This window comes from Saimiri boliviensis, chromosome X (genome assembly GCF_048565385.1).
Source record: "Saimiri boliviensis isolate mSaiBol1 chromosome X, mSaiBol1.pri, whole genome shotgun sequence".
Lineage (NCBI taxonomy): Eukaryota > Metazoa > Chordata > Mammalia > Primates > Cebidae > Saimiri > Saimiri boliviensis.
In genome coordinates, this window is record NC_133470.1 from 99,939,359 (window position 1) to 100,011,447 (window position 72,089).

The following is a 72,089-nucleotide window of genomic DNA, read 5'->3' on the forward strand; positions in this document are numbered from 1 at the left end:
CTTTTTATAAATTACCCAGTTTTGGGCAGTTCTTGATAGCAGTGTGAAAATGGTCATATTCAAGACAAAAGAAGAAAGTAGGAGTTCAGCATAGCTATAGAATGAGGCTGTCAGTGTAGTTTTTTGTTTTTTGTTTTTTGTTTTTCCTGCTGCTGAGTAGGCCAAGGAAGTTCCATGATGCAAGATGAAGAGGTAAAGTTTCATGGAATCATTGTCTCACTACAGCAAAAGTGCAAAGGGCCTGAGAGGCCAGGTGGCTAAGCCCCCTCACTCAACAGATGAAGAAACAGAAGTACAAGCATAACAACAGACTTGGTCAGGATCACAGAGCAAATTAGGAGCAAAGTTGGATTTTGAACTATTAAATTGAGAGTTTGTGACGGTAGAGAATGCATGTTCTTGCCTGTGATCTCCACTGGGCCGTGTGTGGTGCTTTGAGTTGCGCTGACTTCAGATGTCTTGACTTCATGACTCTCATGACTCCCTGTATCTCTTCCCTTCCAAGTTGCCTCTATGAACCACACATATAAGTGATGATCAAGATGTAGCATATGCTGAAAATATGTGAGGGAGTGAAATCAACTGATGGTCTAGATACCTAAGCATAGTTCTTCAGGAAAAATTTTAAAGGAAAAATAAAGAAAAATATATAGGAATAAAGTTCTGATACTCAACTGGAGTGGGTGCTGCTGGGAAGGGGTATATACCTTTAATGTAAAATGTGCCAAAAACATGTTATTTTTCCAAATGTCCAAAGGTCATTCTGATTCACCAACCCCATCACCAGTATATTCAGAACCACTGCAATACATTGTGAAAAGATAATCTTACAGTCATGAGTCACCAGATTAAAAAAGAAAAGTCTGCTTTTGGTAAATACTTGAATAGGAGTACCTATTTCAGAACCATTGTTAAGTTTGTTTCCTTGGACAAAGAGACCATTGGTAGATAAATGTCAAGAGTTCTGGCCTGAGACTATGAAAGAATATTGAGCAAAGAGACTTGTGAAATTAATTTAGCACTACATAGATTCTATCAAGGGGCTGTGTGATTCTAGAAGGTCAACAACATCATCTCCAGAGAAGACTGAATGCAGCCTTACATACAGATTTTTTAAAGTGAAAGGTTCCACATTACAATGGGAATGTGAAGTCAGGTACCAGGACTGCCAAAGAGTCTGCACTGTCCTCTAAAAAACTTTGCCACCTTTACAACAAGACATGGCCCTCCTCATCTGTTGGAGTAACTTAGACTGGAAAGGCCTTGAGTGAAGATATTACTTGCTTCAACTTTGGATCCCTATAATGGCACGTAGATGGAATATAAGATAATGTTTGCTAAATAAAGAGTCCAGTGCCTTCCCAATCCTCTTAAACTGGCTTATTCTCTTGTAATTAAAAAAAAAAATCTACCCACTAGGGGAAGATTGATAGCTTCCTAGAATAGAAGGGCAGTATGGATCATGGTATGTCTTTCATGCCAAAGAGTTTGGATTTCTTTCTATTTATAAAGAGAAACTGTTAAAGGGTTGAAAGTTTAAATGATCTGATTTATGTTTTCGAAAGCTCATTCTGGCTGCTGAGTGGGGAATGGACTGCAGGGAGGAAGAGTAGAAGCAAGAGGACCAGTGAAGAGGCTAGTGCAGCCAGCGAAGTGTGAATTAATGATGGCCAGGATGAGGATGGATCATACCGAATGACTAAGAACAGAAGAGAATGAGGCAGGAGAGGAGGACAGAGACCAGGGCCTGAAGGGCCCTCTAGGCCATGGTAAAACTTTGGATTTTACTTTAAGCACAGCTAGAAGCTGCTGAAAGATTGAGAACAAGGAGCAGACATGCCCTGGTCTATGCTCTTTGAAGATTCTTCTGGCCACCATGTGGAGAAAGGACTACAGGGAAGCAAGGGTGAATACAAGAAGAAAAGTAGAAAGAAATAATGAAGTGGAGGTGAGTTGCTTACTGACTCAAAAAAGCAGCTGAAAAAAATTTACAATTACTTATGACATATGGATATGTTGCAAATTACATTTTCTCATTTCATTTGAACATAAAATGTTAATGGTTTAATAGGTATTTCATTGTAGCAGTAATTGATGGACCTTGAAAAATGATAATTGGGTATGTTGCTACCAACTTGTATCATTCTGAGAGAGAAATTCCAGAATTCCATTCTAACACATTCCCTCACAAAAACCTAGATCCAAAAAAAAAACCTTGCTCATTTTCTATTCACATGACCCTACTCCCCCCAATACAGTTCATTTTCAGAGAGCTTCTCTTTTGAACTTATTGAGAAAACATCCATTTATGAATTAGACCAGTCTACATTTCCTTCCTCTGTGACCTGTTGGAGCCGAGGTATTTCCATGTGTTTTAAGCATGTGGTCCACCTACCTACTATTTTCCAGTGTGGTGGTTTGCAAATGGTAAAGAGTGGAAGTCATGTGGGAAAGGGCTGCAGGATCCACAGGAGGGAAAGGGAAGGGCAGTTGTACATGGGGCAGAGGTGCAGCCAGGCAGCCTGGGTGACAAGGGGCCCCCACACCCTCAAGACGCTAGCATGTCAAGACTTTCACTGACAATACTCCACAGCCTGCAAATATCAATAGGAGAATTGATCAGTTTGAATAAGCAGGGTTCTCCCATTGGAAGTTCAGACAGAAGGGTTTCTAGAATCCTGGCCCGTGGGGCTGAAATGGCTGAAGCTAAGAGAAGTGTGATCCATTGTCTAGAAAAATCAGGGCCCAGGGTGGAACCAGGGGAGGTGGGGAAGCGGAAGGGATGTGTACCAAGAGTAGGTTCAGTAGCAGAGGTGGGAAGACAAGAGAGGACCATGAATGACCAGGGAGAAATATTTGAGTTTGGAATCATGGGAGTGATGAGAGCAGTTCTGAGGAAACTTTCATGTGGTGGCACAGCTGAAGAGAGGGAAAGGTGACTGTTAATGAAAGTGAGAAGAAAGTCAAGGAACTCAGAGGCCCAGGTGTTTATAGGGAAATCACAAAGACACACAGAAGCCCCCAAAGATTCTGGCAAAAGCCAAAAGCAGAAAGACTGTGAACCAGAAGACACATCTATAACCTCCTATTTGTTCTTTTTTTATGTCTATGTTCATGTATATGTGTACATATCAAGAGATTTTTATAAGGTATTAGTTTACAGGATTGTGCTGTCTGCAAGCCAGAGTCCAAGAAAAGTCAGTGGTGTAGTTCAAAGATTGAAAATCCAGAAAGTCAATGGTGTAGGTTCCAGTCCAACTCTGAAAGCCCGAGAACCAGGAACAGTGAAAACAGGAGATCAATGTCCCAGTTCAAGCAGTCAGAGACATCAGAGACACCAGAGCCAAAATGCCAGGAATGTGTCCAGAGGGCACAGGATCAGGAGATGGCAGGTAACACAAGCCATCTGGAAGCCAGTAGAGGTAGGGGGGAAGAGAGGGAGTTTCCTGAGCCCAGAATTCCTGCTTAGTGCTGGAGTGTTGTATGGAGTATTGACTCCTCACCAAGTAGCACGCTAAGGGATTTACAGTGTGACCTCGTTTCAACCTCTCAACAAGTCTGAAAGGTAAACACATCATTTCCCCCACCTTTTCAGAGGGGAAACTGAGGCTCTGAGAAATTAAATGACTCAGCCAAGACCACACAGCAAGGAAGTGGTAGAGGTTAGAACCAATCCAGTTCTGGCTGACCCCAGAGCCCAAGCTTCCACCAGCCAACCTTTCTGATTGGCGTGTGACAATATACATTGGTGAACAATCACCTTGAAGGCTCAGAAGCAGAGTGGCCAGACCTTTCCAGCCTTTCCAAGCAAGAATTTGATGCCTGTAATACCCGCAGCAGACATGTTAGGATTCTTTCATCATTTATCCAACCTTTCTCCAGACAACTAAGTTCTATCTCCTGGGGGAGATGTTCTAATTTCTAATTCTAATTTATACTCAACCAAAACTTTCAGAAAAATCTGTACACTTTAATTCTAATTTTGTATAAGTTTGTAAGTATTGCCTGAAGGAATACAACAGAAATTTTATTTATTTATCTTCTGTATTAACTCATTTATGGCCTGTGGGAAGAAGTGTTGCAAAAACCAAAGAATTGAGCAAACTTGGAGAGATTTTACTTTTCAAATACATTGACAATGGAAGAAAAAAATGTCAGAAGTCATAAGGATAAATGAGGACAACAAGTACTTGGCCAAATACTAAACACATCATGAGACTTGGTTGCTTAGAAGTATGAGGTCTCAAAGATTGAGCCTAGACTCACTACAAGTCCTACTTTTAACTTAACATTGGTCTTGTTGGATGACCTTGGGACAATTGCCATGTTGGATGGGCTGCTTTTGTCTCTCTAGATCTGCTTTCCACTCTTCTCCACCTTACACCATAATGTGCCCCAAGAGGCTAACCCATGTGGACTCCATCACCTGGGCTCCCTAGTCTTCTGTCATCCAGTTGGGTTCAGTCAATGAGAAGCAGTGGCAGAAGACTGAAGGATAGAACAAGAAAGAGGGTGGTGTATTGATTTTCCTGGCTCCCTTACCCTTTGGGTGACAGGCTTATTGGGCAGGAAGCCTGTAGGTTATCAGTGTTTATATTGCTTTACCTAAAGCTACATCTCCTGTTGCAGTTCTTTCCCACAGCTACATCTTTCAGTGAATACCATATCTACTCCTTCCCCTTGCTCCTTTAGATTAGGAGTGGTAATATCTCCCTAGTGTGATTAGTTCCAGAGTCTTAAACAATCCCTAATTGGTTCCCTTTACCCAACCAACAAATACCTTTGTAAGTAGTCTTTTCCCTAAACTCTCCTCAAATTACACCTTTGGGTAGGCCATCTCTTTCCTGCCTGTGCCTTGAGGAATACACTCAATTTCTGTGGGTCTCAAATTCTCTATTTTGGTAATGGTATTTTGCTCTTCACTCATCCTAGTTATATTTAATGATTTACCAAATACTGATGGAATGTTGATATGTGGCAGATGCTCAGAGAAGAAATGAGAAAGGTGATGATGCCCTTTGTCCTACTAATAGGAGATAGTGCTTCTATCCTAGGAGAGGATAGAGCTTCATTCCATCCCACCTCACTCTAGCATTTCCAGCAGGGAGCTTGGAGCCAGTGGTGGGCTAGAATGACTCATCAAGGATCACCTGCCCTCCCAAAGTAGGTCTTCTTCCCAAGAAACTTGGGTTCTGGGATCACAGGTTCAGCAAAGGGTGTAGAATAGAGTTGTATGAAGGCTTGAGACAAACTTCTCTTACGGGACCTTTGTGTGATAATAATAACTACAAGCAAATATATATATAATGGAATCCATAAAACTCAAGCTATAGGTCTAGCACTTTTGCTTACCAGAAGAAATGTATCTAAAGACTTAAGTATATGGCCTGACATATGGTAAGCATTTCACTAATGATAACAACAATAACAGCAATGATAAAATAGCTAATACTTATATGGTAATTACAACATGGAAGACACTGTTTGAAAGATGTTTGCATGTATTAACCATATGAATCTTCACAGCAATCTTAAAAAGTAGGTCTTATATGCACACATATATTCATTTCAGCACTATTCACAATAGTGAAGACATGGATTCAAACTAAATGTCCATAAGTGGTAGACTGGATAAAGAATGTGTGGTATATATGTGTGTATATATATATATATGTGTGTGTGTGTGTGTGTGTGTGTGTGTGCATATATATGTGTGTGTGTGTGTATATATATATATATATATATATATATATATATATATACCATGGAATACTATGCAGCCACAAAAAAGAATGAGATCATGGCCTTTGCAGGAACGACAGATGGAGCTGGAGGCCATGATCCTTAGCAAACAAATGCAGGAACAGAAAACCAAATACCACATGTTCTACCTTATAAGTAGGAACTAAATGATGAGAACACATGGACGCATAGAAGGAACAACACACACTGAGGCCTATTGGAGAGTGCAGAGTGGGAGGAGGGAGAGGATCAGAAAAAGTAACTATTGTGTACTATGCTTAGTACTTGGGTGATGAAATAATCTGTATGACAAACCCCCATGACAGGAATTTACCTATGTAACAAACCTTCACATATATCCTGAACCTAAAATAAGAGTTTTTTTTTTTTTTTTAAGTGGATGTATTAGTCAATTTTCATGCTGATGATAAAGACATACTCAAGACAGGGCAATTTTCAAAAGAAAGAGGTTTAATGGACTCACAGTTCCACGTGCCTAAGAGCAGAATGTTAAAGGCACGTCTCATATGGTGGCAGGCAAGAGAAGAGCTTGTGCAGGGAAACACCCCTTTATAAAACCATCAGATCTCATAAGACTTATTCGCTATCACAAGAATAGCATGGTAAAGGGCCACCACCATGATTCAATTATCTCCCACTGGGTCCCTCCCACAACAAGTGGAAATTATGGGAGCTACAATTCAAGATGAGATTTGGGTGGGGACACAGCCAAACCATATCAGTTGGTCTTATTATTAGCCCTATTTTCCAAATGAGGAAGTGGAAGCATGAAGAGTATATTAGTCTCCAATGGCTATTGTAACAAATTACTAAAAACTTGTTGGCTGGAAACAAGAAAAAAAATCATTGTTTCACAGTTCTGGAGGACAGAAGTCCAAAATCATTATTACTAGATAGTAGTAAAGGTGTCAGCAGGGCCACAGTCCCTAAGAGGGCTCTAGAGGAGAATCCACTCATTGCCACTTGTTGAAGGTTGCACAGCTAGTAAGTTACATGAGGTAAATAATAGAACTAAACAGGGAAAATACTGGGTCTCTCAGTGCTCAGGACTCAGGCTGTGTAAGGGGTGATCAAAGGCCCTGGATTTTTTTCCTGGAGAAGTCTGATGAATCACATGTTTCTGTAATGTCAGGGTATATATTCTGCTTGGGTGTAAGAAACTTTTGTGTTACAAGCACCTCGGTATACATGCTGGTTCCATTGTTTGGCTTAAGCTCCTTACATTCTCTGAACTTCAGTTTCTTGATCTATAAAATAAAGATGGCAATGATTCCTACTTCAGAGAATTGTTGGCAGGATGAAACAAGGTACCCTGTGTAGGCACTTAGTGCAGGGCCAGGCCATGACATAGGGTTCAGCCAGTACTTTTGCTATTGTTGCCACTGTTAATAACATTGTTATTATGCATTGTACTGTAGAGTCTTCTTAGATCTGAAGATTTCTATCGCCTGAGTGACCTTGGGTAAAGGAGGTAATTTTCCGGTCAAAACTCAGAAAGACCTGGTACTTGGTACCCCATCCTTTCTTTCTTTTTCAAGATTGGCTTTATGGTTGTTTATGTGAGCTATTTCCCCTAGGTTCTATTGTCTTCAGAGGTGGGAAATGAAGTGGTATCATACAGAGGTGCTTAAGTGCTGGGTGAACCCTCTCTTCTTCCTGTCTTTGGCCTTTTCCAGGCCCAACCCACTCTTGCTGCCCATGCAGTCTCCCATTTACACATCATCCAGAGTAACACAAGGCCCAGGGCTATGCCTCCTTTTGGCAAAGAGCTTCCTTGGAAGCCTGAACCCACAAAGACAGGTAAGTCACACCTGATGTCTGTGTGCCTTCTGCCTGAGAACAGGCCTGCAGCCAGCCACTTCTACACCACTTGGGTGTTTGGCATGGTCATAGCACTTGCGGGCTGTGTTAGTCTGTTCCCACATTGCTACAAAGAATTACCTGAGACTGAGTAATTTATAAAGAAAAGAAGTTTAATTGGCTCACTGTTCCAAAGGCAATACAAGAAGCATGGCTTGGGAGGCCTCAGGAAACTTAATAATTATGGTGGAAGGCAAAGGGGAAGCAGGTATGTCCTACATGGCCAGAGCAGGAGGAAGAGAGTGAAGAGGGATGTGCTACATACTTTTAAACAACCAGATGTAGTGAGAACTCACTATCACAAAAACAGCAAGAGGAAAATCTGTCCCCCATGATCCAATCACCTCCCACCAGGCCCCTCCTCCAACACTGGGGAATTGCAATTCAACATGAGATTTCAGTAGGGGCAGAAATCCAAACCATATCAGGGATCTTACTTATATTTTGTTTAGCATCCCTACCCCACCCCTGCTGTTTCATAGGAGATGAAGCCTCCACTGGGACAAGTGAGTCACCTAGCTCATTATCCTACACTGTCACCCAGCTGGCTTAGGACCTGGCCAGCTGTATAATCTGGGAAGCTTTCCAATTTCATCTTTTTAATAAAAACCCAAACTGCAAACTCAAGGCTTGCTACTGGTGGAAGGGGCTGCCTGTTCAAAGCTACCTTTGAAACCCATTCTGACTTCTTTGAAATCTAATATTTTATATATTTTATATAAGATATATATATATATAAAACAATATTAATAATTACTAAGACTTGCTATATAGAAGACACTGTAGTAAGCCTATACTGTATACATTAATTTGATTAATATTCACAATGATCTTATAGGCCATTTTACATATGAGAAAACAGAGGCACTTCTCTAAAGTTTCTTTTTTTTATTGTACTTTAGGTTCTGGGGTACACACTCAGATCATGCAGGATTGTTGCATAGGTACACACATGGTAATGGGGTTTGTGGCCTCCATCCCCCAGTCACGTACATCTGGCATTTCTCCCCATGTTATCCATTCCTGACCTTCCCACCTAACAGCTGTCCCTCCCTTGGCCCCCCTCAACAGACCCCAGTGTGTGATGCTCTCCTCCCTGTGTCCACGTGTTCTCATTGTTCAACACTCACCTATGAGTGAGAACATGCAGTGGTTGATTTTCTGTTCTTGTGTCAGTTTGCTGAGAATGATGGTTTCCAGATTCATCCATGTCCCTACAAAGGACACAAACTCATCACTTTTTATGGCTGCATAGTATTCCATGGTGTATATGTGCCACATTTTCCTTGTCTAGTCTATCATTGATGGGCATTTGGGTTGGTTCCAGGTCTTTGCTATTGTAAACAGTGCTGCAATGAACATTCGTGTGCATGTGTCCTTATAGTAGAATGATTTATAATCCTTTGGATATATACCCAGTAATGGGATTGCTGGGTCAAATGGAATTTCTATTTCTAGGTCCCTGAGGAAGTGCCATACTGTCTTCCACAATGGTTGAACTAGTTTACACTCCCAAAAACAGTGTAAAAATGTTCCTATTTCTCCACATCCTCTCTAGCATCTGTTGTCTCCAGATTTTTTAATGATCGCCATTCAAACTGGCATGAGATGGTATCTCAATTTGTTTTTGATTTGCATTTTTCTAATAATCAGTGATAATGGGCATTTTTTCATGTGTTTGTTGGCCTCATATATGTCTTCTTTTGAAAAGTGTGTATTCATATCCTTCTCCCACTTTTGGATGGGTTTGTTCATTTTTTTCTTGTAAATCTGTTTTAGTTCTTTGTAGATTCTGGATATTAGCCCTTTGTCAGATAAGTAGATTGTAAAAATTTCTTCCCATTCTGTTGGTTACTGGTTCACTCTAATGGTTGTTTCTTTTGCTGTACAAAAGCTCTGGAGTTTAATTAGGCGACATCGTCTATTTTGGCTTTTGTTGCCAATGCTTTTGGTATTTTAGTCATGAAGTCCTTGCCTATATCTATGTCCTGAATGGCATTGCCTAGGTTTTCTTCTAGGGTTTTTATGGTGTTAAGTCTTATGTTTAAGTCTTGAATCTATCTGGAGTTAATTTTAGTGTAAGGTGTCAGGATGGGGTCCAGTTTCAGCTTTCTGCACTGCTAGCCAGTTTTCCCAACACCACTTATTAAACAGGGAATCCTTTCCCCATTGCTTGTTTTTGTCAGGTTTGTCAAAGATCAGATGGTTGTAGATGTGTAGCATTGCCTCCAAGACCTCTGTTCTGTTCCATTGGTCTAAATCTCTGTTTTGGTACCAGTACCATGCTGTTTTGATTACTGTAGCTTTGTAGTATAGTTTGAAGTCAGGTAGCGTGATGCCTCTGGCTTTGCTGTTTTTGCTTAGGATTGTCTTGGCTATGCCAGCTCTCTTTTGGTTCCATATGGCATTTAAGGTGTTTTTTTCCAGTTCTTTGAAGATAGTCATTGGTAGTTTGATGGGGATAGCATTTAATCTATACATTACTTTGGGCAGTATGGCTATTTTCACAATATTGATTCTTCCCAACCATGAGCATGGAATGTTTCTCCATCTGTTTGTGTCCTCTCTTATTTCATTGAGCAGTGGCTTGTAGTTCTCCTTGAAGAGGTCCTTTACGTTCCTTGTTAGTTGTATTCCTAGGTATTTTATTCTCTTTGCAGCAATTGTGAATGGGAGTTTGCTCATGATTTGGCTCTCTGTTAGTCTGTTATTGGTGTATAGAAATGCTTGTGATTTCTGCACATTGATTTTGTATCCTGAGACTTTGCTGAAGTTGCTTATTAGTTTAATGAGATTTGGGGCTGAGATTATAGGGTCTTCTAAATATACAATCATGTAGTCTGCAAATAGAGACAATTTGACTTCCTCTTTTCCTAATTGAATACCTTTATGTTTTTCTTGCCTAATTGTTCTGGCTAGAACTTCCAATATTATATTGAATAGGAGTGGTGAGAGAGGGCACTCTTGTCTAGCACTGGATTTCAAAGAGAATGCTTCCAGTTTTTGCCCATTCAGTATGATGTTGGCTGTAGGTTTGTGGTAAATAGCTTTTATTATTTTGAGATATGTTCCTTTGATACCTAGTTTATTGAGAGCTTTTGGCATAAAGTGCTGTTGAATTTTGTCAAAGGCCTTCTCTGCATCTATTGAGATAATCATCTTTTTCTTCATTTTAACCATGGTGAATTTGACGATTATATGCCTTGGGGTTGCTCTTCTTGAGGAATATCTTTGTGCTGTTCTCTATATTTCCTGGACTTGAATGATGGCCTGCCTTGCTAGATTGGGGAAGTTCTCCTGGATAATATCCTGAAGAGTGTTTTCCAGCTTGGATTCATTCTTTCTGTCACATTCAGGTACACCTATCAAATGTAGATTAGCTATTTTCACATATTCCCATATTTCTCGGAGGCTTTGTTCATTTCTTTTCACTCTTTTTTCTCTATTCTTGCCTTCTCATTTTATTTCATTGAGTTGATCTTCAATTTCTGATATCCTTTATTCCGCTTGGTCAATTTGGCTATCGAAGCTTGTGTAGGCTTTGCAAAGTTCTCATGCTGTGTTTTGCAGTTCCATCAAGTCGTTTATGTTCTTCTCTAAGCTATTTATTCTAGTTAGCATCTCATCTAACCTTTTTTTCTAGGTTCTTAGTTTCTTTGCATTGTGTTAGCACAAGTTCTTTTAGCTCTGAGAAGTTTGTTATTACTCACCCTCTGAAGCCTGTTTCTGTCAGTTCATCATTCTCCATCCATCTTTGATCCCTAGCTGGTGAGGAGTTGTGATCCCTTGGAGGAGGAGAGGCATTCTGGTTTTTGTTGTTTTCATCCTCTTTGCACTGGTTTCTTCCCATCTTAGTGGCTTTATCTACCTGTGGTCTTTGTAGTTGGTGACTTACGGATGGGGTCTCTGAGTGGATGTCCTTTTTGTTGATGTTGAAGCTATTTATTTCTGTTTCTTAGTTTTCCTTCTAACAGTCAGGCCCCTCTGCTGTAGGACTGCTGGAGGTCCCCTCCAGACCCTGCTCGTCTGGGGATCACCCACTGGAGCTGCAGAACAGCAAATGTTACCGCCAGTTTCTTCCTCTGCTATCCTTGTCCCAGAAGGGTACCCACCAGGTGTTGGCCTGAGCTCTCCTTTATGAGGTATCTCTTTGGGTATATGGGAGTCTGGGAGCTGCTTGAGGAGACAGTCTATCCCTTATAGGAGCTCAACTGCTGTGCTGGGAGCTCTGTTGTTCCATGCAGAGCTGCTGGGCTGGTACATTTAAGTCTGCTACAGCTGAACTCATAACCACCTGTTTTCCCAGGTGCTCTGTCCTAGGAAAGTCGGCTTTATTTATAAGTTCCTGTCATGCTGCTGCCTTTTTTCATAGATGCCCTGCCCAGCAAGGAGGTAGTCTAGTAACAGTCTGCCAGAAGAGGCATTGCTGAGTGGCTGCAGGCTCTTCCCAGCTGCAGTACGAACTACCTCGGTAGTGGTGGACTGCCTTGGTAGTAGGGGACACCCTTCCCCCCACTGAGCTGGACCATCCTGGATCCGGCTATGCTTGCTGCGAAACTCTCAGTCCAGAGCATTTCAGATTGCTTGTTTTGTAGGGGTGGTACCCACCAAGCCAGATTGTCTGGCTCCCTGTCTCAGCCCCCTCCCTTTCAGTTGAATGTGTGGCTCTGTCTCCCAGGCATTCCAGGCACCAATTGAAATGTCCGCCCAGGCTTGTGTGAGTTTCTGTGTGCCAACCCGGCACTGGCTGAAACCGTTGTGCTGAAAACTGGTGGCGTTTTCAGCCTGGGGATCTCCTGGTCTGTGGTCAGTGAAAACTTGTTTGGAAATGCAGTGATCACTCACCCTCTGCACTATTCTTGCTGGGAACTGCACTCCAGAGCTGTTCCTACTCAGCCATCTTGGATCCTCCACCTCTAAGATTTCACAGCTAGTAAAAGGCAGAGCCAGAAGGCAAAATCAGGCATGTAGGATACCAGAGAACACACTCTTGGCACTTCACTGCTGTTATCAGTTGAGGTGACTGAGTCAGTCACTTTTTGTTGCTTTTTCTCATATGGCTTTTTGAAATCATTTCCAAAAGAACCCAGTTTCCACCAGAAGCAGACACTGCATCTCCTGGGACTTTGTAGCTCTCCCTTTTCATTCTTCCTCTCACCTTGCTTCAGATTTTCCTTCAAAGTCAGGGCCGTGGCTTCCAGTTGTGCACTATATGACCTGCACAAGGCCACATGGCTGGAGAGTGAGGCAAAAGGGCCTGAAATGCAGCCTCTGCCTTGCTGACCAAGCCACTTTCCCTCAGGATTCTGCCCAAATTGAGGGCCACCATTTTCTATTTCACACAAAGGCACTCCATGGGTTAGGCTAGTTTCTGCTCAGATCTGAGTTGTGTCATAAGCAGTTTGCAACTGGACTTGCTGAGTTCTTTGGTTTTTAAGAGTTGTAGATCAATTGATACTAGTGTCACATTCACCTATCCCTCCATTCATTCATTTAAGAAGTATTGAATAAACTCCTATATCTGCTACATATTGTGCAAGATGATGGAAACATATGAGTGAATATGACTCCCATGGAGTTTACAGTCTAGTGGAGGAGACAAGGAAAAAGTAAGCAAAGTAATAAATACAGAAATCACAAATTATAGTAAGTTGTGCAAAGGAGAAAAGTACATGATCATGGGAGAGAAAGACAGGGATGCTCTACTGCTAATTGTGTGGTCAGGGAAGGCCTCTCCAAAGGAGGAATATTTAAGCTGAGATTTAAGGATAAGTAAGATATATCTAGGTAAAGAATAGAGAGAATAGCATTCTAACTCCAATTCACCATATTTATGAAGTATGGTGACCAGTTGTCCTGCTCTGCCCAGGACAAAGGGATTCCTGAGACATAGGACTTTTAGTGCTAACACTAAGGAAGTTCTAGGAAAGCTGTGATGAGCCAGTAACCCTAGCATGAAGGCTCTGTGGTAGGAAAGAGCTTGATGTGTTCAAGCGATGGAAAGAAACCAATAGTCGTTAGCTCAAGGTGCAACAGAGGAAAAGTACAAGTTGAAGGTAGTGTGCAGGCACTAGCCACATCATGCCAGGCCTGGGACATCACGGGAAGGAGCTTGGATTTTCTCCAAAGGAAAGCCACTAAAGGGTTTAAACAGTGGCATAACTTCATTTGAAGGGCATTTTTAAGTGATCTGCTATGGAGAAAATTGATTATAGAAGGATAAGAATGGGATCAAGGGGGAATAGTTAGAAGATTATGACAGTAATTAGGTGAAAGATGATGGTGGCTTGGATCAGGGTGATGATGGTTGGAGTGGTGAGAAGTAGTGGGATTCAAGATGTAGATTAAAGAAAGCACCAGCTGGACTCATGTTTGGCCAATGCAAACTGCCTTTTCTCCACAGGCCTTTGTCAAAAAGAATCAGCAGCAATTGCTTGACAAAACAGCTTCCTCAGTCAGTGAATAAAGTTTGGGGTAAAAAAAAATTAGAGTAGCCAAAAAGCTTAAATGGAACAGTTGGGAAATGAGATGTCTACAAGGGGTTTAGACATATTCCTGATAATCTAGAAGGCCATATGCATGTGTAGGACTGTGAAGATGCACAAAATTGTGCACACACTCAGGAAAGACCTGGGAAGGCCCTAATGTCTCACCTCTGGCTGAGTTTGAAGTTTTGTGTGAACAGGACGTGAAGACTAAGAAAAGAGTTGGCAGAGTGTTGAAGGCATGCACTGACATGTACACACAGCCACTCAACAAAGACTGGGAGATGTGTTGTTTCTATACATTTAAAACAATCTCTGCACAATCATTAGCTGACCACCAGGCTAATCAAAGAGAGACTTAAGGGGCCACACATGACAAATAATTAAAGACTTTAAATATTTGTTCAGAAAAGTCACTAAAAAACAAACAATAACCACCACAATAAAGAGCAACAAAAAACTCTAGCAAGGGGAGTTGTTGGAAAACCAGAAGACTCCAGTGTCATAAGAAATCAGGCAAGACTTTCAAGAAAGAGGAAATGTTTAACTGTATCACATGTTGGCAAAAGGTCATGTAAGATGAAGACAGGGAAGTGACCATCAGATATTTAACATGGAGGGCACTAGTGATTTCAATAAGAACAGTGTTAGTTAAGCAGTAGGATCTGAAGCCTGATTAGTTTGGATTGGAGGAGATAAAGAAAGGTAGACAGGGAGTATAGACATGACAGTTTCAGTTGACTCTTTTTCAGTAAAGACTTTCAGTCTGTATCAGAGATAGGTGAATAGTATGAAAAGACTGCTGGCTGTCTTTAGATCTTCCCTGACACACTCTTCACAGTCTCCATTCCACTTGCTACATCAGACTCAGAAACTACCAACTAGCTGGATGCCTTTTGGTTCCGGTCCTTCCCCTCTTTGCATCTTATTTTTGTCATTTGTAAAATGATGGGTTGGAACCAGGTTAACACAGGACAAAGTAAATTTCATGAAATACTAATTGCAATATTTGTTTCTTTGGTCAAATTTGACTAGAGAACACATGGCTGAACAAAGTTAAATAGATAATCCTTTTGCAGGACTTATCAAAACCTTTAATAGTCTAATGTAAATTTTGCATTCCTAAGGGTAGGATATAGTATGTAGTATGTCTCTAATAAATTTAAGCAAGGAACCCTTATTTCTTGGATGATCTGTAAACAGCCTGTGAATATAATATTCCAAACCACAAATATTGAGAAACACAGGATTTCTAAGGCCTTTTCTAGAGATAATCTCTTTCAACTCCTATACTAATATAAGTATAATACATTTATTAATTTATGCCCAAATCAGTACAAAGTATCAAAATTATTATAATAACGATGGCTGTTATTTTATGTATCCTTAGTAAGAATGAGTTTTTTTGTGATGTGCTTTACATGTATAATGAGGAGGAAAAAATCATCCTCCATACCATAAAAACAAGGAGGTAGATGGCAACTTATCTAAAAACTTAATGAAATTCTTTTAAGAAGATGTTTTCAAGCCTCAGCCAGACCCTTGCTTATTGAAAGAAAAGCCCAATGCTAAGCTTGGGGGTTAAGGGCTAAAGACAGTTGAATTGCTCTGTATTGGTAAAGTGGAAAAAAAATAGGTTCCTTTGTCTCTGAGAGAGGGAGCAGAGAAGAGGGCTGAGAAAGGCAAATTGAACAACTTGGAGGCGTGGCCAAAGGACTTTGAAGAACATTTTCAATTTCAAGCTGTTTACTATGCTGGAACAACTTCCTCTACTTCCCCAAGCCTTCAATAAAATATGCTGTGCACATACAGGCTTTGCAAAGTTTTGCTTTTGTTACTAATATGTTGGGGGTAGTAGTGTTGTTGTTGCTGTTGTCAAAATTAAAGAAAGGGTTTGAATTTTAAGTTTAGAGCTACAAAATTGTAAATGGGTTGTGCTATGAGAACAAGAACTCACAGGTGAAAAAGAGCTAGAGAAAGAGTGACCATATAATTGAAAACCCCAAATAAATTTGCAGACATCTTGGGGAGTGGAAATAGGAGTTTGAGTCAATTTTATCTAGGTCTTAAAGATAAAAAGACTTCAGCAGCTGATATCTGGGTTCTACGAGCAGGATCTGTCAATCCTCACAACTGACCTGTAAGGAGGATACTGTTATTTATTTCTACTTTTCACCTGAGGAAACTGAATCAACTCAGGCTCAGAGAGGAGTTGTCCACAGTCCCACACCCCGTCAGTGGCAGATCAGTTTGGCTCAAAAGTTCTTGTACTTAACCCCTTTATAAACTACTCCCTGAAAAAGACTGCAGGTGGAATGAGAGTGGATGTGAGGCAAGATTCCATTTGCATTCCGATATTTTGCTCATGGACTAAGCCACAGACACCCAAACAGCCAATGCATTGATCCTCATGCAGGCAGCACAGGAGTGCTCAGGTTTCCATGGCGTTACTGTGGCCATCACAGTGCTCACTATACATTGCCATATACTGAAGCCATTATCTTCTGCTCCAAAAAATAAACCATGTTCCGTACTATGCCTTTCTGCCTGTCCAATTCTTATGCATTCTTCTAGACTGAGCCACATGTCAACTCCTGATGCCCCGTACCAGAAAAAATTATAGTATGTATCATGTGTCCTTCGCCCCTACTAGGTGAGACACTCGTCCAATAGAAGTGATCAAGCATTGACCTCTGTATCTGCAGTGTCTTGCAAATGTGAAGCCCTTCCTGAGAAGTGATGACACCCACACCCACCCTTGCCTGGCCTCAGGTTTCACCTCCCCTGGACCCGTTGCACTGTAATGACGGTTGGCAGAAGGGTACACAGCCTGTTCACATCCTTTTTGCTTTCTGCAGACAGTCTTAGTGGGGCTGCAAGCAGGATGGAGACAGAGTGCAGACTGATTTTATTTCATTTTTAATCTGCAGGAGCCTAATTCTCTGAAATCAGCTCCTCAGCCTGAAAGGACAGCAATACCTCAAAATAGAAAGTCAGCCTGACACAGCCAAGTGTCATTATATTAATATGCAAAGCTACCAGTCAGCTAATCTCCACAAACCATTTGTTTCTTTAATTGCTCTCTTAGGACAAAAGTGAAAAAAAAATAAGGAAGATGAATAACAATTTTATTTAATTCGCCCTTTTCATTCTCCCCAACTCCACTTACTGATGCAGTTGTGAAGCTGGCAATTTTCAGCTTAAACTGTGTAACCACCCAGATTCCCCACCCCAACCTCCCTGACCCACATCAGCATCTGTCTCTTTGCATCTCTGAGTTCTGTCCTCTGATCCCACTCAGAGCAATGTCTTAGGGCTTTGAGCCTCAAGAAGATCCCCAAAGGGGTAGAGAGTAATTACAAAATGGCAGCAGGGAACCCAGTTTGATTCCTGCATTCCCGATGGGACAGGAGAGCGTCAGATTCAGAGCATTGCTTCAGGAGTAGCAGGTTGCGTTTGAATCTTGGCTCTATCACTTACTAGCTTTGTGGCCTTAAGGCAGGTAACTTGACTTCTCTGGGCCACAGGTGCATTATCAGTACAAATGGGGCAGGTTAAATCCAGGGGTATAATAGTACCTGGTGCATAGAGCTACTGTGAGGATTGAATCAGATCACGCCCAAGCAAGTAAGTACATGAAATAGAGTGTGGTGATCAGTTATGTTGGCTGCTATTGTAGCTGTGGTCTTTTCTTTTTATGATTATGTCACGTAACTACAAACAGCGTTTTCCTTCTCACTCACTGCACTGCCAGACCACAGGAAGCAGGGCAGTTGATGGTGTTTCCCATGGCAATTTGGATTGTGGCTAAGAAGAAAGGAAGAATGAATGCACCCAGATCTTTATTATTCCCCATCTCCAGTTTCAGGAACTTCTCCACTCTGATCCCAGTCCTCACCTCTCAGCAGCTGATAATTTTCTAGCAGTCTGTTTGGATCCCAGAATATCAACTTTGATCCCAACAAAAAGGCAAACACAACAGAAACTCTTCCAGAAAGGGCCAGTGAGCACAATGTATCCCTCCATGTACACTTGGAGAGTAGTGGAGCCTTGATAATGGAGCCCCAGACCCACCAGTGTGTTATGCCTTGAGCATCATGTGCACATGTGAACAAACCAGGAGATTAACAAAGCGAAAGTCAATGGAAACCCTGGAGTCTAGGATTATGCCTGAAACGATTCTATGGAGGTCTATGGAAGTGCCTTAAAGTTTCTTCTTAAAGTTTTTTTTTTTAAATTCATCCTTAGGAACAACCCTCGTCACAAGAATTGGCCGCCAATGGACTCAATAGTTTCCTCAAGTAGGAATCAAGTGGAAGCTGTAGTGCTCACTTCATCAGGGATGTTGTGAGGATTAAATCACGCAAATTATGTTATCAATAAAGGTTGATTTCCCACCCTTTCCCCCCCAACTCATCCCTAGAAAGGCCCTTAATAAGATCTTACAACAAGTCCCTACTTGTCTGTACTGGAGTCAGCAATCCTGGATTTGATTCCTGGGTCTATAATTTATGAGTGGTATAGCCACGAGCAGGTGGCTTATTCTTTTTCAGAGTCTCAGTTTCTGCATCTGTAAATTTGAGATAATGCCAACACTCACCTGTTCAGGGATTGAAAATTAGACTACATAATTTCCATAAAGAGTCCCACATGGTGCTTGCACGTGGTAAACACTCCATGAAAATTTTGTTTACAGTAAAATAACAGTCAACATTACCATTTGTTTTGTGTTCCTTGAAAATTACTTCTGAGATCCCCAAGCGCATTTGCACTTCCTTTCAGCAACTTCCTGAGAATTTCCTGTCATTTTTATCTGTGCCACTGTGTCCCTCTTACCAGCTCCTAGGTGGAGACAAGGGAGTCCCTCTATCACTGGGTCTCTCGGCTCTTACTGCTCTAAGAGTCATGGTCAACACCAGTGTTTTGGCTGCTGCCACAGATCTCTTAGCAATGTGAAATTGTAACCCAATCTTCCCACAAACGACCTCACTAGGTTTCATTATTGGTCTTCAGGGAGTTGGCTTAATTACAATTTTTAATGATGCACATGTTCATACAACTTCAGTATTAGCTGCCATCTCTTTTAGTGCTCTTTAGTATGTAATAAACATTATTCTTCACTGAAACAGAGATCCAATTTTTCATCTTCAACACCATTAGGATCATTTATGAACCTCTGATTCCACTGACATAAGAAGGCTCAGCTGAGACCTTGTAGTTGAGGAAAGAATGTTTTCTACCCTGATTCCAAAAAAGGGAACACACTCCTCAAGCCCACGAACTCCAAAGTAGGCAGCAAAGTGAGTCTTCTGAGCGGCAACATCGAATCCTGAAAGCTGTTTTCAGAAGAACCGGATGGGGACTTTGCTGTGCTACTCACAGGTAGCTGTGATATGTGAGTCTGGGAGAGATACATGTGCACTCAGAGTACGACATGTTCCATCTGGATGATTCTATACCATCATTTATGCACATAGGGCAGTGATTATTGAATTCAGTCCCTGAATCAAAGATACCTGCCGGCTAGAACCTCAGATCACGAAGAATCTGCTAAGCCAATTAACAAAACATGAAAGGCCAAGAAAGCAGAGCTATTCATGTGACCCCTCTGGACCACCAGGTTATTTGGTGCTTAGAGAGAGGCCCTTTTAGTGACAGTGTTGCATAAAGCTGGGAGTAGGACTTTTTTTTAGGGCAAAATTCACACAAAATAGAATTAACCATTTTAAAATGTATAGTTCAGTGGTATTTAGTACATTCACGATGGTGTACAATCATCACTTCTATGTAGCCCCAAAACAGTTCATTACTCCCAAAGAAAACCCTATATACATTAAGTAGTCACATTCTATGCCCCTTCCCCTCCCGTTCCTAGCTCCTGACAAACACTAATATGCTTTCCATCTCTATGATTTGTCTATTTCGGATATTTTATTTAAATAGAATCATACAATACGTGACCTTTTGTATCTGGCTTCTTTCATAATAGCATGTTTTTGAGGTTCATCCACGTTGTACCATGTATCAATACGTCATTCCTTTTATTCACTGAGTAACATTTCATTGGATGGATACAATGCATTTTGTTTATCTGTTCATCAGTAGACGGGCATTTGGATTGTTTCTACCTTTTGGCTATTGTGAATAGTGCTACTATAAACATTTGTGTACAAGTATGTTTGATATGTTTGAATACCCGTTTTCAATATCTTAGGGTCTATACTGAGAAGTGGAATTGGTGGGTCCTATTGGAATTCCATATTTAAATTTTTGAGGAACCACCAAACTGATTTCCATAGTGACTGCATCATTTACATTCCCATCAGCAATGCATTGGGGTTCCCTATCCTCCACAACTTTGCCAACACTTATTTTCCTTTTTAAAAAATTATAGCTGCCATAGAGGTTGTGAAGTGCTGGTTTGATTTACATTTTCTTAGTGACTAATGATGTTGTGTATTTTTCATGTACTTGCTGACCATTTATATATCTTCTTCAGAGAAATGTCTACTCAAGTTCTTTGTCCATTCTTTTTCTAGTCTTCTTTCCTTTATTTTTATGATACTTTCAGTTCTGGAGTACATTTGCAGATCTTGCAGTATTGTTGCATAGGTATACACCTGCCATGGTGGTTTGCTGCCTCCATCAACCTCATCACCTACCTCAGGCATTTCTTCCAATGTTATCCCACACCAAGCTCTCTACCCCCCACTATCCCTCCCCTAGCCCCTTAACCCCCCAACACATCCTGTGTATGATGTTCCCCTCCCTGTGTCCATGTGTTCTCATTGTTCGACACCCACCTATGAGCAAGAACATGCAGTGTTTGGTTTTCTGTTCGTGTGTCAGTTTGCTGAGAATGGTGGTTTCTAGATTCATCCATGTCCCTACAAAGGACACAAACTAATCATTTTTTATGGTTGCATATTATTCCATGATGTATATGTGCCACATTTTCTTTAACTGGTCTATCCTTGATGGGCATTTGGGTTGGTTCCAGGTCTTTGCTATTGTAAATAGTACCACAGTGAACATACATGAGCTTGCATCTTTATAATAGAATGATTTATAATCCTTTGGGTATATACCCAGTAATGGGATTGCTGGGTCAAATGGTATTTCTATTTCTAGACCTTTGAGGAATCACCACACTGTCTTCCACAATGGTTGAACTAATTTACACTCCCACCAACAGTGTAAAAGTGTTCCTATTTCTCCACATCCTCTCCAGCATCTGTTGTCTCCAGATTTTTTAATGATCGCCATTCTAACTGGTGTGAGATGGTATCTCAATGTGGTTTTGACTTGCATTTCTTTAATGACCAGTGATGATGAGCATTTTGTCATGTGTTTGTCAGCCACATAAATGTATTCTTTAGACAAGTGCCTGTTCATATCCTTTGTCCAATTTTGGATGGGTTTGTTTGTTTTTTTCTTGTAAATCTGCTTTAGTTCTTTGTAGATTCTGGATACTAGCCCTTTGTTAGATGGGTAGCATGCAAAAACTTTTTCCCATTCTGTTGGTTGCTGGTTCATGCTAATGATTGTTTCTTTTGCTGGGCAGAAGCTCTTAAGTTTAATTAGGTCCCATTTGCCTATTTTGGCTTTTGTTGCCATTGCTTTTGGTGTTTTGTCATGAAGTCCTTGCCTATGCCTGTGTCCTGAATGGTATTGTCACCTAGGTTTTCTTCTAGAGTTTTTATGCTGTTAGGTCTTATGTTTAAATCTTTGATCCATCTGGAGTTAATTTTTGTGTAAGGTGAAAGGAAGGGATCCAGTTTCAGCTTTCTGCACATGGCTAGCCAGTTTTCCCTACACCATTTATTAAACAGGGGAACCTTTCCCCATTGCTTGTTTTTGTCAGATTTATCAAAGATCAGATGGCTGTAGATGTGTGGCATTGCCTACAAGGCCTCTGTTCTGTTTCACAAGTCTATATCTCTGTTTTGGTACCAGTACTATGCTGTTTTTGATTACTGTTGCCTTGTAGTATAGTTTGAATTCAGGTAATGTGATGCCTCAAGCTTCGTTCTTTTCCTTAGGATTGTCTTGCCTATGAAGGCTCTTTTTGGCTCCGTATTAACTCCTCCTCCAAGGGATCACAACTCCTCACCAGCAAGGGAACAAAACAGGATGGAGAATGAGTTTGATGAATTGACAGAAGCAGGCTTCAGAAGGTGAGTAATAACAAACTTTTCTGAGCCAAAGAAACATATTCTAACCCAATGCAAAGAAACTAAAAATCTTGAAAAAAAGATTAGATGAAATGCTAACAAAAATAACCAGCTTAGAGAAGAACATGAACGACTTGATGGAACTGAAAAACACAGCATGAGAACTTTGCAAAGCATATACAAGTTTCAATAGCTGAATTGATCAAGCAGAAGAAAGGATATCAGATTGAAGATCAACTCAATGAAATAAAATGAGAAGGCAAGATTAGAGGAAAAGGAGTGAAAAGAAATGAAAAAAGCCTCCAAGAAATATGAGATTATGTGAAAACATCTAATCTACACTTGATCAATGTACCTGAATGTGACAGGGAGAATGAATCCAAGCTGGAAAACACTCTTCAGGATATTACCTAGTAGAACTTCCCCAACCTAGCAAGACAGGTCAACATTTTCAAATCCATGGTCTCTGTCTCTTACCACCTTTGTGATCTTGAACAAATGAAGTAACCTATCTGGGTCTCAATTTGCTCCCTTGCAAAATGGGTATGATAATAACAGCTACTTTGTAGTGTGGTTGTGTGAATAGTGCGGTTCATGGTACATAACAATTGCTCAATAAATAGGGTAGCATTTACTGTGACTATTTCATGGTTGTTACTGTCATCCTAAGATCATAAGGAAAACCTGGATTTGTTAATAAACTCTCCGGACAGCCGGATGAATTCCTCACAGAGCAGGAACTAGGTGTCCAGCAAATTTTGATCTGGACTCTAATTTCTTAATCCCGCAGGATTTCTGATCACCTGAATGGCTGGTCAAGGTCACAGAAATATTTAGGGGCAAAAGGATACTTTTGGTAACTGTCTTCTGAGATTTTTCAATCTATCTTAGAATGAAAGAAAGAAAAAGAAAAAGAAAAAATAAATACGTTTAGAAAATGTAATCGATTACCATTAATATTTCTACTGATTACCCTTATAATTAAAGTCAGAGGTCATTCTTTTCCAAATGTTTTTATTCCCGTCTTTTTCACTGGATCCTCTCACAGGCCACTAGGATAGAGGAATTCAGGTATTACCACTTTCCCACAAGACACCAGAGTTCTCTTAGGAGTTCCAAGATCAAAAAGTATTCTGATCATTCATGCCTCAGTACCTTTGTCCTTTCATTCATTCAACAAATATTTACTAAGTGAGTATTGTATGCAGATCACTGTTCTAACATTCTAGTTGGGAAGTGGGGTGAGTCAGGAGACAGAAAATAAAGAAATAGCAATATAAATATATAATGTCAGATGGTAATAACGCTGTAAAGAAGAAGAGGCAGGCTAAGGGGAATATAGCATGGTGGTGAAGCAGTCCCATTTTATTCAGGGGTGATCCAGCTGATGAGATGACATTTAAACAGAGACCTCATTTCTCATGACTCTTTTTCTCTCTTACTGTACTCCACTTCAGAGGATCTCAACCCTAATCGTTCCAACATCCTCTTTTGATAACAAGTGTTTTTAATGCCCCTTTGATTATCCTGAAATGAAATGTACAAATAACTTGCCTATGTATGTATTTTTAGATATCAATATAATGGCCCCAAATAACATAAAAGAAAAAAGGCAATAATTTATAATAAATTAATACATATTTTAATATGGAAATTCTAGGACACAGCTACACCTAAAGATATAATGAGGCAGTTAGAAGCTTTGTATCTATAATGAAAAATCATAGTGAAAGCAACAGCTCTAAATGCTGATTGATAGATGCATATTGTTGGGGCTATTCAGATACACAGAACTGCATTTCTGTCAGTGCTGTGATTTTTTCCCCCAAAATGGTAAACATTTCTCTTTTTTTATAATTTTGAAATATACAATGCATTATTATTTATTATAGTAACCATTCTGTCCAATAGATCATGGAAGCTTATTTCTCCTGTTCAACTTAAATTTTGTACCCTTTGATCAACATCTTCCATTTCCCCATCCACCAGCCCCTGGTACTCAGCATTCTACTCTCTGGTTCTGTGAGTTCAACTTTTTTAGATTCTACATATAAGGGAGAATATGAAGTATTTGTATTTCTGTGTCTGGCTAATTTCACTTAGCATAATGTCCCCCAGATTCATCCATGTTACTGCAAATGACGGTATTTCCTTCTTTTTAAAGACTATATAGTATTCCCTTGTGTATACATGTCACATATTCTTTATTCAACCATCTGTTGATGGGCACTTAGGTTGTTTCCATGTCTTGGCTATTGTGAATACTGTTGTAGTGAACATGGCGGTACAGACATCTCTTTGACATACTGATTTCATTTCCTTTTGATATATACCCAGAAACTGGATTGCTGGATGATATTTTATTTTTGGATTTTCTGAAAATACCTCCATACTACTTTTCATAATGGCTGTATTAATTTACATTCTCACCAACAATGCACACGGGTTCCCTTTTCTTCAAGGAACCCTTGCCTGATGAACATTTCTTGATAAAATTCCAAACGAAATGAAATATGGGCCAGGTGCAGTGGCTCAGGCCTGTAATCTCAGCATTTTGGGAGGCTGAGGCCGGAAAAAAAAAAAAAAAACAGCTGGGTGTGATGGTGTATGCCTGTAATCATAGCTACTTGGGAGCCTCAGTCAGGAGAATCACTTCAACCAGGAGGCGAAGGTTGTAGTGACCTGAAATCACACCACTGCACTCCAGCCTGGGAGACAGAGTGAGACATTGTCTCAAAAAAAAAAAAAAAAAAATGAACTATGGTTTTTCCTGTCCCCCCACCCTCCAAGTAGGGTCCTCCAATCATTGGAACAATTAAAAAACTAAAAATGCTCAGTTGCATTTTCAAAATGCCCTCTAGGGGACATTGATGACCCCTGAGCTCTATGGTTCAGCCCACTGATCTTGCTTCTTTATGCAAAGTTTGTTCCTACCTCAGGACCTTTGCACTTGCCGTGGCTCTCTGTCTGGAAGGCTCTTAGTGTGTGGATAATAGACTTTGGGGTACAGGAGTGGAAGTGGTGAGAGAGGTTTAAGATTCTTTCAAACAGTTCTGGGAGGAGATTATAGCGGCTTAAACCAGGGTAGAAGCGGTGGAGGTAGTAGAGCTGATTGGACTCTGGATACATTTTGTAAGTAGAGCAAAGAGGATACATGAAAGAGGTGGGCTTTGTGTTGAGTCTTGAGAGGATAAGAAAGTACAACAAGTATCAAGACAAGAAGGTAGGGTTGCACATAGTGTTCTGCAGCACACTAAGAAAGTCTTAAAGAAATGAGACTGGAATAAAAGCTGGAAGAGATAAAGGAAAGAATAGTCAGGAAAGACAGCATTATATCTCCTTCAAGGCCAAAGGGTCACTAAAACCCAAGCAGACACATTTCGACATTGAAACCCTCATAGGCTTTAGAGCAGGACTGTGAGCTGCTTGGCAGCAGCAGATCTGCTTCCTGCACCTATCACTGTGCTCCTAGCCCAGGGCTTACACATGGTAGGATGTTAAATGGATGAAATAATGTGTGATAGACCTTAGAAAAGTTAATCTTTGTAGAAAGAATTCTAAATGCAATTATATTCAAGATTTACAGAACATTTCAGTATCGTCCTAAACTTGGTTGAAAATATGAAAACAAGAAAAACAGTTGCTATATGAAATTAAAAAGAAAATTAACCGGGCATGGTGACACATGCCTGTAGTCCTAGCCAATCAAGAGACTAAAGAAGGAAAACCACTTGAGCCCAGGAATTCAAGGTTTCAGTGAACTATGATCATCTTACTGCACTTCAGCTTGGGTGACAGAAGGAGACACTGTCTCTAAGGAAAAAAATAAATGAAGCAATCAACGGTGGAAATGTACAAGAAACACACACTGCTTGGAGGCTAAAGGTGCTTTGCTACTTCTGTAAAGATTTCAGGTCTTTAAGTGCCGTGAAAGAATCTTCTGAGATGATCAAATATGTAGGAGCTCTACTTTACAATTCTTTCCTCTTATCAGATATTGACAAGGATTCTTCGCTTGACCAAACTATAGTTAGGTTACTTAATATTGTCCTTGGCTCATCTGTGCACTTTCCTGTAAATCCAGTTTTAGTAATGAATACTGATAAGTCAAGTTAGTAAGAATGCCACCCCCATCAGATTTGATATCTGATCACCATCAGTGTCTGATTGGATTCCTCATCATCCACTATCCCCTAAGGGATGTCTGATCACCCTGCCCTGTCTTCAGCAAATGCCATGTTAGGTCCGTTCAGCCAGAAACCTCCTTCCCCTTGATGTTTTGTTTTGCTTTTGTGTGTGTGTGTGTGTTTTTTTTTTCTTTTTTAATCTACTGACCCCCATCCTACTCCTTACCTATAAGTTTCCACTTACCCAGGTTGTACTCAGAGTTGAGCCCAATTTCTCTCACCTACTGCAATATCCCATTACAGCAATCTCTATACCTATCATGGTGGTCCTAAAATAAAGTCTTCTTTACCATGCTTTAACAGGTGACTTCATTGATACAGGAACTAAATACTAATAACAGAAATTGATTGTGAAACTCTATTGGACCTTAAGAAAAACTCTGTTCAGTGAAACTCTGGTCAAAAGTGTCTATTATTTTCCAGATTCATCAAAAGTAGAAGAAAACTGGCTGGTGACTAGATTATATAAATATAGAGTAGCGCTGCTGCCATGAGCAAAGAACTGGGTCTCGCAGTCTCACTTTCCTGAAATAGATCAAAATCTTCTTCTATGAAGTTTGCTAGCATTCCAGCAGGCACTTGAGCTGCAGAGGTCCTCTCAGCAACTGGACATGCTTCTTTCAGACTGTGCATAGCAGCTCCTTACCTTGGAACTTAAAGACCCATTGAATGATTTTTGGCATCCCCTCCATGCTGGAGCAAAGCCTACTGAACGCATGTGTCCAGGCCCCTCCCACTGCTTTCACTCTTGGTACACTATACCACTCCTCCCACCACCACTACCATCTAAGGGGACAGGAAAGGGAAACATATCACAGCAGCCTCTGAACCATAATATTTCCCCCATTCCAGCATCATGATTCTGGAAATATGTCCCCACAGCACAGGCTCATCAGCCAGTGAAGAATGAGAGTGACTTGACTGCAAATTAAGAAGCCTTCAGGGTTCAAGCCATATTCAGATGGGGTGAGTTGTAGGTGCATAGCCTTGTAAGTGAAGCCAGCATGGCACAGAGAAACCATCCATTAGTCAAGCACTCCAGTTCTCATTGCTGCTGCTACTTCTTAACCACAGCAGAGAACCTATGTTTGAGATTCCATAATTCATTCATGTTGGCCCTGAATTATAGGTCCACCACATTAAAGATCAGAAGTGCTCTCATTCATGTACATAACGAACATTTTTTAAAAATTATTAGTCTATTATGTGCTAGACTCTAGGGATATAACAGTGATACAGGCAGACTTGAACTCTCATAGAAGGGAAAGAAATGAACAAGTGTGATGAGTACTGTCAAATGGCAGGAACACAGTGCCACAGGAGCCCAGAAAATGAGGATAACACCTTGCTTAGAGTTCAGAGGAAATTGTTTTGAAAGAATGAGGCTTAGGCTAGGCCCTTAGAAGTGAGTAGGATTCAGGCAGGTGAAGAAGTGGAGAACAATCACAACATGTTACTATATGGGGTATAAAAACAGGTCATAAAACATACTAATTCCAAATTTGTAAAGAACTCTCTCTATATATGGGCTTGGAATAAAACATCCAGGAATACATACTTCAAATATCAATAGTGGTTATCTCTGAGTAATAGTACTATGAATTATTTTTTAGTTTCTGCTTAATATTCTGTATTTCCTAAAATTCCTACTAACAGCATGTTTATATCCATAGTCAGAAAGTAAAATTTGATCTTACGTAAAGCAAACCTGTCTCAGCCCCAGCCACTTCAGCCCTGATCCAGTGACTGCGTCCTCTGAATTACATCCAAAGAGCTCTTCTCTGGGCCCTAGTGGCCAGTCAGAGAACTACCCGCTCACAACTGCTCCTCAATTTCAGGCTTTTGCCAGCTAACTCACCCCTGGTCCGTTAATGGAATCCTCTCCTGGGAGCTCCTACGTAGCTCCACATGCTACATCGATCATCCTGTCACCTCTCCAGTCTTCTTACATTTTCTGAGCCCCAATTTCTTTCAACAGCTCTATTTTTCTTTCATTCCCTTAGAATTGCCATCAGATTCCACCAGCAGGCTTGTCAGGGAGACTGCCTGTAAAGTAATTATTGAATGCTGCAAACATTGTTAAAGCCTATTTTCCATTATGAGCTCTTCCAGTCCAGCCAAAGAAAGCTACTCTCAAGTCCATCCATATATGATTTTGAAAATTTTTCTCTATAATCTGTGGGTCCCTAAGTGTATTCACTCATTTCCTCATTGTCTTTTCCAGCTAATACTTCACTTCTGAGGCAGTAGCAAATTTGAAGCCTCACTCCTGGTTGTATGTGATGCCACAGCCACAGACAAGAATGAGACCAACCTCAGGTTCCATAGGCAAGCACTTTGGCATGTGCAGAAGGTGGGGTACCCCTCCTCCATTTCCTTTTGCAGGCCAGGACAACCCACAGTCAACCATCCCAATTCTCTGGTTTCAAGCTGCACTAGCGTGTCTGGGAAAGTTGCCTGGAACCTAGAGGGAACAGGTAGCAGCAAGGTGGAGACAACAACATTCCTCTTGCTGGCATATCTCCCTCCATATGCCCTCTCCCTGGTGCCAATCCCTGGCACTTTCCAAACCCTATGTTTGACAACTGCACAGTTGCTGAGCAATTAAGCCTAGTCATCTCAGAGAATTTGCAAAGGGGCAGAGAAAAATGCTCTCTCCTACTGCTCAGGCTGTGCTCTGAAAGGTTCTGTGGAATTATTTCATGGGAAGCCAGAAGGCAAGAAGGGACATAATATTAAGTGAATTCTTCTGTAAACTACTCTCAAAGAGTTTATCATAGAATCAAAGAGTCTTAAAGTTCAAAAATACTTCCATAAATATTTTCACCATGAATTATGATACTAATTTGCTGTCTCTGAAAGATAGGAACAGAGTTATGGTCTGTTAGGCACTCTCTTGATAAACAGAGGTGTTTATCAGCCTTACAGCTAGATAGTAGGAAGCTACTTCAGAGTCCAAAAGATAGATAGCCCTAATGATATCTACAAGCACAATGAACTGTAGCTAAGTCATCCAAGTCAAGGTTTACACCCTTCATCTGGTAGTATGGAGACACAGCATCAGTTCTCAGTAGTGTTAAGCCCAATTGACCCCTCCCATCTTTCAAGACAACCCCCTTCCACCATGGTCTTGTCTAGTCTCAATTTCCTTCTCTTCTCCAGCAACCCTTGGGGATGATGTGGAAAAGGAATTGGCCTGAATAGAATTGTTCATACAGAGAACTGACTGCTCCAACTGAAACCTCATGACTTTACGCCAAAGTGTAACAACAATTCTGATTTGTGTTCATGATTGGTGTTCTTCTTTCTTTTACAAAAAGGGAAATTGGAGCTGGACATGGTGGTATGCACCTGTAATCCTAGAGCTTTGGGAGGTCAAGGCAGGAGGATTGCTTGAGCCCAGAAGTTTGAGACAAGTCTGTGCAACCTTGTCTCTAAAAAAAAAATTAGCTGGGTGTGGTGACACACGCCTGTAGTCCCAGCTACTGGACAGGACAGGTTGAGGCAGGAGGATCACTGGAGCCCAGGAGTTCCAGGCTGCAATTAGCTATGATCATACTACTGCACTTCAACCTGAGAGACAGAGTGAGATCCTGTATCTTAAAAAAAGTGGAGCGGGGGCAGAATTTACCTCATATATGTACTTAATGTTAAATTCTGCCTCTTAAAGTAGTAAGATTTAAAATTTTATTAAGCACTTTTGACCAAGGTATTTTAAATACTGGCTGGTACATACAGCAGATTCCTTTTAGATCTGCTAAAAGCAATTAAAACCAAAATTGAAGAATGACAATCTAAGGGGGCTGGCTTGTGACCCCCTACACTGGCTTTCCCAGTAAGTCTCAATATTTCAAAGTGTATGTGGGGAATTGGAGCATGAAGAAGGAATGTATCGGAATCTCTGAAGAAGGTAACAGAGGTAATGTGTGGAATAAAATAACAATATTCCTATGATTTAAAAATATCTACTATGGAGTGTAAACCTCTGAAAAATCTTCCTGACTGGTAAGAATGCACAGTAGATACAGTAAAAAATATTACCGGAGGACTGAGTAATAAAAAAGAAAGTGAACATTGCCTAGCCTGGATTCATGCCCTTGATACAAGGAGAACAGTTGAAGGCACTGATGGGTCAGCACAAATCAACCTTACCACTGGAAACACTCTCCCAGATGCTGCCCCTTCTGCTTGCTAGAACACTGGCAGGGCAAACTTCCAAGTCCAAGTGAGCCAATGGAACTATAGCTATACTGTGTTAGTCTTCAGGGCAAAGGCTGTCTTTTCCACAACTCTAACTTCAATGGCTAGGGTTCTGTCTAGCACATAATAGCTTCCCAGTAAATAAATGTTTCTTATATAGATACATGGTAAAAAGAAATATATAAAATATTGATTTTATATAAATGTAAATTTACATCTTATATAAATACACAGTGAAAGAATAAGACATAAAGTGGATATGCGGCAAATCCATTTTATATCACGTTTTTGCCCTCTTAGTGCTCAGTAAAACTCATTTAAAGAGCAACAGAGATATGGCAAGAAAATGTGGTCCACTGTATTTGATCTATCCAAATAATACCGGTTTCACTTGAACAGTGTCTTGAACAGTAGCAGTATAGTACTCAAGAAACAAACATTTCTTGTATGAATAAATGCAGATGAGATGTCAAGAGAAATACACACTGAGAAAATACCTTACAAATAGTAGACCCAAATCAATGCTTAATTGTCTGTCAAAATGGAGCAGTGCAATTAAGATAAATCAAGTCCATTGAAAACAATACTAAACTGCTTTCAACAAGAAAAGGTGGACTGCATTCCCAATGCTTACATAAAGTTGAATATACTCAGTATTTTTTCCTGTCTGTAATCCATCAAAAAACATTGCAAAATCATTTCAGGAGCCATATTATAGCCAAAGAGCCAGTGGGGGGAAAAATAGCTGTTGGGAGTGAAAGGAAAACATCAACATCTGTTTGTATTTTCATGTACAATAATACTATTTTCTCAGTATGAAGTCCAGTTTATATTACTTGCATTATCAGACCAACCAGACTTTTAAAGAAATAATCAAATGAAAGGTGATTTGTTTTCTTCCAATGTAGGTATTTACATATAACCATTTGCTCAATCTGAAGAGCTTCCTCATTTCTCCTCTGTACTGTGGGGCCATCTCAGAGATGGTTTGCATAAGTAATGCATTTATTTACTAATCTTCAAAGAGTCTCTATTTTTCCTGCTTTCCCACTGTAGTCATTAGGGGTCACAACCCTGCAGGAAATATGGGCTGCCATGGTAACACAAAATGTCTGCTGCTGGGCTTAGCGTAATTCCTCCCTAATAGAAAAACAACGAGCAGTAAATCCCATCTTTGATAAACTGGTTTATTGTTGTTCGGAGCCTCTACCTGGGAGGTTGAGATCCCCCGGCGCAGTTTTAAATGATACAAATGCAATCCACATCTGGATTGATTTTTGATTTTATACAAGGAATGGGGTAAAATTATACCAGGCCAAGTCAAATTCCTTGTCACATTTTAAAATCATTGATATTGCACTCAGTCAGTTGTCTGTTGGGTACATTTATCAGATGCTATGTATCACTGTGCTAGGGTCTGGAAAAAGCAAATCACCTCCCCAAATCACTTTTAATCCCCATAAAGAACTACAAATAAAATGCACCAACTTCATAATTTTCAACTATTTATTAATGATAGCTATTTTATTAGTTTACAGTCTTGTGGACTGAAAGGGTGGTGAGCCTGCTTAGGGCTAAGGGATCCGACATGAGAGAAGGATATTCTAATATGACAAAGACAAATCATATACAAAAAGAAAAGTCTCCCCTGCTTATATTTGGGAACAAAACAAATGCAAAGTAAGAAAAGGAAGGCCTACTACTCAATTATTTTGTTCTGAAAGGGAAGTGTTAAAAAAAATCCTGAAAGCAGCAATGATTATGTAAATAAAATTACACTGCAAATGTTAAAAATCACAATTCTTGTCAAAGTATATGTTCATCAAAATGTATGCCTTTGAGGACCAGTCACGTGGTCATGCTCTTAGACAGTGACAAGGAACATTCATTGAAGAGATGATGATTCTTTTCTCAAACAACTCTGTTTCACTCCTAAATCTTGAAGGCTGACTTGGAATCTGCTGTTTGCTTTTACTGCTTTTCATTACACCCCAAAACATGTACTCTACTCCACCACCTAGGCCACTGGCCTTACTGTTGTCTGAACATCTTGTTTTGTCTCTACATCGCTTCACACACTACACCCCTTATCTGGAATGGCTTCCCCTTCCCTGTGTCACTAACCTGCTTCATTCAAGCTCGATGAATCCTCTGTGGCCTATTATCATACCTTTGGGCATTTAATGACAGTCTGTCATATGTTTTGTTTGCCAATTATTTCCTATATACAAGAAAATTGTAAAGTTCCTGAGAGCAAACATGAAGAGTCTCCCTGGTGTTTCATTGGCTCCCACACCCTGATGAAGCAGGCTCCCATAATGGAGAAGCCCATGGGGCAAGGAACTGAGGTTGGCCTCCAGCCAACAGCCAGCAAGGAACTGAGGCCCTCAGTTCAACAAATCTCCAGAAACCAAATTCTGCCAACAACCTCATAAGCTTGGGAGCAAATCCTTTCCCAGTCCAACTTTCAAATGAAAGCCCAACCGTGGTCCACACCTTGATTGCAGCCTATGAAAGACCCTGAAGCAGAGGACCCAGCAAGCCATGCCTGAATTTCTGACCCACAAAAAAATGTAAGATTAACAAATGTGGTTTTATCGTAAGCTGCTAAGTTTTGGGATAATTTGCTATACAGCATCAGATAACTGCTACTATAAACTAAGCCTCTAGCCTTATAGCAAAGCTCCATAAATACCTATGGAATCAGAGTTATGTAAAAGTGAATTATACTTTTAGTACATTCTCCAGTGAGTTAAGTGTTTGGGGGAAATAACATCACACTTCTTGTTAGATGAAGGCCAGGAATATTAAATGGTTCTCTAGGTTAGCTACCAATTTCCAGAATATGGAGAGTGACGATCAGGGCACCTATTTCTCATTTACCCCTTTATGGTGTTTACAAAATACTAATAATATTTGTTCAGTTCACATAAGACTTTCTTACAATTGATCTCGTGTGTGGACCCAGTTTACTAGCCTCTGCTTTTGATAAGTCCCCAATGCTAATGGATCTAAGTCAAATTTCTTAATCTGTTGTTCAAGCCCTTTCGTAGCTGGACCCAAACTTCCTCCAGCCTTGTCTCTCACCACATCTCCTTTTCAGCCCCATGATAGCCAGAGTAAAAACACAAATCTCACTAGGTTCTTCCCATTCTTAAAACCCTCCAATGACTCTATTGCTCTTAGGACAAAGAGTCTGCACAGCCTGACTCCTGCCCACCGCTGCAGCCTTACTTTGTACTACCCTTTCCTGAATGCTCTCCTCTCTAGTTGCAATGGCCCACTTTCATTTCCTTGGACTGTGTTCTGTCTTGCCACAGCCTTTGAACATGCTGTTACCTTGTCACCTGGCTAGCTCCTATTCATTCTTCAGCTTTCACCATAACATCACTCCCTCAGGGAGGCATTGGCTGATTTTTCTGACCAGGTCAAGCACCACATTTTACATGCCCATGGCACTGTGTATCTCTTCTTCCCAGGTCTTGTCATGCTGATTTTTGTGACTTATTAATGTTAGTCTCTCTCAATCACTGTAATGGCAGTTCCATAAGTCTGGGCCTTGTTCACTGCTGTATCCCCAGCACCTGGCACATATTAGGTACCTTATCTCTCTTTCTCTCTGCCCACATCTATCTATCTATCTATATCTATATATATTTTTAAATAATTTATTATTTTGAATTGGCAGATAACATTGTATATATTTGTCATGTACAAAATGATATTTTAAAGTATGTATTCATTGCAGATTGACTAAACCTAGCTAATTATTTATGCATTACCTCACATAGTTATCATTTTGTGGTGAGAACTCTTAACATCTACTCTGTTAACATTTTTCAGTATTTTTCATGTATTGTTATTAACTATACTCACTATGCTGTATAATAGATCTGTTGAACTTGTTCCTCCAATCTAACTAAAATTTTGTAGACTTTGACAAAAAATTATCCAACACTCCTCTACCCCTCTTCCAGCCTCTGGTAACCATGATTCTATGCTCTACTTCTATGAGATCAACTTTGTAGACTTCATATATTAGTGGGGTTATGAGGTATTTGTCTTTTTGTGTCTGGCTTATTTCACTTAACATAATTTCCTCCAGGTTCATCCATGTCATCACAAATGACAGGATTTCCTTGTTATTTATGGCTGAGTAGTATTCCATTTTGTAACAATATACATTTTTGAAAGAAATGTTGAACAGAAGTCAGTTCTCTTCTTTAAACTTCAATTTCCTCCCCCATCTAGTGAGGGAAAATGTTCTATTATCTTCTCCAGTCTATCTCATTTGTGATTCCAAGTTGGATAACATCCCCACCTTCAACCTTTCTGGGCCACTTCACTCCATTCACTGAGACTCTTGAAATAAGGGGCAGATCCTTGGTCCACTTTTTTAGTTCTAGAAACTGAACATTAGAACTCAGCAGAAATAACAAAGAGTACAAAAGTGTTTCCCTTTTTGCAGTCAAAAGAAAATCCAAAGAATTTTTAAAGGATTCCAATTCCAAATTGATGAAAATATATGAGCCATTTGTTCATTAGGTTGGTTGTGTATTTAAATGCGATTTTGCCTTAGGAGCTGTCTAAACCTTTCCTGTGGTTAAAAAGTACTTGTGAGCACAGCCTCATGTACTGATGGCTTTATCTCAATGGATGCTCAGTAATGATATTTATCAACCCCTTCCAGAGGGTACCACTGAGAACAGAGCTTGAAATGAAAACAGAAACGCAACTTTAGGTCATAAATTTCTATATTGTCACGTCTGGAAGAACCTGAGAGATAATCTGCTCCAACCTCTGTACTTTACAGATAGGAAAACTAAGTACTAGAAAAAGAAAATAACCTGCCCAAAGTCACAAAGATAGTTAATCTAGATTTCAGTGCAAAGGTGGGACTAAAACTAAAATTCTTGACCCTCAATTTCTTTGCTCAGTGTCATTCCCTGCTCTCTCTCTCTCTCTCTCTCTCTCTCTCTCTCTCTTTTCCTCTTTTCCTCTCTCTCCTTACAAAAAGCTGATTATTTTCTTCTGGATCTGTTTCCACCTCTCAAAAAGTATTTAGTTGTATGCCTTGTATTTAGGAAACATTTAATCAAATGAATGCTAAAAAGAAACAAATAGTTAAGGACCAAATCAATGACTATTATGGTGAAGAAATTCAAGAACTTTCAGGAAAGAAATACAGAAAACTTCACCTCCAACTCCTCTCCAATTCACAAATTCTGCAATTACATAATCGGCATATAATTTCCTCCATAAAACTTCTATTTTCCTCCTAAAAACCATCACATTTTTACAAAGCCAATTGCTCCATCACACCAACCTTGAAGTGTGTGCAATTCAAATTTATGCCTCAGCAAAATTACAAATTACTACATGTCATGGACCTTTAACACTCACTCAAACATACTTGAAGTTGTGAATGTTATATCCAAAAATGCCCATGGTCTACTGATAGTTTAAAATGACAGCCCCACCAAATCCAGACAGGTATTTGAGTTACTGGATTGAATTCAAGGGAGAGACCACATTATGCCAGTGTGAAATTTGGAAAACTACTGGTCATAAGTTATATGTGAAAGCAGAGAATATATTGGGTAGGTCTAGAAATGGAAATGTAAAGACGACCAAATCTATCTTGATCATGGAAGAGCCTTTTCTCCTTATCCTGGAAATGCTCCCCATCCTGGGTGCAAATGCTCAGTTCATTGCTTCAGGACAAATAGACCCCAGTGAATTGAGCATTTGTACCCAGCCCTGTGTCATGCTATACTGTGAGTATTTATTTATTTATTTATTTATTTATTTTTTTTATCATTCAGCAAGTTTTGTTCCTTTATTATTCCTAGTTTTTAAAAATAAATTGTCAACCAGACTGTAAACTTATACTAAATACTAAAATACCTTAAATCTGATATTAGATATTTAACAAATACAAGAAAAGTCACAAGTGAAGTTTTTCTGACCTCCACTACAGTTTTGCAGGAGGCAGAATATTTCATAGGTTCATTAGTTAAGCAGCTTATCTCTCCTAATATTTCCCCACTGAGCGCATAGTCAATTATCAGATAATCTTTCTCCTCTGACTCCAAGATTTCATCAATCCTCAAACCTGGCTTTGATCTTTCAAGCTTTACCATGCCTGAAATAATGATATAGATTCATTTGGGCTCATCACCTTCTTTAAATATATCATTTCCACGATCATATGTTACAACTTTGGCTGTTTCCTGAATGAAGTTTATGTGATCTTTGTCTTTATCAAGCCATGGAATATGATATAGGACTTCTTCAATGGTAAGAGGCCTGATAAAATATTGAGAATCAAGCACCTCTCTCTTTTTGGCCGTGATTAACTTATTAATTTCAGCAGCTTCAGTTTTGTGAATAATTCCTTTTAATCTGAAAACCTTAACAATTTATCTAGCCATATTGAGCATAACATTAATTTCCTCCTTTGTTTTCATGGTGACAGCAATTTCTGGGTGATCGTACTCTAAGTAGCCTAGCTCCTTCATGGCATCTTCCATATTCCTTATCACTCGCTTTAGTAACATCTGTTTAATCTGTTTAGAACTTGTAATCTGATCAATTATAGTCATTATGTCTGCTTCGCCTTGGACATACCCTTTTAGTATTGCATACCAAAAGGTCAGCTGATGACTCATTCTTTTATCTATTATCTGCAGCAACCTTGGTGCTATGAGCTTGAAAATGCATAGTATACGAAGAAACAGAACAACTTTTATAAAGACCTTTGCTCGAGTCACATCAGAAATATACTTAGTGGTGTCTATTTCATCAAGTATTATATCTAAGATGCCAATTAATGTAATTGCTGATTCAAACAGGTTCCAGGCATGTGAAAAAAAAATCCTTCCTCATTGCTGCTATCTTAAGTAGTGCCTCTAGAATATAATATATAAGAAAAGAGTAGTTACCGAGTTTTAATTCTCTGCTGTAGATTTCATTTAACCAGGATATCCAAGAGATTACAATAGGAAATATACTCGTTAGTACCACAAGGTATCCAATATACTCAAATTCCTCAGTAAATACTATTTTATGGCATATACGAAAAAAGAAGTATCTTGATGGGATCCCTTGTTCCTTTCTAGTATTATACACCCAATTGAGCAGTAGTTTTCTAGTAAAGGTAAGTGTTTTTTTGCTTTCAGAATAATTCCTTATTGTCTCAAGACTCATATATTCTCCCTTCTTCTCACCAACACTTCCTGCTGCACCTACCAACACCTGCACAGCACTCTGGGACAGTCTCATCCCTGTATTGTCTCTGGTAGCTTGCTATTTGTGCCGACAAGAGACGCCTGTTGGCCAGCTCCATTGCTTCAATGTTAAAGGTCTCATCTATTTCCTTTTTTACAGTGTGGACATTTCACCTTCTGATGTTCTGTTGTTTCTTCTTGGCTCAACACATAGGAGTTTTTGAGTACAATTGCTTTCTCAACCATGTTCCAATCAGCATTAGCAAGATCTTTGTCAAATTTAAGTGCAGAGGCTGCAGACTTGGTTAGCTCTTGAAAGTGTTGAAATGTGTAACAAAATGATTTATATTTTGTTGATGTGACATCACGAAGACTCAAGAAGAAATGCTTCAGCTCCTGCTTTAAAACTTGTAGAATTTAGAAGAAGTCCCACAATGGCCAGAGTAAATATTCCTGACATTCCAACTAACTCACCTAAGGTTTGGTTCCTTTCACTGTATAGTCCTTTATTAAAATCCATAATACTAGTAAATGTAATTGATGATAGAACAGAGGTCATCAGACTTTCTCCATTAATTAAATTGGTGAGGCTTCTAGAAAGCCCAAGGTCTCTTATAGAAGCTGCAGTTAGCATGGGATCTGAACTCACAAGGATAGCTGAAAATAATAACCTTGGGGTGGGCTCCAAAAATAATTTATTTACAGATGCCAGATACCAAAGAACTAAGATATAATTAACCAAAAAGCCAGGAACTGTAATTAAAAGTACCATCCGAAGCCTCAGGAGGAGTACCGGGTGTTGTGCAAGCGAGAAGCGGGAGCCATTTCTCCCACAGCCAAACAGCCCCTACTGTGAGTATTTATAACAAAATATATTGACTTAGTCCTTGCTTTTTCAGAGTTTAGAGTCATTAAGGAGTCAAGGCAAATATAGTAAAAATTGATAAATATCAGTGCAAGGGAATAGAGGATATTTAACAACACTTAGTGGAAAAGAAGGCATTTGAGCAAGGGAGGATGAGATGGGCTGAAGAGGACTTGGAAGAGTCTGTGAAAAAGCCCAGAAATGAACTAGGGTTTGGCCATAGTCACCCTAACCATCAAAGAGAAACCCAAAGAATTTTTTGCCTGTGTTAGGTTTTATTTGTTTAATCTCTTTGGAAGGGAAAATAATCCCTAATATCACACAGCAAGGGGATTCATGCCTAGTGGAGGCTCAATAGACCCCTATTTAGAGAAATAGTCATTAAAGTATAACTTACATACCAAAATGTGCACAAATGGTAAGTGTTCAGTTTGATGAATTTTCAAAAATTGAACACATTCTTGTAACCAGCACCCAGATCAAGAAACAGAACATGACCAGTACTCCAGCGACACCTTCATTTCCCCTTCCCAGTCATGGCCTCCCCTACCTCCTACGCTGACCATAGGTTAATTGTTTAATTTTGCTGGATTTGGACTTTATAGAAATGGCATCTTGTAGGATGCTCTCTTTTGTGTCAGGCTTCTTTCACTCAACTTTGTATTTGGGAGATCTGCCCCTGTTATTGCATGTGACTGTGTACATAGACCATTTGGGAAGCACAGTTTCATGGCGGTTGCATGGTAGTTATCATGTGTCAGGAACACATGAAATCATCCACTCATTGCTCCTGGGAACAATCAAATGGAATATTCAACAGTGAAGAAATGAATGAAGCAAGGGGAAGAAGAAATAGACAGGGCTTCTATAGCTGGGTCCTCAAGGAAAATTGGCAATTAGGTGAAAGGTAAAGGGGATAAGATGTCTGAGTGGCAGACCTGATTGAGATTAACATAAACCATTAGGTTAACCCAGAGACAAATAGGAGTGGCACTTGAAATTTACATAAATGTTATACCCAGCTGCAATCAAGTTTCTGTAGGAAGAAGAAAATTGACAAAAAAACCTTGTAACCCAAATTGAGGAAAAACAATGGTGGCCCTAAATTGTCTTTGTCTGGCAGAAAAGCTGAGGAGAGAAGGAAGATTTGAGGAAAGATTTTTGTCTAAGTTGGTACTGAGATAACCAATGGACCATGGAGTTTAATGCCCCTTCCCCCAGTTTGGGGGAAGAATAATGTATGTACCCCAACAGTATTCCTGCAAACCATTCCCTCCTCCCGGGTTCCTCAGCCTTTCTGAGCAAGAGAACACAATTTTCATTCAATAAACATTTATTTTTTTGAGCCAAGCACTGGCCTTGGTGTATGGTGCAGAACTAACTTGGTCTCTGTACTCACGGAACTTACAATCTGTCCAGGTAGGCAGCCAGCCACTACCTAACACTGCAACAGCGACACAGCACAGCCTTAAACCATAGCGCATCCCTCTGAAAAGTTTTTATACCAGAATGAAAAGCTGCCCCTGTCATCCTTAGCACTCCTCTCCACTCCATCCCTATGCAGGGGATCCAGTCTAGGGTGAATATTACACAGCCTTCAGATCACTCCGTGTGGCCCCTCTTGTGCCTTTTAGGAAAAAGGGACCATTTCCCATGACCTGCGGGAGGCCTAAGAGGAAGGACACAAGGGCCAGGAAGCTAAAACAGCTCTGTTTCTGGAAATCTTGTGAATGGGAAACCACCACAATTCCAGAAAGAGCTCCTCCAGGACAACTTGAACATATTTTCCTCCCGCCTCTGCCCCAACATATATCCAAATCCTGGGGATTCAGACTCTTATTCTCTCTTCTGATTCCCTCTACCTGGGCATAATGATATGATGTAACTGGGCATAAAGTCCATGGCTCCCTACTTGGGGAAAACTATAGCAAGTTGTTTGGTACTTAAAACCTAAGCCAAGCTTTAAAGAGTCTAGCTTAAAGGAGTTTTCAACTGTGTAGGCTGAGCATAAGTATGATTGGTGGCCAACACTGTAGCAATAAGAGCTTCCTTTGTGTGTATCATTTATACCTTTCATAAAAGCACAATTATGAGATACTATGTATGGGCCAGGCCCTATTTAAAGGCTTTACCCATATTAATCCACTTAGTCTTCACAGAAGCACCTATGAAGTAGGTATTATTAACACCCCCAACACACACCCCATTTTATAGATGAGGCAATGAGAAAGCTCAAGTCCAACAACTGGTAGATCAGGGAAGCTTCAATTCAAACTCAGGCTATCTAATGCAGTAGTTTGGGTTCTAAGCAGTACCCCACACTGTCTCTTATATGCAGTGTCTTTTTAAATTTTTGCTCCAGTTCTATGGGGCAGAAGATAATCCCTTTTATAGAAGAAAAGACTGTGGGTCAGAGAGGCTTGATGAGGCTCCCAAAGCTAGCAAGTAGTGAGGCAGGATTTGATACTAAATCTGTTTCTCTGAAAAACCTCATTTTGAAGTCAGTAGAGCAACTTAAGCAACTCAGAGGTTCTGAGGTAAGGTAAGGGGGTTTGCTTGGCCTGACCTGAGTAAGGCTTGTATCCTCAAGTTTTCACCACCTTCTCCCCTCTTCACTCAGCCAAGTGAGGATAACATCCTCTGAGAGATGAAAACTGTAAACTAATTTCATGGGCCATGGTTCCAATATTTTTATTTATCAAAAAAGAATATGGTAAAATGGTTAAAAGCGTGGACACAAGAGTGCAACTAGCCTGGGTATGAATCTCCATTTCTATGACTTACCAGCCATATGAGCTTTGGAAAAGTCATTTTACCTCTCTAAGCCTCAATATTCTCATCTGTAAAATGAAGATAATAGTTCATACAACATACAGCTGATAGAATTAAACAAGAACTAACGAAAGCCATTTAGTTCAGTACCTGACTCAGGGCAACTGTCCAGTAAATGGCTGCTAGCATTAGTTTCAATTATTCTTTTCGCCACTTCTCTCATTTTCTTTTTCCAGGCAAAATATACTTAACGTCTACACTATAGTCGAAGGCCTAGAGGTGCCAGTTTGCATTTGAAAGACATATAATTACAGAAGTCATCAAGATGAGGACAGGGAGACAAAATGCCCAGGCATACCAAAACCACTTCCAATTGCAACATACATTTTCTAAATCAAAAACTCATTCTTGTATTGATTGGCTGGAAAATGAAGATTATTTTTAAACTCTAAAATAACTTTTATTCTTGAAAATGAAAGTATGCTGAAGTTCTTTCCAGCTCCTGAGAGAAAACAGTTTCCCTGGTCTTTAAGGATGCTTAGCACAATGATAAATGATGACAAGTAAAAGCCGGCCAAAGATTGCCCTTTTGGTTCCCAAGAAAATCTCTTTCCAGAAAAACATTTATGTTGAGTATTTGATGACAGAAAGAGTCCCACCTCTTTGCTGCCTTAAAGATAGTCAGCTAAAGCGGGAAGGCGAAGTCTAGGCAGGACAGGTGTTGCTGTAACTGACCACTGTTAGTTTCAGTTGCTGTAATCTGGAGCTATTTAGGCTTGTTTTGCAGCAATGAAGGGTGGTTTTAAGCAGGCCTGCTTGTCTCTTGTCACTTCTCTGGGGATGAGAGAGGTAGGTTATGGACTGACTGCTTCTGAAAGCCTCGTTATCTTTTTTATAACATCAGCCAGAGAAGCCACTTCTTTTTCTCCCTGCCCTTTCGGATCAGAGTCACAAGCACCACTTAGGCCTGAACTAGGAATCAAACATAATTGCTGAAAATAATAATTTTAAAATGCTGTCTATTGTTCTGGGCACTGGGAAAAGCACTTTACCTGCATTTGCTCATTCAATGTTCCCAACAATCATATGGGTTAGAGTCCTGTTCTGATTTTTCATTTTATAGATGAGGACACTGAGGCCTCATCTATAAAGTCCCTGTTCTGACTCTTTATTTCATAGACGAGGACATTGAGGCCTAGAGAGGATAAGTACCTTCTGAAATTCTCTGTAGTTTGAAGGGCAGAGCTACAGCTGGAACCCTACTTATTTGACTAAAAGTAGAATGATGCTTCCCGTGGGGAGAAAAAAAAAAATAACTTTCTGGATTCTAGTGATTGCTGCAATTTTGGAAGGCAGTTAATTTGTGAATGTACCATAGCACTGAGTCACAGTTCTCAGCATCTCTCAGCAGCTCCTACAGGAACAGTTTGGAGAGGGAAACTCCAAAAACCAAATGTGATGGAAAATAAAAATGCAATAGTTTCCTGATGCTTTTAAAAAACAAAACAATATTTATACATACCATATTTATGCTGTCTCAGCATTAAATTTACAAAAATATCCTATGATAATAAAATAAATTATTAACAAAGTATAAGACCAGAAAGCACATACATAATGACTATAGAATCACAAAAGTGTTTCTGCGAAAGAGAAATTTTAAATGAATTTAAATGAAATGAAAAAAAAACAGAACACTGAATGCTTTTATTGGAAACAAGCTACACTTGAAGAATTACTTTGCAAGCCCCTGAATTTCAAGTTCTAATAGCTGTCAGATAGCATTGTCATATCATAAAGGAAAATGTGCTCACTTTCTGCAGATGTGCCTATTTTTGGCACTTAGTAGCTGAAAAATAACTTGTAAAGAATTAGGAAAAGGATAATATGAAAGGCCTCAGGACTCAGGAAGTACTCTCTCTCCTGGATTTCATTAAATCTAATGAGTCAGATCAGTTTGGAGCCTTCTAATTTTGTGCATAGTATTTTCTTAAAGGAACACCTATAGGATCACTAAGGAGAGAAAAAAGTGCAATCTTTTGTCTCCTCTACATGTGCAAAAGAACCTCTTAAAAATAGAATCAAGTCCTTTTCAAAAAGCATTCCTGCAGTGGCCATTTTATTTGCCACCAAGTACTTGGCTTGGGCTCAGTTGAAAAGCCTAGTATCCTGCCATGCTGAAGGTGTCTCATCTTGAAATGAGAGCCTGACAAGGAAATCATAGTGTCCTTTATATCCCAGATCAATCTGAAAACGTCACAGCTCCCACGATAACTCAAATGGACTCAGTATCCACTACACATAAGACTTACCATCTAGGTTCTCAGACAGGTGCAAACATGATAAGGCCCCCAGTCCTTACCTTCAAGGAGTTTTGTCATTCAATGAGGACACATGAAATTCAAAAACAGGGAGTCAAACACTTTGGACAAGTCTCTTGGGACCCCCATTCCACATCAACAATGTGATATCGGATATTCTTAAATTTTGCAAATGTGAATCACCAAGAAATAATATGAAGAATAACTGCCAGAAAAGTTCAGAGGAGGGGAGAGGCGGCTGCAGATGAATATATCCTCCAAACTCCTCCACTCCCCTAAATACATCCCTGGCATCCTTTGCTAAATTATTTCCAAAGGGAAAATCTAAGAGAGTTGAAAATGGCAGTTTTCAGGCCATGGTTATAAGGAAGCAGGCATCTCATGTGAATGCCCCATATTCTGAGTAATTTGTCCACCCTGGAGCAGTCATGTGTCTACACAACTAGAAACATCTACACATATATTCACAGGATCTGCTCAATGATACATTTTTCCTACAGTTCTTTAGGCTCTTGTGGGTATACATTTTTTATTTTGCATTCAGTTAGAAGTTAATAGGATTTGCAATCCTGAAGTCTAATGAAGTTGATTCCCAATTCACAGAACTATCCTACAGATCAGCATAGTAATAACTGTAATAATAAAGCAGATGCCATGACCTCTTTACCCTAGAAATTTCCTGAGGACACATTATGAGCTAGTCATTGTGTTACGAATGATATTCTGTGCTTGCCCTTGAAGATTTCTGGCTGCCAAGGAAGGCAGAGATTAAGACCAGGGATTGGTAAACTTTTTTTTTTTCTGTTTAAAATGGGATCTCACACTCAAGAAAGGTTGATAGTCATTGTTTTCATGTCGGAGATTTTGAGCACAAATGCTCACAGGATCAAGCATGTAATAAAGCAGGCCTGGTGGAAGCTATGGCAAAGTAGAGAAAGTTTGTCCTGTGGAATGAGGGAGCCACAATTCAGCCTCAATGAATGCCTGCCATGTAGAAATGATGATCCAGGGTTGCCAAAGGTTTTGATTCTCTCAAAAAATCCAGAAATCCTGATTTTTTAAAATGCAAAATCTCTCTCAACTTCTAGATGTTAGCAACTAATCTAAAAAATATATATTTGAACACTGTGCAAGGACCAAACAAGAATTACCTGTGAGCCCACTGCAGAAGTGTGCAGGCTGTCAACCTATGCTGACTGCTTTAACAGTGCCATCCTGACAGGGTTTTCACAACTAAGTGACCATGTGACTTAGTGAAAGTTGACTTCTCCGAGCCTTAGTTTCTTAGGAAGATGAGAATAAATGCCCACTTTCTCAGACTATGATAAGGAAACTAATGAAATTTAAAATGTCAAAATACTGAAGAAAAATTTTTTTGTAGTGCAAAGTATGGAACTCCTGAGACACACCAGCTTCAATTGCTTAGTATAACCAGCTCATTCTAAATCAGAACAACAGTACCAATGGTTTAAAGCAAATCCTAAATGTCTTCACGTTTTTGTACAATGAGGTGGAGCATTTCTATATAGGAAAATTTATTTGCAAATGCACCTGATTCCATATGACATAGACACTGGGTTAATGAGTTCTGAGTAAATAATAAAACTACATTCATATGCATCTGATTTGGCAATTATTTAAAATCATATTAAGCCATGTCTGTTGCAGAGGGCATAATTGGCCTTTCTCAGAACTACAGATTAGCACCTTTGTTCTCACTATTCAAACCAAAAGAACTGAATTTGATAAATAGAGAGATTGGTATTGTCTCCACATCAGTTCAGGGAAATGTTTTAAATTGTGAAGTTTAGAATACCTCTTTATTTTAATTCTAGTCATCCCTACTCCTAATCTTATCACTAGAGTAACACTGAAAATTAACACTGCAATTTCCAATAAACTGTTGCATGAAGGCCAGTTAAGCTGGAAAGTCCATTATGAATTTAGAGATTACAGCTCTGCTGAATGATTAGTCCTCATGTTTTATCTCAGCTATTCTGCTTGTCTATGAGAGAGAGAGAGAGAGAGAGAGAGAGAGAGAGAGAGAGAGAGAGAGAGAGAAGAGAGAGAGAGAGAGAGAGAGAGAAACATGTTACTCTATCTGGTTGTTCTAAGATCAAATTCTATTCTGTGGTTTTGGTTTACTGTCCCAAACACCAAAAACCAAAATTTTCAAAGGTGATGCAGGAATCTAGTCAGTCAGGATGCCCTTTTTCTACGTCTCTGAAATTAGCTCTTTTTATTCGGCTTCCTATGTAGAATGTCTGGTTTTAGAATAACATAGTGTTTGATTTGAAAAGAAAATTTTGCTTTTTGATTACTTGCTTTGAAATCTCTTGTTGCATTAATTTCATCAGGTTTTCTATGCTTCTTACACATCTTTATAATCAAAGAGGCCAAAATGTTCCTTTCACGTCTCATTGAGAGATGGAGCTGGATTATGGAAAAAATAAATAAAACTTGTGATTGAAAACTCCCACAGATTTTGCCCTGTGTAGGCAAATCGATCTGTTAAAAAGAAATGACATATCTAATGTGAAACTCCTCTATACAGGGTTTTCAATGAACACATCATGCCAGGGAACAGATCAGGGACCCTTGCAGCTGTGATTTCGATTTTTTTTTTTTTAATCCGGAGATAGCTTCCCTAAAGGAGAATAGCCCCTTTGGAGACCCTTCTGTGTTTCAGGTTCTTTCATAAGCTCTACTTGGCCACTAATTTGCTTCCATGGGGAGGTGACTTGAAAACACCACAAAAGTAAGCCATTGAGCATGTGGATGGATGGACTTTTAAGCATTAGTAAATTGACTTTTTGAAGAAAAAAAAAAAAAATTAAAGCCAGAAAGTCTTTGTGACCCATTGATGTGAAATCTTTTCATAAGAAATGCCAGGCTAAAGAACTAAAAAGCTTTAATCAAAATCTTCTCTACTTACTATTTTGTCTGTTCCAGCCTCAGATATCACCATACGAACATTTTCTTAAAAGTGAACAATATTTTAGACCCAAGGCAACCCCTCACAAAGCATAGATTGTGGCTGAAACAATACACTAATCACTAGCATCATGATTAACTGCATTTTCAGATATTGGCTCTTCAGGTTTTCTGTTATTCTAAAAATGTACAACACCTGATTTCAATGGTCATATCGACCCTTTGTCAAAATAGCAGGACCCGAAGAGTACACAGAGAAATAAAACATCTATATGAATTGCTATATATCGATACAATATTATCTATATACATTATTTATAAAGCATTATCCTAAATAAAGAATTTTTCTTCTTCAGTGGCACTAAGGAACATCAATTCCTCAAAGCAGAAGCAATACAGTGCAATTATTATTATTAACTAAACAACTACTAATTTTTTAAAAACTGGAAAATACAATTTTGAAAATATCCAGTTATATAAAACAAAGTTTGTTGACCACATTTTAAATATTTCACTATCTCATCAAACATCCTGTACAATATATATTGGGGAGAACCACAACAAACAAAAAGCAACAGTAACTTTCCTTCCCTGCCTGTAATAGACATTTCAGTACATGTTAATCACTACACTGTTGATAATAAAAAGAAGATATGAAATTCAATAATCCTATTCTAATTTTATTTCAAATAAGCAACAGAGTCATAAAAACTTCTCGATATTGCTATATTTTAGAATAAAATTACAGCTATCTTCCAGAACTACACATAACAATTTATTGTACCTGAATAATTACTTGAGTTGAATAAAGTCCATATGTTTCAAATAAACCTGAAAGGCATTTGTTGTTTTAATCTAATTCTCCCAGTTAAACAATATACTAATTAGTCACATATTTCATAAAAGTTACAGGAATGTAATAGCAGCCTGTAAATTGCCTTGCATTGCATAATATATGATTTCATAAATCATCACAAAACATAAAACAATGGGTAAGACCTAAGGCTGGGTAAAAATTAAACTATAAAACATGATTTCAACTGAATTTATCATTTTATCATTTTTTAAGAAGCTATCACCAAACATCAAAAAATAAACGGAGAAAATATTTTCCATAAAAAGACAACCCATTTTGTTTAGATCGCAGCCATCTTTGGAAACGGTACAGATATACAGAGAAAACAGGATCATGCTGCCGCTGATTTCCATTTTTTAGAGGAATCATTAGCTAACCAACCAGTTCAGATTTGATTACATAAAAAGGGTCTCTATTTCACATAAGGGAGGGAAAGGGGCAGGGGATCAGAATGATGAGAAAAACAACACAAATAGCACTTATTCAATCACTAGAAAAATTAGAAATCAAACTGGTTTTTACTCTTCATAGGCGACATTAAATCAGAAGAGTCATCTACTTGCATTGCATGTATTTACAACCATATTAAAAAGTATTTTGTCTCTTTTTTCTTTCACTAAATTCCCTTTACTAGAATCATATAAATTAGATAGCATTAACCAAAATATACAATTGAAAATCTTTCCAGGAAATGCTGTCTGTTCTCTTTATTTATTCCTTTTGAACTCTGGAAGCTACAGTATTTAATCTCTAAGTTAGGTACTATTTGCCATAACCCACAGGTCCCCCTTTCTTAATCCTCTCTCAGAAAAGCGCATATAGAATGCTGATTTTTTTCATCTAGACACAGATACACATAAACAAACATTCTTACATTTACTGAGTGTCTTATACAACAAAGAAGAAACATTTATATTTTAAAAGACAGAATAAACCAAAATTTTGATGAGAAATACTATGAGTATTAATATCAATAGCACTCTGAGGAGACATGATTTTTTCTTTTTTTTTTTTTTTGTCAAATTTTTTTTAGCATTTATACCACCAACTCCAGAAATATTGCCCCATACTAATAGGAAATTCCATTCTGATATCAAAACAGTCTTATCAAAATACTTGAAATCATCCAACTGACTTTTAAAACAACACGTTTTTAAAATCATGCACATAATAATTATATTAAAAACCTCTTCAAAGTTCACTTAATTTCGTTTTTAGTCTCTGAAACCATCATAACTTCCTTAATACCCTGGTGCCCCCTTTTGGTGTAGCTAAATCAAGCCTTTTTTTTTTTTTTCAACTAGAAAAAATCATACACACTATATGTATTCATTCACCAGACATAGTGTTTAACTTGGAAAATGTCAATTCACACTACAGATGGCTCATGGTTATTAGAGTTTTTGTTCTGCCTTTACTATTACCAGTTATTGATCTAAAACATGTGCAAACAAACAAAGCTAACTCTTTGAGTGGGAAAGGAAAAGCGTCCTTTCCCTTAGACAATTGGCATAGCACTACTCAGATTCCTTGAGTTCTCGTCCTAGTCTTCACGGTAAATAAGTGACCCGTTACCTTTGCTACAGGACATTCAATGGCTCGCTGACGGCTGCATTCAGAAGATATTTTTTTTGTCCTCGATACGTTTATGCTGTATGTCTGTCTATCATCCTGAGGAAAGAAAGGCTGGTGAGTATGTATAGATCCCAACATCTAATTGACAAACAGCAAGTCCAAGCATGGAGACACAATCTAGTAAACAAGCTGTGTCACAGGGGAAATAAAAGTTAACATTTTAAAGAGTCTGACCAAAATTTAAGAAAAGGAAAAAAATTAAATATCCTTACGACTTTTCATACGTTAGAGCTGGTAATTATGCCTCAGAAATAAGTTCTTTCCACGTTCAACAGCACTGTGTGAAGAAGACGAGCTGATTTCCAGCAGGGATATTGAATCCTTCCATCTGAAGGACCAATCAAGTGTGAAGTACAGTATAGTTTTAGATTCAATTGAAAGGAAAAAGCTTGACTACTAGTTCATAGCATGACAACTTTCATGGATTAGTTCAGACCCTATTCTCCTCCCTGAAAGGGTATCACAGCATGAAGACAGTTTTCAATGCACTAAACTTTAATAGCTGAGTGGGGGAGCCAAAGCTTCCCTTTGGTCTCTATAGAAACAGTATAGCCAAAATTTGAGGCAAAATTAAGGTCTTTGGTCTTAGGTGCTGTACCTCCCCTCAGAGGTTTCTTTTCACAAACAGACTTTGGCCCTTATCAAATGTACACTCTTTTGGGGACTACTGTAAAGGGGAAGAGGCAAAACCTACTCCATTATTTTCCCCTCTGAACTCCACACAGGCAGCCATTTCAATGAAATACCACCAAGCCCGATATGTGGTGCCCAGTGTCAAAGGCAGGTGGAATCATCTCTAAGGAAAGAGTTCTCTTTGTTGTGTTGGTGGTGGTTGTGGTTGTTGACAGAAAGCTCTTCCCTGCTTATCTCTGTGACCACTGCCCTGTGCCTGCAGCACTCAGGCCTGGCAGGCCCCTCCCCTCCTTTTCTCCAAGGGCCTTCCCCACTCATCTCGGCTCCTGGGATTTTCCCAAAGCAGCCTCCACAGCATTCCCTGAATTGTTCCCCAACCCCCACTCCCACATCTCAACTGAATACATTGTCAGAAGAAAGAGGTGTTTTCGTAACACCAGAGGGATGTTAAAGTTTGCACAAATCAAGCACTTCATTAGGAAGTTAATATGTTTGAATTTTCTTTGTCAGAATTCCTAATCAAAGACAGCAAGACCCCAAAACTTGAGGATTTTCTTCTAACAATGCAGTTTTACTCCCCACTCAAGTCAGCTGTGTCTGAAGCAACCTAAAACATTCTATTAGTTCTTTTCTTTTTCCAAGATACAACTTCATCTCCAGGTTCAAGACCCCTTTATGGATAAGAAAATGCAGCCTCCTCATCTGCCTAAGAAAGAACACTCCAAATTTGTGGTGGAGAAGCCTAGGATTTATTTCCCTAGAATCATATAACCACCAGAGTAGGATGGGGACCAAGGAGAAGCTCTCACCCCTTGGTGGGGCTGATGGGTTCAGATATTGATGAGAAAATTTCTAAAGAACATGAATTAGAAGATGTCATAAGCATTTTTCTTTAGAAAATCGTCTCAATACAGATACAGGTGAGGGGACGGAAGACAGCAAACCACACTACCACAATCTTGCATGTTCTTCACATGTACCCCAAAACCTAAAATGCAATAAAAAAAAAAGAAAGAAAAAAAAAAAAAGAAAATCGTCTCAATGGCATGAAAAAACTGGCTTGGAAATCTATCAAACCAGCCTGTAAGAGCTATCCGTGGGTCCAGCCTCATAGTTGGGGTCTCCTTGTATAAAACTTTATATTCTTATGATGCCAGCAATTCTACAATGCAGTTGTTATCTGGCACCTGGACTTCTAGAACCCTCGGGTTTGTGGACCTAGAAACAGCTCAAAAACCTTTTTTATAGTGAAAGAGAAACCCATTGATAACCAGCATCAAACAACAAGACCAAGACAGACAGCCTCCAGAATTACTTCATGAGTAAGGTGACTACTTGGGTTGTCACCCAAAAGGAAAATGACAGTATTAATAACTGGCTATATATATATATATATATATATATATATATATATATATACACAGAGAGAGAGAGAGAGAGAGAGTCATTTTTTACACCTGGAAGTCAAGAGGCACTGGTGAAGCAAACATAAGCAAGAAGAAACAGGAAATGGGTAGAGTCATTGGTGGCAGAAACAGCAGAGTTTAGAAGGAGGTATGGAGGGTCCACAGTCATGGTGGCAGGGACAGCAACAGCAGCCACAGAGGTGAGTAGAAACAATGTTCAGAAGTTTCTCAGTGTACCCCAATCAATTAAGTTTCCCAATCCAGAAAAGAGAGGACATTTACTACATATGGAGCAGAGTGACAAACTCATTCATGCTCCTCTTCATTCCATCCATGTATAGTTACATCTATGGGTTACCATATTTATAAAAATACAGAAGCATATAATATCTTGTAGAAATATCTTTGCCAATAACCAATTAAAATTTTAAAGTATGTGTGTAAATCTCAAAGTACTTAGAGCATTTGCCAATCTAGAGAGGGTCATTCTACTGAAGGTGCTATAGCTGAGCTATTCCTGGAATGTGTGTGATTTTTACTTTTATTGTATTGACTAAAATTATTCCCAATGCTTATTATTATTATTTTTAAATGGTCTATCTTTGAATTATGTACACAGTAGGCATGCCACATTGCTTGCTGAGTGGATAAATAAATCATGAAAATGTCAACAGCAAAATAAGTGAGGTTTCCTTTGACCAGATTCTTTAAATACTTAATTATTAATGTACTTATTTGTTCAACCAGCATTTATTGAGTGTGTAACACATAGAATGGGTTTGTGTGTGTATGTGTGTGTCTGAGCACGCACACACATGATGGGGTGTCAGTGTAGACAAAAGTCAACAAAATCCTGCTAATATCCATCAATTTAGTATCCACCTGTTAAGCATTCATCAGACTATCAAGTTAATATGAAAATCCAAATGGCCAAGAAACACTTGTAAAAATATTCATCAAGAAACGACAATCAAAACAATGAGATACATATTGATAATTACCTGTAGTGGAGTTGGTGTAGGTAGTTAGCCTTTCAGTAGGGAATTTTGAAAGCTTAAAAACACACATTTAAGTCTTGAGCTCAGACATTCTATTTCTAGGAATGTGTCCTAAGGTAATAATTAAAGATGTGCATAATGATTAAACTACAAGGATTCCATTGCAAAATTATTTGTATAATAAAGGACAAGACAACCTGAATCAGGAGCTTGCATAAATTATGCTGCAGCCATACAATGGGATATCAAGCAGCTGTAGAAACCACCTTCTAGAAGAATACTAACACGAAGAGATGACCAGAAAATAAGTGGAAAAATAATAAGTTTTAAAAATCTTTATTAATTTCAAGGATCACAGTAATTCATACTTACAGTAATTCAAACTAAACAAAATTGAAGAGAGCTGTAATTAAAAGTCGACTGTGGTATCAGAAATAAGCATTGTTTCCAGTTTGTTCTACATATTTTCAAACTTATTTTACATATCCAAATGTAATCAATAAGTTGAACTGACAGAAGCCATGGAATGAAATCATAAACCACCTTCAATGTTGTCTTCCACTTTACCTGTCTCTTCAGTAACAAAACACAGTGTTAAAAGGTTTCTTACAAGTCCCATCCCATGGAACAAAGCTTTCAACTAAAGCCAGAGTTAGAACTATTCTTCCTACCTGAGTTGCCACCTGCTACAGGTGAAGGGCCTGCACTGGCAAATGGACCATGGTTGTTCTCTTTCCCTACTTTAGACCTTCAGCCATTCTCCCCATCTTACTAACTACAATTACTGACCCTGTTTAGAGTAATAGATAAAATATACAGAATGCCCAATTAAATTGGAATTTGAAATAAGCGTTGAATAAATTTTTGAGCATGATTGATCTCACATATTGCATGGTAGATAATGCTAAAAAGGTCTCCACTGTTTATTTTAAATTCCAGTTTAACTGAGTATCCTGTATTTTTGTCATTGTTGTTGTTATATCTGGCAACCCTGGTTCAGTGGCAAAGCAAGGGGAAGAAAAAGAGGTAAGGGAGATAGAAAAGTTATTTCTTGACTCATCTGTTGTAAGATGGCTTTTCACAACCTGGGACCGGCAAGTATTTAAAGGTGTGTCTTCTGTGAATGCTTTTGTGATTTCTTCTGAGACCTCCACATTGCAGAAAACATGAGCCTGAAGATCTCTCACGCATATGTAGCTCTTGTCTTATCCCTGGGGTACACGTACATGTTTCTTGCTCTGACAGATTCTGGGAGAGCAGGCATATCTCAACACAGCACCAACATTTTTGTTCCTGCTCTTGGAGCACTGGCCAGCCTTTTACATTTTCCAGGTGAGAGTCAGACACCATGTCACGATATCTGCCCAACTGCAGAAATCACATATCAAGCTAAGTGGTCCCTTGAAATTCCTCGCTCCTGACTTGATGTAGAGCAAGAAGCACCCTGTACCCTTCCCTCTTGGGGAGGAGGGCTCACAAAACAGCCCTTTTAAAAGAAATATTCCTTACAAATATCCCTAATCTCCAAACACCAGAGCTTTTTAAACCGTTACTGTGACTGAAGAGTTTAAGAATTTTGAAATCAGTTCACTACTTTGAAATTCATGCAGGTGGCCTGTCTCACTAATTGCTTCAGTATCTACGGTACCTTGATGCCTCAGTCAAAACTTTAACTTTTGCTACACTAACACTCTTCATATGATTCCTCTAGTCAATTCTCTCACATTCTCCACAACTGCAAACTTTCTTAACCATCCTCATACCTTGCCCTACCATTACTATCAATATTTATAATTTCCAACGTCAGTGCTACTTAGCAAGTCTAGTGGTTGTCGAAGTTTGATCTCTGGACCAGGAGCAGCAGCATCAGCTGGGAGCTTGTCAGAAATGCAAATTCTCAGCTCATCTTTAAGATGAGAATCAGAACCCCTGTGGGTGGGGCCCAGCACTGTTTTAGCAAGCCTTCCAGGGGATTCTAATGCATGCTTAAATGTGATAACCACACCTTCAGCCAATGCTGTCACCTACTTTACAAAGAAGTTAATTCACCTGTTTATTCTATTCATACCCCTTACCTTTCAGTCACCCCACCTTTCACCCCAAGCAAATAAACTCACTTTTAGATTCACATTAACAAGTGGAAAACTTCAGATTCCCTAACCTTCCTACTACCAAATGTACAGACTGACCGGTAATTTTGCCCATCTATCTATTAAAATGGAAGAGGATACCTCCTTTGTACGGCTAGTCCTGCCACCTGATCCCTGAGCCCCAGCCTCTGTAGCTTCTCAGGAACTTCACTTTAATGATTATTTACCCTTAAATATATAATCTCCATAGGGTTTCAAGACTTCATCTTAAAAGATCTTCCCATCCAGATTCCCTTTTCAGCAATGACACCAGGTTTGGTTTTCACTTCACAGTCAACATTTTCAAAGGAGCTGTCTGACTTGTTACTTTCATTTTCTTACCTTTGCTAACTTCTCACTCTGGCTTTCATTCCCACAGCTGCATTGAAATGACTCTCATCAAGATTACCTTGACTTCCATGTTGCTGAGTTCCACTGGACACCTTATGATTCTTACCCTGGACAACTACTGTTGTACAACAGAAGTTTCTGCAATAATGGAAGTGGTGTGTATCTGTGCTGTCCAATATGGCAGCCACTCATCTTGTATGGCTACTAACACTTCAAATGTGGCCAGTGTGACTAAGGACCGAATTTTTAAACTATATTGAATTTAAATTTCAATAGCCACATATAGCTAGTGTCTACCATATCAGCCAAGGCATCTCTAAGCTGTATGCCACTTCCTTCTTGAAGCATTTTCTTCTCTTTGGCTTTTATGTTGCCAGCTGTCTCTCTGTACCCCTTTAGGATTCCCTTTCAGCCTCCTTTGTTGTCTGCTTCTTTGCTATTGGATGTTTTAGGGTGCTACTCCAGTCCCCTTAATCTTTTCACTTTCTACTCTAGGCTTTAATGATCACCTATGGAGAGATAATTCACAAACTTGTATACCTGGGGAGAGTTTGTGCACATGTCTTGAGATGTGTATATGTCAATTAAACATATTGACAAATGGAATTGCATTTAAAAAAAAAAGGAATAGACAAGTGAGTCTTCCTGATACTACCTTTCTGGAAAGGAATTTGGAAAGATGTATCACTTTTTACTCTCACTGGCAGACTAAGAGACAACCTACCTAACTGCACCCTCACAAGCAATTTAATTCTGAACTGCATCAGATCTTTGCTCACTCAACTGAGTTCACTTCCTAATACTTCAAGACAAACAAGTGGAGAACACCTCCTCTGAGCAGTGACTCCAGAACCCCACCATGTTTCATTTGACCTCTTTCTCTTTCCTTCATAAACCTAGGTTTTCTGGCTTTCTAAGCCAGCTTTCTTATTGCAGTTCTTGCAAGCATAAAGTGAACTTTTATCCTTCATGTAGGTTTATTCATGATTGATTAACATTTTGCCACATATGACACACCAACATCTCACTTTCTCTTTCTACACACATGCAATATGCGTATACATACATGCATGTGCGTATGTATTGTTATCATTATTATTTTCACTAGACCATTTGGGAGTAAATTCTAGATACTCTGAACTTTTGTGCTTAGATATTTTTCTGTGAATCTACTAGACAGAAATACATTGTCTTAGATAAATCTCATTAAATCATCAAATCTGGGAGAATTCACACTTATACCACATTATTATCTAGTATACAGTCCATATTCAAATTTTACCAATGGTATTTACAGAAACTTGCTTTCAATACAAGATCACACACTGTTTTGTTCTTATACTTCTCCTAAGTCAGCTGCTTTTGACCATTTGGCTCTGCTACCCCATGAGACCTCTATTTCAAGAATGCTAAGACTATCTTTCCCAATCCCACTGTAATATTGGGGTTCAGGGGGCCCTCAACTTCCCTGAGAGGACAGTTCCCCAGGTTCTTGGTCTCCTGCCCTCTCAAGAATGAGAGAGGGGACCATAGCACAGTGTGCAGTAAATGCTGGACTCAAAAGTGTTTGTAGAAAGTGATTTATTTAGAGAGAGAAAAAAGGAGAAGGAGAGAGAAACAGCTAACTCTCACATTGAGTGAAAGAAAGAAAAGCCACTCTCATGCTGAGTGAGAAGGGTTCCCAGAGGGGAAAAACCAGAGAAGGAAAGCTCCTCTCACACTGAGTGAGAGAATCCAGAAAGATGGAATCCAGGAGAGGAAAGGAAAGCAGCTTCCACACTGAGAAGAAGGGAATAGAGAGAGAGCGATGGAGTTTTGGAAGGGAAGACAGGCTTCCACGAGACTGTAGAAGGGGACTCCAGAGGGAAAATCCAGGATAGAGAAAAACAGCTTCCATGAAGGGAGTGTTCATGGAAGGGGATCCAAATATGGAGTCCAAAGGAGTGTGGAAGAAGGGGACTTTTAACCTGGGAAAAAACCTCCACCTTCTCTAAGACCTCTGGCCAATGAAAGGAGTTCCTTAGAACTTCCACTGGAGTAACTGACTGTTAGCTTCTTCCCGAGCCTGAGAAATTTAAACATAAACTGTTAAATCTCCCAGATGGAGAGAGATGGGAGCGGGGCATGGCGCTGGAAAGTTCTTGCCCTTAAAACTACACCCCCTCATGGACCCTGAAAAAGATCACCTTCCGTCACCACCTGTCTTAGACAAATTAGCCTGGTTATGACATCCCCAGGAACTCTTCCATAAAGAGGATCCAAGAACTACTTTCCTTTCTCCCTCCCTCCTTCCCTCATTCCCTCCCTCCCTATCTTCACTCCTTCTTGTCTTTCTGTCTTTATTTTTAGCATTTTCTGGTGCTATATGATGCTCAAGGTTCATCTTGTGTTTTTTCCCCAGTTCTAAAATCAGCCATTTTTCCAAAGGCTTCTTTTAGTGGAGAATGATATTTAGAAACCAAGATTTGGATATCAAGGGTGCTAGTTGCTACTGGGAGGTCAATTTATAGACCCTTTCAGTGGACAGAGCAGGAACATATATGTATGTTTACCAAAGTATCACACATATTCATATTTCTGTGTTTCTCTTTCTGTATAAATAAATAACATATATGTATATATAAATATGGGTTCATAATATTTCCAACTCTAATCTAGCATCACAGCGTTGATTTTGGCATCCTTCCTTTGCTTATTTTTAACTTTTTTCCCCTGACAGTGAGAAATCTGACCCTTAATATCTGTCTAACTTATTTACTTTTCTGTTTAACCCTATAACACATGTTAAGTCACTTCAGAATTTTTAAGCTGTATCTCTATGAGAAACAAATTTAACAACCACAGTACAGTGTTTATTTTATGTACAGCTCCTTTTGTCTTTAGCCTTACAGTATTCAGAGAAATTACTGTTTTCCAAAGATATGTATGTGAGCTCCTTTTTAAATCTTTTTTTGTGAGGTTATCTCTTACATTTGTAGAACAGATTGGTTTGTTTGTCACCATGTGCACAGTCTACACTCTGGGACCCTCTGACATTCTGGTCAACTTTTTTTAATTAATAAATTTTATTATTTTAGAGCTGTTTTAGGTACATAGAAAAATTGAGTAGAACGTACACATTTCTCGTACAATCCCTGCCCCTACACATGCATAGCCTCTCCCATTATCAACATCCTAACCAGAATGATTCATCTTTTACAATTGAAAAACCTACATTGACACATCATTATCACAACCAAAGATCATAATTTACATTAGAGTTCTGCTATTAGTCTTGAAGATTCATGGGTTTGAACATGTGTATAATAATATATACCTACCATTGTCATTGCATACAGAACAGTTTCACTGCCCTAAAAACCCTCTGTGTTCTCCCTATTCTTCCTTTCATCTCCCCTACCTCTCCATAACCACTGATCCTTTTATTATTCCCATGGTTTGCCTTTTCTGGATTGTCATGTAGTTGGAATTATACAAAATGTAGCCTTTTTCAAACTGGCTTCTTTCACTTATTGATTTACATTCAAATTTCCTTCATGACTTTTTCATGACTTGATAGCTCATTTCTTTTTAATACTGAATAATATTCTATTCTCTGCATGTACCACAATTTATTTATCCATTCACTTACTGAAAACCATCTTGGTTGCTTCCAAGTTTTGACAAGTATGACTAAAGCTACTATAACATCTGTGGTGTAAAGTTTTGTGTGGACTTTAGCATTCAACTCATTTGGGTAAGTACCTAGGGGCAGGATTGCTGGATTGTATAAATATATGATTAGTTTTGTAAGAAATTGCCAAACTATCTTACAAAGTGGCTATAGCATTTTGCATTCCTACCAACAATAAGTGAGAGTCACTGTTGTTCCACATCCTCACCAGTATTTGATATTGCTAGTGCTTTGGATTTTGTTGATTCTATGGTTAATTTTTTAAAAAATATGCACACACTAAAATTCTCTCTTTGTGAAGTGCAGCTCCATGGGTTTTGACAAAAGCAGTGTTATTTATCTATCACTCTACTACCATACAAAACAGTTCCATTAGTCTAAAAAGTCCTTACAGGGCCCCTTAATAGTCTGTCCTTATCCCCTGACAACCACCAATTTTTTTCCATTCCTATAGTTTTGCCATTTTCATAATGTCATATAAATGGAATGATACAATATGCAGCCTTCTGAGTCTAGCTTCTTTCACTCAGCAAAAATGCATTTCAGGTTAATCTGTGTTGTTGCATAAAATTAATAGCCTATTCCTTTTTGTTGCTGAGTAATATTCAATTACATGAATGTATTAGTCAGAATCCTATCAAAAAACCAAGACCAGTAGAATATATATATATATGTGTGTATATGTATATACATATGTGTGTGTGTATATATATGGTGTTTATATATATCTTTATATATATTTTTGTATATATATTTTAATATATTTTATAAATATATATGGTATGTATATTTTTGGTATATATATTTTTATATATTTTATAAATATATAGTATATATATTTTGTATATATATATAATTTTATATTTTATAAATATATATACCATAATATATATTTATAGTATATCTACTATTTGTTTTATAAATATATACATATATATACCATAAATACATATTTATGGTTTATACATTTTATATATATGTATTTATAAATCTAAAATAATACAAAAATAGATACATAAAGATATATATATATCTTGCTAGTTCGGGTTTCTGGTAGGATCTATATGCGTGTGTGTACACACACACACACACACACACATACACACAAAGACAGTCGACCATCCATACTCATGAGATCTGTATTCATGAATTCAACCAACCACTAATCAGAAATATTTCTAAGAGAACAATGAAAAATAGCAAAAACTTAAAAATTTAAATTTTAAAAGATACAGTATAACAACTACTTACATAGCTCTTGGATTGTATTAAGTAGTATAAATAATCTAGAGATGATTTGAAGTATGCAGAAAGATGTTCATAGATTACATGCAAAAATACTAAGCCATTTTATATAATGAACTTCAGCATCTGCAGATTTAGGTATCTACAAGAGGTCCTGGAACTAACCCACAGATCAGATACCAAAGGATGACTCGATATATTTCAAGGAATTGGCAATTGTAGGGTCTGGCTGGGCAAGTCCAAGATTCATAGGGCAAGTCAGCCGGCTGGAAACTCTTAGGCAGAAGTTGACATGCAGACCACATGTGGAATTTCTTCTTTCTCAGGGAAAACAATTTTGCTGTTAAAACCTTTCAACTGATTGAATGAGGCCCACCCGGATTACAGAGGTTAATATTCTTAAAGTTAACTTATTATAGATGTTAATCACATCTATGAAAGACTTTCACAGAAACACCTAGATCAGTATTCAATTGAATATTTGGCTACTGGAGGCTGGCCAAGTTGACACATAAAACTAGCAATTACACAGTTTGGTTTTCTCATTCATGCGTTGAAGATTTCTCTTGGATTGGAGAATAGAATTCCCTTAGAATAGACTACATAAATACATTGTAGTATATGTATAGTTGAATACTGTAACAGCAATGAGAATGAATAAACTACAACTCTAACCAACAGCATGGATGAATCTGACAAAGAAACCCTACACAACATAATTCATAGTGTTAATAGATTATTTCACAATACTAAACTTATTTTTAAAATTAAAAATCAAGATAGGGATTACCCTCGAAGGAGGGTCAGAAGGAAGCCTCACAGGTGCAGGGTTCCATTACTTGTCCTGGGTTCTGCTTACACCAGTGTGTTCATTTTGTTATCATTCATTGGGATATACACTTATGACTTGTGCACTTTTATGTATGGGTATTGCACTTCAATAAAAAGTTCAAGTTCAAGAAATTCTCTTGGAGATCAGAGGATCTGGGTTCACATCCTGGCATTCCCACATATTCTTCCAGTTGTGTGATCTCAGGAAACTTACTTAACCTCTCCAGTTTCAGTTTCCTCATGGATAAAATGATATGACTATATTTTTTGCAAGGGTGCTGTGAGGATTAAATTATATATGATTAAAAGGGAGTTTAACTTCTAAAAAGTATTTAGTGATGACAGTAGATCTGGATAGATTCCAGTGAGAAGAGAATGGATGCCTCATTTCTCTCTATAGAGCCCTGGCACAAGGACAAAGACAATAGCCAGAAAATAGTATGACAAGTGGTTACAACCTCAAGGGAATATGATTAATGAAAAGAGTACAAATTAAATGCAAATGATTATGACTAAAATATTATTTGATATGGGGCAATTTCTAGCCGCTAGTGTACTTAGAATGTACTTTTCTGCACTTTAGCTAGATTTCCACATGAGGACAGCATATGTTCAAACAATAATATACATTATTCAAGGTAAACCTCTCTTCTTTTAGTTTTATAGCTCTTTCTTACCAAATATATTAGAATTAGAAATCATAAAATATGTTAAAATTCTCTGAGGCTGCTGAGACTGGACTTTAATGATTTTAAAAATCTTGACGGCCTAAAGAAGAGACAAAGTGACTATTTTAAAGTTGGAAGCAGTTTTTCTCTTATTTGTCTATAACTGGAGGCACATTTCTTGTTTGAAGAAAACAGTCGAATTTTATGTTAGCAGACTTCCAAGATGAGTCCAATGATAAATGACCCCAGTTTATACATACATATGAGATATGTGTGTGTGTGTGTGTGTGTGTGTATTTATAGATATACCATATGGGTAAATATATGTATATATGTGTATGTGTATGTGTATATATGGTGTGTGTGTGTATATATATATATATATATATATATACACACACACACCATATATATACATACACACATATATATCTCATATGTATTTTTAAATATATGGTATATATATAAATACACACACACACACACACACACACACACACACACACACATATATATATATATATATATATATACCATCCTTGCCTCCTGCTATTCATACCCTTGGGCTGTTTCCTCCTACATTGTACCAGGGTTGGTTGTTGTGATTTATAAAATATGGCAGAAGTGATGGTACGTCACTTCCAAAATATGAGCATAAAATACAGTGGCTTTCATCTTGTGTTCTGTCTTTCTCAGACTATCTCTTGGATTGCTCACTCAGGGGGAAGCCAGTTATCATGTCAGGAGAATACCCAGACATCATGTAACAAGGAATTTGCCAGTGAGGAACTATCAATCACACGTGTAGGTTTGAAAGCAGATATTCCTCCAATCAAGACTTTAGATGAGACCACAGCCCCAGCTGAAAGCTTGACTGCAACCTCATAAGAGACCATAAACCAGAGGGACCCACCTAAGCCGCTCCTGGATCCCTGATGCACCAAATCTGTGAGATTGTGTTGTTTGTTGTAAGGTTCTAAATTTGAGGGGTAATTTCCTTTGCAGAAATAGATAGGTATATACAAATGATTAATTTCTCTCTGCAAATATAAAGCCAGAATCCTATTTTGAAGGGGACACATTTGAGACAATGTGGGGGGATAAACAGTTTTGCACAGTAATGTAAAAGTTCATTATCTTCATTAGGTTTGTATCTCTTTAAGAATTCCAATGATATTAACATGAAAGTGAGGTGGGAAAGAGATTATCCCCTTTCTCTGCTGTATAGAGTGAGGATATCAGGGCCTTGACTGTAGTATATGATCAAAGACATTCCCAGGGAAGACAAGTAGGCTGGCTCTACCTGATGGTGGAGCTAGTAGGGCCTAAGAGAGAAAGCTAATAAGAGACATCTTGGGTGGAAAGAGGAACGGGACTGGACTCAAGAAGCCTCATTATCTAAAATAATGTTTTAAAAGTGTTATAATTTCACTTTGTTTTTCTAAACCTTCCATAAAGAGAAGGGCTTGTGGTAATGATTCAATTCTACAAGTATGGACTATGGGAGGGTGTCCAATGTGACCTATCAGCATGGAAGCCTGAGGTGACTAGTAACAACTGGGACATATATCTCTGGAAAAAACACTTGAGAAAGAGAACCCAGTAAATGACTAGAGTATCTACAATCGTGAAATATGTAAGCTTCAATTACAGTTGCTGGTTTTAAAGGGGAGGATGAACTTTGAAGACTGGAGGACTTGGAAAATTGAATTTCAGTTTCTACTCTTGCTGGTCACATTTTGTATCTTATTCATTCCTTATAATAAGCCATTAAGGTAGGTATTTTCCCCACTTTACAGATGAGATAATTGAAGCTCAGTGAGAGTAAACAACCTAACTAAATTACAAATCTAGTAAGGATTTCTATCCAGGTCTGTTGGACTCCAAAGCCTGCAATATTTGCGTTAATTTACTATCTTTTACATTAAAATGAAGAACTTTTGTTTCAGAAAAAAGTACGATTGAACAAACTTGGAAGGTAGATTTCTTTAATAGGAAAATATTTGCCATCTATATGACAAATGATTAAAATACATAGCACAAAAATAGCACCTGTAAGTCAAAATGAAAAAGAATTAACTATTCTAGCAAGCAAAGTATAGAACACATAATCCACTGTATACCAGTCTATACAGCATACTATGTAATCATATAGGGATTTCTGAATTTGTATGTTATAATTGCATACATGTAGTAGACCTCTTTTTTTTTTTTTTTTTTTTTTTTTTTTTTTTTTTTTTTTTTTTAGCCTGCCTTTCTTCTTTGTAGTAACAGGCCCTGGCTTTTCCTTTAGGAAATTGCTCCTCCTCCATCCGTCCTCTTTGTGGGACTGTCAATCATAGAGTCCATCCCCTGTTATATTGATTGTCTAGGAGTGGGCACATGATCCAGTTTGGATGAATCACAGTCCCTTTCCCAAAATTGTGAATGTTGAGTAGTGCTATGAAGGACGGAAGTCAGTTGGCACTACATCATTCTGATGGCAATGGCCTAAAGCAAGAGTCTGCAATTTTTTCTGTAAAAGGTCAGAGAGTAATAAGCTTTGTGGGCCATACAGTGTCTATTGCAACTACAAAAATTCTGTCACTGTATGATGAAAGCAGTCATGGAGTAAACAAATGAGCATGATTGTGCTCCAAGAAAACTTTATTTACAAAAGCAGGTAGTAGACTGGATTTGGCATATAGACTATGGTTTGCCAACTCTTGCAATGGAGAAATAATTCATAGGCACAATATTACTCACATTCTCTAGGGGTGCTCATGCTATGGTGTCTCTTGAGACCTGAGTATCAAGCTTCTCCAGTTGTGTGAGACACTCGGCACCGTTGCAGTAAATCCCTCTTTTTGTGGTTGTTGCCAAAATTAGTTTCTGTTGCTTGCAACTGGAGACAGCTAACTACCACAATAGGCACTTTTTTAAAAGCAAACATTGTTTAAAAAAAAAAAAAAACTAGAGTTTTCAAGGAGCACAGGGAACTTTACCTCAAAAAAAGATTTTCTGGTATAGTGAGCATTTTTAAGTAAAGGTCCTTAGAGATTAACAGATGTTAGAAGAGAGATTTTTTATTTATATAAAGAGTGAATACAGCTACCAAGAACAACTGCTTTTTTTCTGTTATCTCATTGCCTCTTGTAGAGAAAAAGGCTAAGAATGTAACCACACCAGAACAGACCTATTTATAACATACCGTCTGTCTCTCAGAGACACTTAATTTTTAAAAAGAATTTTTATGTTAATCTCTGCTTTTTTGATCTATTTTATTTTCTCTGGTAATCATGTATTGTCCCTAAAAAGTTATACTTCCCATCTCCTTCTTCCCGTATGAAATAAGGTTATGTAAGTATTTAAGCCCCATTGAGATATGGGGCAATCACTCTGTGATTCTCCCCCATGTACACATTAATACGTGTGCATGCCTTTTTTCTAATTAATCTGCCTTTTGTCAGTTAATTTTTCAGTGAAACTTCAGAGGACAAAGGTCAAGCTTTCCCTTTACCCCTACAGTTTTAAGAGTTCACTTGAAATATTTAAAATGGGTACTCATCAAAGTATTTTAACATACACCAAGAAGACGTCTTTCACTATCACATGAGTCTAAGCGATCTCCTTGTTGTACTCTCTCTAATAATTATTACCAAAGGGCAAACTTCCACTTTTTCAGAACAATTATAGTGTATAGACCTTCATAAATACTTACCCACATAAATTCAAACCCTATATTAATTTTTAAAAGATTTGTTAAAATTTAAAGCCTCTTCATTTTTATTATTCTAGGTTTAAAATGCCACAAACCCTGAGTATCATTAAAACATCCAACATATGGATTTTTCTATTATTCTTACCACAAGGAAGAATCAGAAAAACACCATTCAGACCTATATGGACTAGGAATATTTGGTTTACCAGCAATCAAAACATTTCAAAAGCAAGAGATGTTTATCAGGTTTGAGTATTCACTTTCAAAATGCCCCAAAAGCTTGACCTGAAATCCACTGAGGATCCCTAAGATGCTGCTTCCTAGAACCACAAAAATTAATAGTGGGGTTCACAAATTGGGAAAAAATGCACAATACTAATTAATAATTGTTGCCACTTGTTGAGTGTCTACCATGTGCAGAACACTTTACATATATTCTTTCTAACGCTTCCAGAGATTTTCATCATCACTGTATGGGTAAAGGAATGATCTCAGCTACATATACCTAGGGTGTCAAATTTAGGGTTTTGTTTTATTTTCTTTTTTTGAGACAAGGTCTCACTCTGTCACCCCGACTGCTGTGCAGTGGTACAATCATGGCTCACTGCAGTCCCAACTTCCTGGGCTCAAACGATCCTCCCACCTCAGCCTACAGAGCAGCTAGAACTACAGGCATGCACCACAATGCTCAACTATTTTTTGTATTTTTTGTAGAGATAGGGTTCCATGTTGCCAGGCTGGTCTCAAACACCTAGGTTCAAGCAATCCACCTGCCTCAGCCTCCAAAAGTACTGGGATTACAGGTGTGAGCAACCATGCATGGTTTAAATTTGGGTTTTCAGTAGTTCTTTTTTGCTCCAAAAACAATACTTATTTCACTATTTCCCAGTGAAAAGTCTCCCATGAGATCGTTCTGTATTGTGGATGGGTAGAATAAGGCACTTTACTTTGTGCCTTTTGACTGATTCAGCAGGGAATGTCTAACATTCCTGTCATCTTCATCTATAGATTTGCAGGATGTCAAGTTTTATTTTTTAGTGGACATTCTGGGTTGACATTCCAGTATTGATTCTTTCTTGTTATTGTTATTTCCAAACAGAACCCTGATGTTGATCAAGGATCCGACCCTCCCTCATGTAGCCATGTGATTCAGGGTTTCCTGAGTTCAAAGGCTGTGAGTTCAAGAGGTATGCCTGATTGATCTAATGCAGTGATTCTCAGTTGTCCCCAGATCAGCAGCATCAGCATCACCTGATAACATGCTAGGAATGCACATTCCTGGGCAACTGTGGACTTGCTGACCACAAAACTCTGTGGGTGCAGACTAGCACTTTGTATTTTAAAACAAGTTCTTCAAGTGATGCTAATGCATGCTAAAGCATGAGAACCATTGATCTAAGGGGACCATACTTCCTTGCTGGTGATTGGGTTAAGAATGGTCCTATGACCTGATTCTGGCCAATTATATTTGAAATGAGAACCGCTATGTGGCTTCTGGGAAATGTTAGCACATTCCTATTAAGAGGCATATAAAAATGTGGCTCCTGTACATCTTCTGGATGTTATTATACCTAGATCTCTTGCAGCCATCTTGCTGCAAACCTTAGAATAAAGCCTGTTCTGAGAATGGCAGAGCAACAGTGATAGAAAAATCCCAAGGTTTTCATGACATCACTGAAATTGTCAAATCAACTACCCTAACTTTAGTCTTCCTGTCTTGTGAGAGAATATCATTCAGTGAAAATAGATAACAATGAATCAAGGACAAAACCAAGAAAAAGACAGGGTGGGGATGGGATGGGTAGATGACATTTAAAGGGAAAGAATACCAAAGCTCTGAAGGTTTGCAGATTCAGCTGCTCAGGTTCTTTATAGAGTCACAAGAAAGAGCTGATGTTTAAGGCTATACAGAAATACAAGACAGAAAAGGAAAAGACCCCACCAGCTGCATCCTTAACCCAAGCCCCAATTCTCTCAGCTTTGGGAGGTGTCCCCAGTTTCATAGGCAACTAAGACCATTACTAAATACTACTGAGACCTGTTGCCTCTCAGCTTTATTCTCACAAAATCAGTGATTATGTTAGACTGGTGACACTGGGCATAGAGCACCTGTACAGGACAGACTTCAAGCAAACCACTTTAGAGGCAGCAGAAATCCCTGGAGCCAGCACTGTTGGCTACCTGGCAGTTAATTATTATGGTGCCTAGTCCAACAATCTGTGCCTAGAATAGTGAATAATCAACAAAACAGACTACAAGAGCAATTATGGTAAAGCAGGAAGAAACCAGTTGGGGCTGCCCATGCAAATACAGTCAGTAGCTTTGTGAAGAGCAGGTTTGGAGGTGTCATTAATTTATTTATTTTTATTATATCCAATACAAATTTCCTTAAACCAATGGTTCTGCTGGGACTGAATTTTAATAGTAAGCAGGTATTTACTTAAATGTCCACTCTGCCTACTGAAAAAGATAAAATTTGGCAACAGGTTGGGCCTCAAGGCTGGCTGGCATCACTTCATCATAGCTTGGCAGATCCAGAAACTCCGGAAACATTAACAGTGGGGTAATTCAACAGAGACAATTTTGTAAGCTATAAAGTTAGAATAGAATAGAAGGGAACTTCTTTAACTTGATATAGAGTATCTACCCCAAATACAGCAAACATCATTTCAACGGCACATTAGAAATATTCCCTTTAAATTCAGGAAGAAGACAAGAGTGTCTGCATCCAAGAATGTTTACTGAATAGATAAGTTAGAAAGAATGAATAAGGCCTCATATTTGCTAGCACAACAGGGTGACTATAGTCAAAGATAATTTTATGTGTACATATTAAAATAAAGAAGTGTAATTCAACTGTTTTTAACATGAAGGATAAATGCTTGAGGTGATAGATACCCCATTTATTCTAATATGATTGTTGCACATTGCATGCCTGTATCAAAATATCTTATGTAACTGAGAAATATATACACCTAACATGTACCCACAAAAATTAAAAATTAGCTAAGTCACTTGAAATACATTATTTTACCTATGCAATTATGATATATAGTTAGGATTCCCTTAAATTTTGATAGTCACAATTGATTTAATAGAATATAAATCTGTTCAATATTTCTTCTCTCTTCCTTAAAAAGGATCTTATAATATTTTAACCCAGTCAATTTCCCATTGTAAATAATTTTATTTCCATTTTGTTATGTTCCCCAAATTAGTAATTATTATTACATTTTGCTAAATCAAAGGCATCATTGATTATATAATGCACCATGATTTTACCTACTCCGAAGAAAAAAATGCTGCCAATTACATGACACATCAACACATAAGATGCTTCCAATTTCAGAAACGTTGCAAAGATTTTTAAGTGCATCTTATAATGAATTAAATGTGATATTATTATTATTGCTCTTGATAGAGTCAATCTTTATTTAGTTTTACCCACCCATTTACTTTGCTCTCAATTGCTAAGTCTCCCTCCTTCCTTTTTAGATAAATTCTTTGTTCTGGAGTACATCTTTGAGAGTTCTTTCAGGGAGGATCTATGAGTCATAAAAACTCAAAACCTACGCCTGGAAATACTTAAAATGTTTTATTTTAAATTTTATTTCAATTTCACTGAAAGTTTTGGATTTTTTACTATGTGCATATTGTATTTTAAAAACAATTAAAAATGTAAGAAAATGGAAACAAAATTTTTTGCTGAGGTATGACTTTCACACAGAAAGTTGTATAAACATTATATGTACAGGTTGATGGATTTTTACCTTCATAATCACCATCCAGTTTCTGAAATGTTTTTAAGAAAAATAACTTTCAAAAAAATGAAAGCTATTTTTTGCTGGATATAGTGATATTTTTCTATTGTCTCACGGTTTCAGTTGTTAAGTCTGCTATCCATCTAATTGCTATTCTTGGAAAGTAATTTTTCTTCTTAGATCAATTTTAACATTATATAGTTTTTGGCATTTGGGACTTTACGAATTTGTATTCAAATGTGAGATTATTTTATTTTTTTCTGACCAAGATTTTGCTTTCTGAATCTGAAAATTAGTATTTTTTCATCCTATCTGAAAAACTGTCAGCCATTATCTCTTTAAATATTGATTTGCTTCAATTTTCTATATGTGCTCCTTTTGAAGTTTCTATTTGGTGCATGTTGGGCTTTCTTAGTCTACCTTCCATGCCTGCTCAGTATTAAAATTCCTGAGGTATAATTAACATAATTGAAATGTACCCATTTTAAGTGTATAGTCCTATGAGCTATAACCAACATTTGTACCAATATAATAATGATCATGGTCAGCATACAGATCATTTTCAATCTCCTACAAATTTCTCTTATGCTCCTCTCCAGACAGATCTGTCACACTCAGCCCTAAGCAATCACCTACATGCTTTCTATCATTATTTAGTAGTTTTGACACTTTTAGGATTTCATACAAATGGAATCACGCAATATAAATTCTTTGTGTCTGGCTTCTTTCACCCAACATACAATGTTTTTGAGATTCAATATGTTTTAGGGTATATTAGTAAACTGTTCCTTTTTATTGCTGAGTAGTTTATCAGTATACAGATATCACACATTTTGCTTATCTATTCATCTATTAATGGACATTCGGATTGTTTCCAATTTGCAGTTATTATGAATAAAACTATAAACACGTGGACATATGTTTTTTTTATCTTTATTTACTTAAGAGTGAGACAGCTAGAACACACTGTAAATATATATTTAACATTATAAGAAACCTCTCAACTGTTTTCCAGAGTTGTTGTACCATTTGCTATTTCTGCCATCAATGCATGAGAGTATTAATTGCTTCACATTCCTGACAACACCTGGTATTATTAATCTTTTTAATTTTAACCATCCTACTATATGTGTAGTAGTACATGATTGTCATTTTAATTTGTAGTTCCCTGATGACTAATGATGATAAACATCTCTGTGTGTGTCTATGGCAATTTTTAGATCAATTTTGTGATGTTTCTTTTTAAATCTTTTGCCTACTCTTTTAATTGGGTTTCTTGTCTTATTAATAAATTATGAATTCACTATATATTCTAGACACAAGTCCTTTGTCAGATTTAGGTATTGCAGATTTCTCTCTCATTCTTTCACTTACCATTTCATTTTCTTAATATGTATTACAAAAATCAGAAGTTTTAAATCTTGATAAAGTCAAATTTATTAATCTTTTTCTTTATTGTTTATGCTTTTTGTGTTCCATCTAAGAAAACTTTGCTTTTATCAAGATAGTGAAAGTTTCCTCCTATGTCTTCTTCTAGGTTTTATAGTTTTAACTTTTGCCTTTTGATCTGTAATCCATTTAATTTTTGTGTATGAAATAAGGTAAAGATTGGGTTTTTAAAAAAAATATATGGACATCTGGTTTTCCAGGACTATTTGTTGAAAATACTGTTCTTGCCCCAGTTGAAGTGTCTTGGCACCTTTGTAAAAGACCAATTGACCATATATTTGTGGGGCTACCTGTGGACTCTATCATTTTCTATATGCCTTTGTTCCAGTATGACACTCTTTTTTTAAACTTTTAAGTTCGGGGTGCATGCGCAGGATGTGCAGGTTTGCTACATAGGTAAATGTGTGTCATGAGGGTTTGCTGTACAGATCATTTCATTGCCCAGGTATTAAGCCTAGTATCAATTATTTATTTTTCCTGATTCTCTCACTCCTCCAACCCTCCACCCTCCAACAGGCTCCAGTCTATGTTGTTCCCCTCTATGTGTCCATGTGTTCTCATCATTTAGCTCCCACTTATAAGTGAAATCATGCAGTATTTGGTTTTCTTTTCCTGTGTTAGTTTGCTAAGGATAATGGCCACCAGCTCCATCCATGTCCCTGCAAAGTACATGATCTTGTTCTTTCTCAGTGCATAATATTCCGTAGTGTATATGTACCACATTTTCTTTATCCAGTTTATCTTGATGGGCATTGGATTTGATTCCATGTCTTTAGTATTACAGTACCACACTATTTTGATTACTATAGCTTTATGAATAGTATTGAAATCAAATAGTGTAAGTCAATTAATTTTGTTCTTCTTTTTCAAGGTTGCTTTGACTATCCTAGGTTCTGTGCATTATACCTTGTCAGATTGTCAATTTCTTCAAAAAATTATGCTGAGATTCTAATTGGATGTGTGCTGAATCTACAGATCATTTTGGGAAGAACCAGTGTTTTAACAATAACACCTCTGAGTCTTCTAATCCATTTATTAGGTCTTCTTTAATTTCCCTTGACAATGTTTTACACTGCTCAGTGTAAAATCTTGCACATATTTTGTTTAAATGATCTCTAAGTATTCCATATTTTTGATGCTATTGAAAATTGTCTTCTTTTAAATTTTATTTACCAATTGTTTATAGCAAGTATATAGAAATTTATACACTGACATTGTATTATTTGAACTTGCTGAATTCACTTATCAGTTCTAGTAATTTTTTTGGTAGACTGTTTAGAATTTTCTCTGTATACAATCATGTCATCATGAATAGAGATGGTTTTCTTCTATTCTAAACTGTATGCATTTTCATTTTTCACTTGCTGATTTTACTTGTTGGCAGCTCCAGTATAATGGTGAATAGAAGTAATAAAAGCAGAAATTCTTGCCTCATATTTTGTCTTGGGAGAAAGTGTTCAGTCTTTCAACAAGTATGCTGTTACTTAAATATATTTCATAGATCCCCATTATCAGGTTGGGGAATATTTCTTCTATTTCTAGTTTGCTGAGAGTTTTATGTTGAGTATATTTTGAATTTTCTCAAATGCTTTTTCTGCATTTATTGAGATGGTCTTATGTTTCTATTATTTTATACTTTTAATATGATGAATATGATGAATTACACTGATTAATTTTCAAATGGTAAACCAGTCTTGCATTATTCAGATAAACCTTACTTGGTCATGATGTATCATTTTTTATATAGGTCATGATTCAACTTTAGATTTTATACTGAGTTAAATAGGAGCCATTAGAAAGTTACTGAGCAGAGGAATGATACAACATGGCATATTTAGTAGGATTCATCTGGGGTTGCTGTACTGAGAAACTACAGTAGAGGAAATAGTGTCAGAGGGAAGACCAGGTAGGAAATTATGCCAGTAATCTAGGTGAGAGGTGATGGGTGAATTAGAAAAGGGGTA

At 38.3% G+C, this 72,089-nt stretch overlaps 1 pseudogene; it reads right to left on the bottom strand.

Annotated features, from left to right (window-relative positions):
• Positions 1–12,539: 12,539 nt before the first annotated feature.
• LOC101032701 (solute carrier family 9 member C1-like) lies at positions 12,540–40,247 on the bottom strand (annotated as a pseudogene).
• Positions 40,248–72,089: the final 31,842 nt, after the last annotated feature.